Here is a 72,089-nt window from a genome sequence, read left to right on the forward strand (position 1 = left end):
AGATCTGGGTGTAGTAAGATGGCGGACATTGCGGTGACGACATAAGGCTGGATGTTGTAAGATGGCGGACATAACACATATTTGGGTGTAGTAAGATGGCGGACATAACACAGATCTGGGTGTAGTAAGATGGCGGACATATCAGAGATAACACAGATCTGGGTGTAGTAAGATGGCGGACAGAGCCGCACAGTACCTCGGCTCTCTGGCGCTGTTTCAGCTCCTGCTGGGCGCTCTTCTGCTTGGCTTTCTCCAGGCGGCTCACAGACTCTTTGGGTTTGGATTTCTCTTTGCGGCCGGCGGGCTCCATGGCAACCAGCGCGTGTACTACTCTGCCTGGGAGAGGCCGCCGCGCGTCCCCGAACCAGACTGCGCACGCGCAGAGACTCCGACTAAGCCCCCCCCTCAGGGGGCGGAGAGACGAGAGTGAGGATCCTGACAGGAAGTGGGATGTGCACCAGAGAATAGAGTCCCCCGTCACAGGAAGTGTGTGGCGGGAAATAGTAGACCAGATAGTGTGACACCCCCAGAGGACAAGAGGAGGAGCAACATGAGGGGACTGTCCCCCCAAACCTGATCATTGTAGGCGGAGTTCACTGGTACCTCATGGGAAGTCCAGCAGTATAACTCCGCCCCAATGTCCTCTGACCCCTCCCCAATATCCTCTGACCCCCCAATATCCTCTGACCCCCCAATATCCTCTGACCCCCCCAATGTCCTCTGACCCTCCCCCCAATATCATCTGATCCCCCCAATATCCTCTGACCCCCAATATCCTCTGATCCCTCCAATATCCTCTGATCCCCAATATCCTCTGATCCCCCCAATATCCTCTGACCCCCCCAATATCCTCTGATCCCTCCAATATCCTCTGACCCCCAATATCCTCTGACCCCCAATATCCTCTGATCCCCCAATATCCTCTGACCCCCCCAATATCCTCTGACCCCCCCAATATCCTCTGATCCCTCCAATATCCTCTGACCCCCAATATCCTCTGATCCCCCAATATCCTCTGACCCCCCCAATATCCTCTGATCCCCCCAATATCCTCTGATCCCCCAATATCCTCTGATCCCCCAATATCCTCTGACCCCCCCAATATCCTCTGATCCCTCCAATATCCTCTGACCCCCAATATCCTCTGACCCCCAATATCCTCTGATCCCCCAATATCCTCTGACCCCCCCAATATCCTCTGACCCCCCCAATATCCTCTGATCCCCCCAATATCCTCTGACCCCCCCAATATCCTCTGATCCCTCCAATATCCTCTGACCCCCAATATCCTCTGACCCCCAATATCCTCTGATCCCCCAATATCCTCTGACCCCCCAATATCCTCTGACCCCCCCAATATCCTCTGATCCCTCCAATATCCTCTGACCCCCAATATCCTCTGACCCCCAATATCCTCTGACCCCCAATATCCTCTGACCCCCCCAATATCCTCTGACCCCCAATATCCTCTGACCCCCAATATCCTCTGACCCCCCCAATATCCTCTGACCCCCCAATATCATCTGACCCCCAATATCCTCTGACCCCCAATATCCTCTGATCCCTCCAATATCCTCTGATCCCCAATATCCTCTGACCCCCAATATCCTCTGACCCCCCCAATATCCTCTGACCCCCCCAATATCCTCTGACCCCCAATATCCTCTGATCCCCCCAATATCCTCTGACCCCCCCAATATCCTCTGATCCCTCCAATATCCTCTGACCCCCAATATCCTCTGACCCCCAATATCCTCTGATCCCCCAATATCCTCTGACCCCCCCAATATCCTCTGACCCCCCCAATATCCTCTGATCCCTCCAATATCCTCTGACCCCCAATATCCTCTGATCCCCCAATATCCTCTGACCCCCCCAATATCCTCTGATCCCCCCAATATCCTCTGACCCCCCCAATATCCTCTGATCCCTCCAATATCCTCTGACCCCCAATATCCTCTGACCCCCAATATCCTCTGACCCCCAATATCCTCTGACCCCCCCAATATCCTCTGACCCCCAATATCCTCTGACCCCCAATATCCTCTGACCCCCCCAATATCCTCTGACCCCCCAATATCATCTGACCCCCAATATCCTCTGACCCCCAATATCCTCTGATCCCTCCAATATCCTCTGATCCCCAATATCCTCTGACCCCCAATATCCTCTGACCCCCCCAATATCCTCTGACCCCCCCAATATCCTCTGACCCCCAATATCCTCTGATCCCCCCAATATCCTCTGATCCCCCAATATCCTCTGACCCCCCCAATATCCTCTGACCCCCAATATCCTCTGATCCCCCCAATATCCTCTGATCCCCCCAATATCCTCTGACCCCCCCAATATCCTCTGATCCCTCCAATATCCTCTGACCCCCAATATCCTCTGATCCCCCCAATATCATCTGACCCCCAATATCCTCTGACCCCCAATATCCTCTGACCCCCCCAATATCCTCTGACCCCCCAATATCCTCTGATCCCCCAATATCCTCTGATCCCCCAATATCATCTGACCCCCAATATCCTCTGACCCCCAATATCCTCTGATCCCTCCAATATCATCTGACCCCCAATATCCTCTGATCCCCCAATATCCTCTGATCCCCCAATATCTTCTGACCCCCAATATCCTCTGACCCCCAATATCCTCTGACCCCCCCAATATCCTCTGACCCCCAATATCCTCTGACCCCCCCAATATCCTCTGACCCCCAATATCCTCTGATCCCCCCAATATCCTCTGATCCCCCAATATCCTCTGACCCCCCCAATATCCTCTGACCCCCAATATCCTCTGATCCCCAATATCCTCTGATCCCCCCAATATCCTCTGACCCCCCCAATATCCTCTGATCCCCCCAATATCCTCTGACCCCCAATATCCTCTGATCCCTCCAATATCATCTGACCCCCAATATCCTCTGATCCCCCCAATATCATCTGACCCCCAATATCCTCTGACCCCCAATATCCTCTGATCCCTCCAATATCATCTGACCCCCAATATCCTCTGACCCCCAATATCCTCTGAGCCCCCCAATATCCTCTGACCCCCAATATCCTCTGATCCCTCCAATATCATCTGACCCCCAATATCCTCTGATCCCCAATATCCTCTGATCCCCCAATATCCTCTGATCCCCCAATATCTTCTGACCCCCAATATCCTCTGATCCCCCAATATCCTCTGATCCCCCAATATCTTCTGACCCCCAATATCCTCTGATCCCCCAATATCCTCTGATCCCCCAATATCTTCTGACCCCCAATATCCTCTGACCCCCAATATACTCTGATCCCCCAATATCCTCTGACCCCCCCAATATCCTCTGATCCCCCAATATCCTCTGACCCCCCCAATATCCTCTGATCCCCCCAATATCCTCTGATCCCCCAATATCCTCTGACCCCCCCAATATCCTCTGACCCCCAATATCCTCTGATCCCCAATATCCTCTGACCCCCCCAATATCCTCTGACCCCCCCAATATCCTCTGATCCCTCCAATATCCTCTGACCCCCAATATCCTCTGACCCCCCAATATCCTCTGACCCCCCCAATATCCTCTGACCCCCCAATATCCTCTGACCCCCCCAATATCCTCTGACCCCCAATATCCTCTGACCCCCCCCAATATCCTCTGACCCCCCCAATATCCTCTGACCCTCCAATATTCTCTGACCCCCCAATATCCTCTGACCCCCAATATCCTCTGATCCCCCAATATCCTCTGACCTCCAATATCCTCTGATCCCCCAATATCCTCTGACCCCCCCAATATCCTCTGACCCTCCAATATCCTCTGATCCCCCAATATCCTCTGACCCCCAATATCCTCTGATCCCCCAATATCCTCTGACCCCCCCAATATCCTCTGACCTCCAATATCCTCTGACCCCCCCAATATCCTCTGACCCTCCAATATCCTCTGATCCCCCAATATCCTCTGACCCCCCAATATCATCTGATCCTCCAATATCCTCTGACCCCCAATATCCTCTGACCCCCAATATCCTCTGACCCCCAATATCCTCTGATCCCCCCAATATCCTCTGACCCCCCCAATATCATCTGACCCCCCAATATCCTCTGATCCCCCAATATCATCTGACCCCCCCAATATCATCTGACCCCCCAATATCCTCTGACCTCCCCCAATATCATCTGACCCCCCCAATATCATCTGACCCCCCAATATCCTCTGACCTCCCCCAATATCATCTGACCCCCCAATATCCTCTGACCCCCCAATATCATCTGATCCCCCAATATCCTCTGACCCTCAATATCATCTGACCCCCCCAATATCATCTGACCCCCAACATCCTCTGATCCCCCAATATCCTCTGACCCCCAACATCCTCTGATCCTCCAATATCCTCTGATCCCCAATATCCTCTGACCCCCCCAATATCATCTGACCCCCCAATATCCTCTGATCCTCCAATATCCTCTGATCCCCAATATCCTCTGATCCCCCCAATATCCTCTGACCCCCAATATCCTCTGATCCCCAATATCCTCTGACCCCCCCCAATATCCTCTGACCTCCAATATCCTCTGATCCCCCCAATATCCTCTGACCTCCAATATCCTCTGATCCCCCCAATATCCTCTGACCCCCAATATCCTCTGATCCCCCAATATCCTCTGATCCCCCAATATCTTCTGACCCCCAATATCCTCTGATCCCCCAATATCCTCTGACCCCCCCCCCAATATCCTCTGACCCTCCAATATTCTCTGATCCCCCAATATCCTCTGACCCCCAATATCCTCTGATCCCCCCAATATCCTCTGACCCCCAATATCCTCTGACCCCCAATATCCTCTGACCTCCAATATCCTCTGATCCCCCCAATATCCTCTGATCCCCCAATATCCTCTGATCCCCAATATCTTCTGACCCCCAATATCCTCTGATCCCCCCAATATCCTCTGATCCCCCAATATCCTCTGACCCCCAATGTTCTCTGACCCCCCCCCCCAATATCCTCTGACCCCCCAATATCCTCTGATCCTCCAATATCCTCTGATCTCCCCAATATCCTCTGACCCCCAATATCCTCTGATCCCCCAATATCCTCTGACCCCCAATATCCTCTGATCCTCCAATATCCCCTGATCCTCCAATATCTTCTGATCCCCAATATCCTCTGACCCCCCCAATATCCTCTGACCTCCAATATCCTCTGACCCCCCCAATATCCTCTGACCCCCAATATCCTCTGATCCCCCAATATCCTCTGATCCCCCCAATATCCTCTGACCCCCAATATCCTCTGACCCCCAATATCCTCTGACCTCCCCCAATATCCTCTGATCCCCCCAATATCCTCTGATCCCCAATATCCTCTGACCCCCCCAATATCCTCTGACCCCCCCAATATCCTCTGACCCCCAATATCCTCTGATCCCCCAATATCTTCTGACCCCCAATATCCTCTGATCCCCCCAATATCCTCTGATCCCCCAATATCCTCTGACCCCCAATGTTCTCTGACCCCCCCCAATATCCTCTGACCCTCCAATATTCTCTGATCCCCCAATATCCTCTGATCCCCCAATATCCTCTGATCCCCCCAATATCCTCTGACCCCCCCAATATCCTCTGACCCCCAATATCCTCTGATCCCCCAATATCTTCTGACCCCCAATATCCTCTGATCCCCCCAATATCCTCTGATCCCCCAATATCCTCTGACCCCCAATGTTCTCTGACCCCCCCCCAATATCCTCTGACCCTCCAATATTCTCTGATCCCCCAATATCCTCTGATCCCCCCAATGTCCTCTGACCCCCAATATCCTCTGATCCCCCCAATATCCTCTGACCCCCAATATCCTCTGATCCCCCAATATCCTCTGATCCCCCCAATATCCTCTGACCCCCAATATCCTCTAACCCCCCAATATCATCTGACCCTCCAATATCCTCTGACCCCCAATATCCTCTGATCCCCCAATATCCTCTGACCCTCCAATATCCTCTGACCCCCAATATCCTCTGACCCCCCAATATCCTCTGACGCCCAATATCCTCTGATCCCCCAATATCCTCTGATCCCCCCAATGTCCTCTGACCCCCAATATCCTCTGACCCCCAATATCCTCTAACCCCCCAATATCCTCTGACCCTCCAATATCCTCTGACCCCCAATATCCTCTGATCCCCCAATATCCTCTGATCCCCCCAATATCCTCCGACCCTCCAATATCCTCTGATCCCCCAATATCCTCTGATCCCCCAATATCCTCTGACCCCCAATATCCTCTGATCCCCCAATATCCTCTGACCCCCCAGTGTTCTCTGACCCTCCAATATCCTCTGATCCCCCCAATATCCTCTGACCCCCAATATCCTCTGACCCCCAATATCCTCTGATCCCCCAATATCCTCTGATCACCAATATCCTCTGACCCCCAATATCCTCTGATCCCCCCAATATCCTCTGACCCCCAATATCCTCTGACCCCCAATATCCTCTGATCCCCCAATATCCTCTGATCCCTCCAATATCCTCTGACTCTCCAATGTTCTCTGACCCCCCCAATGTTCTCCGACCCCCCAATATCCTCTGACCCCCCAATAACCTCTGACCCCCAATGTCCTCTGACCCCCCAATGTTCTCTGACCCCCCCAATATCCTCTGACCCCCAATATCCTCTGACCCCCCAATGTTCCCCGACCCCCAATATCCTCTGATCCCCCAATATCCTCTGACCCCCAATATCCTCTGATCCCCCCAATATCCTCTGACCCTTAATATCCTCTGACCCCCAATATCCTCTGACCCCCCAATGTTCTCCGACCCCCATTATCCTCTGACCCCCCCAATATCCTCTGACCCTCCAATATCCTCTGATCCCCCAATATCCTCTGACCCTCCAATATCCTCTGACCCCCAATATCCTCTGACCCCCCCAATATCCTCTGACCCCCCCAATATCCTCTGACCCTCCAATATCCTCTGACCCCCATTATCCTCTGACCCCCCAATATCCTCTGACCCCCAATATACTCTGACCCCCCAATATCCTCTGATCCCCCAATATCCTCTGACCCTCCAATATCCTCTGACCCCCAATATCTTCTGACCCCCCAATATCTTCTGACCCCCCAATATCCTCTGATCCCCCAATATCCTCTGACCCCCCAATATCCTCTGACCCCCAATATCCTCTGACCCCCCAGTGTTCTCTGACCCTCCAATATCCTCTGACCCTCCAATATCCTCTGACCCTCCAATATCCTCTGACCCCCCCCAATGTTCTCTGACCCCCCCAATATCCTCTGACCCCCCAATATCCTCTGATCCCTCCAATATCCTCTGACCCTCCAATATCCTCTGACCCCCAATATCCTCTGATCCCCCCAATATCCTCTGATCCCCCAATATCCTCTGATCCCCCCAATATCCTCTGACCCTCCAATATCCTCTGACCCCCAATATTCTCTGACCCCCAATGTTCTCTGACCCCCCAATGTTCTCCGAACCCCATTATCCTCTGACCCCCCCCAATATCCTCTGATCCCCCAATATCCTCTGACCCTCCAATGTTCTCTGACCCCCCAATGTTCTCCGACCCCCCCAATATCCTCGGACCCCCCAATATCCTCTGACCCCCAATGTCCTCTGACCCCCCCAATATCCTCTGACCCCCAATATCCTCTGACCCCCCAATGTTCTTCGACCCCCATTATCCTCTGACCCCCCCCAATATCCTCTGATCCCCCAATATCCTCTGACCCCCAATATCCTCTGATCCCCCAATATCCTCTGACCCCCAATATCCTCTGACCCCCCAATGTTCTCCGACCCCCATTATCCTCTGACCCCCCCAATATCCTCTGATCCCCCAATATCCTCTGACCCCCCAATATCCTCTGACCCCCCCAATGTTCTCTGACCCCCCCAATATCCTCTGACCCCCAATATCCTCTGATCCCCCCAATATCCTCTGACCCTCCAATATCCTCTGACCCCCAATATCCTCTGACCCCCAATATCCTCTGATCCCCCAATATCCTCTGACCCTCCAATATCCTCTGACCCCCAATATCCTCTGATCCCCCAATATCCTCTGATCCCCCAATATCCTCTGACCCCCAATATCCTCTGATCCCCCAATATCCTCTGATCCCTCCAATATCCTCTGATCCCCCAATATCCTCTGACCCCCAATATCCTCTGATCCCTCCAATATCCTCTGACCCCCCAATATCCTCTGATCCCCCAATATCCTCTGATCCCTCCAATATTCTCTGATCCCCCAATATCCTCTGATCCCCCAATATCCTCTGACCCCCAATATCCTCTGATCCCTCCAATATCCTCTGACCCCCAATATCCTCTGATCCCCCAATATCCTCTGATCCCCCAATATCCTCTGACCCCCAATATCCTCTGATCCCTCCAATATCCTCTGATCCCCCAATATCCTCTGACCCCCCCAATATCCTCTGACCCCCAATATCCTCTGATCCCCCCAATGTCCTCTGCCCCCCAATATCCTCTGATCCCCCCAATGTCCTCTGACCCCCAATATCCTCTGACCCCCAATATCCTCTAACCCCCCAATATCCTCTGACCCTCCAATATCCTCTGACCCCCAATATCCTCTGATCCCCCAATATCCTCTGATCCCCCCAATATCCTCTGACCCTCCAATATCCTCTGACCCCCAATATCCTCTGACCCCCCAATATCCTCTGATCCCCCAATATCCTCTGACCCCCAATATCCTCTGATCCCCCAATATCCTCTGACTCCCCAGTGTTCTCTGACCCTCCAATATCCTCTGACCCCCCCAGTGTTCTCTGACCCTCCAATATCCTCTGATCCCCCAATATCCTCTGATCCCCAATATCCTCTGATCCCCCAATATCCTCTGACCCCCAATATCCTCTGACCCTCCAATATCCTCTGACCCCCAATATCCTCTGATCCCTCCAATATCCTCTGATCCCCCAATATCCTCTGACCCCCAATATCCTCTGATCCCTCCAATATCCTCTGATCCCCCAATATCCTCTGACCCCCAATATCCTCTGACCCCTCCAATATCCTCTGATCCCCCCAATGTCCTCTGACCCCCAATATCCTCTGACCCCCCCAATATCCTCTAACCCCCCAATATCCTCTGACCCTCCAATATCCTCTGACCCCCAATATACTCTGACCCCCCAATATCCTCTGATCCCCCAATATCCTCTGACCCCCCCCCCCAGTGTTCTCTGACCCTCCAATATCCTCTGACCCCCCCAGTGTTCTCTGACCCTCCAATATCCTCTGATCCCCCAATATCCTCTGATCCCCCCAATATCCTCTGACCCCCAATATCCTCGGATCCCCCAATATCCTCTGACCCCCAATATCCTCTGATCCCTCCAATATCCTCTGACCCCCAATATCCTCTGATCCCTCCAATATCCTCTGACCCCCAATATCCTCTGATCCCTCCAATATCCTCTGATCCCCCAATATCCTCTGACCCCCAATATCCTCTGATCCCTCCAATATCCTCTGATCCCCCAATATCCTCTGACCCCCAATATCCTCTGATCCCTCCAATATCCTCTGACCCCCAATATCCTCTGATCCCCCCAATGTCCTCTGACCCCCAATATCCTCTGACCCCCAATATCCTCTAACCCCCCAATATCCTCTGACCCTCCAATATCCTCTGACCCCCAATATCCTCTGATCCACCAATATCCTCTGATCCCCCCAATATCCTCTGACCCCCAATATCCTCTGACCCCCAATATCCTCTGATCCCCCAATATCCTCTGACCCCCCCAGTGTTCTCTGACTCTCCAATATCCTCTGATCCCCCCAGTGTTCTCTGACCCTCCAATATCCTCTGACCCCCCCAATATCCTCTGATCCCCCAATATCCTCTGACCCCCAATATCCTCTGATCCCTCCAATATCCTCTGATCCCCCAATATCCTCTGACCCCCAATATCCTCTGATCCCCCAATATCCTCTAACCCCCCAATATCCTCTGACCCCCCAATATCCTCTGACCCCCAATATCCTCTGATCCCCCAATATCCTCTGACCCCCCCAGTGTTCTCTGACCCTCCAATATCCTCTGATCCCCCCAGTGTTCTCTGACCCTCCAATATCCTCTGACCCCCAATATCCTCTGACCCCCAATATCCTCTGATCCCCCAATATCCTCTGACCCCCCCAGTGTTCTCTGACCCTCCAATATCCTCTGATCCCCCCAATATCCTCTGATCCCCCAATATCTTCTGACCCTCCAATATCCTCTGATCCCCCAATATCCTCTGATCCCTCCAATATCCTCTGATCCCCCAATATCCTCTGATCCCCCAATATCCTCTGACCCCCAATATCCTCTGATCCCCCAATATCCTCTGATCCCCCCAATATCCTCTGACCCTCCAATATCCTCTGACCCCCAATATCCTCTGACCCCCCAATATCCTCTGACCCCCAATATCCTCTGACCCCCAATATCCTCTGATCCCCCAATATCCTCTGACTCCCCAGTGTTCTCTGACCCTCCAATATCCTCTGACCCCCACAGTGTTCTCTGACCCTCCAATATCCTCTGATCCCCCAATATCCTCTGATCCCCCCAATATCCTCTGACCCCCAATATCCTCTGATCCCCCAATATCCTCTGACCCCCAATATCCTCTGATCCCTCCAATATCCTCTGACCCCCAATATCCTCTGATCCCCCAATATCCTCTGACCCTCCAATATCCTCTGACCCCCAATATCCTCTGATCCCTCCAATATCCTCTGATCCCCCAATATCCTCTGACCCCCAATATCCTCTGATCCCTCCAATATCCTCTGATCCCCCAATATCCTCTGACCCCCAATATCCTCTGATCCCTCCAATATCCTCTGACCCCCAATATCCTCTGATCCCCCCAATGTCCTCTGACCCCCAATATCCTCTGACCCCCAATATCCTCTAACCCCCCAATATCCTCTGACCCTCCAATATCCTCTGACCCCCAATATACTCTGACCCCCCAATATCCTCTGATCCCCCAATATCCTCTGACCCCCCCCCCCCCAGTGTTCTCTGACCCTCCAATATCCTCTGACCCCCCCAGTGTTCTCTGACCCTCCAATATCCTCTGATCCCCCAATATCCTCTGATCCCCCCAATATCCTCTGACCCCCAATATCCTCTGATCCCTCCAATATCCTCTGACCCCCAATATCCTCTGATCCCCCCAATGTCCTCTGACCCCCAATATCCTCTGACCCCCCAATATCCTCTGACCCTCCAATATCCTCTGACCCCCAATATCCTCTGATCCACCAATATCCTCTGATCCCCCCAATATCCTCTGACCCCCAATATCCTCTGACCCCCAATATCCTCTGACCCCCCAATATCCTCTGACCCCCCCAGTGTTCTCTGACCCTCCAATATCCTCTGATCCCCCCAGTGTTCTTTGACCCTCCAATATCCTCTGACCCCCCCAATATCCTCTGATCCCCAAATATCCTCTAACCCCCCAATATCCTCTGACCCCCCAATATCCTCTGACCCCCAATATCCTCTGATCCCCCAATATCCTCTGACCCCCCCAATATCCTCTGATCCCCCAATATCCTCTGACCCCCCCAGTGTTCTCTGACCCTCCAATATCCTCTGATCCCCCCAGTGTTCTCTGACCCTCCAATATCCTCTGACCCCCAATATCCTCTGACCCCCAATATCCTCTGACCCCCCCAGTGTTCTCTGACCCTCCAATATCCTCTGATCCCCCCAGTGTTCTCTGACCCTCCAATATCCTCTGACCCCCCAATATCCTCTGATCCCCCAATATCCTCTGATCCCCCAATATCCTCTGACCCCCCAGTGTTCTCTGACCCTCCAATATCCTCTGATCCCCCCAATATCCTCTGATCCCCCCAATATCCTCTGATCCCCCCAATATCCTCTGACCCCCAATATCCTCTGACCCCCCCAGTGTTCTCTGACCCTCCAATATCCTCTGACCCCCAATATCCTCTGACCCCCAATATCCTCTGATCCCCCAATATCCTCTGACCCCCAATATTCTCTGATCCCCCCAGTGTTCTCTGACCCTCCAATATCCTCTGATCCCCCCAATATCCTCTGATCCCCCCAATATCCTCTGATCCCCCAATATCCTCTGATCCCCCAATATCCTCTGATCCCCCCCAATGTTCTTTGACCCTCCAATATCCTCTGATCCCCCAATATCCTCTGACCCCCCCCAATGTTCTTTGACCCTCCAATATCCTCTGATCCCCCAGTATCCTCTGATCCCCCAATATCCTCTGATCCCCCCAATGTCCTCTGATCCCCCAATATCCTCTGATCCCCCCAATATCCTCTGACCCCCAATATCCTCTGATCCCCCCAATATCCTCTGACCCCCAGTATCCTCTGATCCCCCAATATCCTCTGATCCCCCAATATCCTCTGATCCCCCAATATCCTCTGACCCCCCCCAATGTTCTTTGACCCTCCAATATCCTCTGATCCCCCAATATCCTCTGACCCCCAGTATCCTCTGATCCCCCAATATCATCTGATCCCCCCAATATCCTCTGATCCCCCCAATATCCTCTGATCCCCCAATGTCCTCTGACCCCCCCGGTGGATGGGGATGTCGGTGACATCAGGTGATGTTCTCTGTGACTCATCCTGTGTCTGTCATCCTGCCCCTCCTCCGGTTAAACTTCAACCAGAGAAGAAGAAGAAGAAGTGTCATTGTCACCTGAGAGGACCGCAGAGCTGACTCTTCACTACAACCCGCAGGTGAGACCTCGGGGGGGGGGGGGGGGGAGATTCTCTGTCACTAACCGTGTCCCCATCCTCGGTGTCACCGGATACCAGAAAACGATGGAAGAGGATAGAGGGAAACAATGGAACAATATGAGAGAACGATGGAAAAGGAGTCAGAGGATCGATTTCCATACACAGATTCCTCATAGACATTGATATGACCCCCCATACATTACATACAATCTGATTGTACAATCTCCTTTATATCTGCCATCAGCTATGTACTGCCAGGACTCACCTGATTGTATACAGATTGGTTGGGAGGTCTGTCCTCTGTCGGAGATTGTACAATCAGATTGGTTGGGAGGTCTGTCCTCTATTGGAGATTGTACAATCAGATTGGTTGGGAGGTCTGTCCTCTATTGGAGATTGTACAATCAGATTGGTTGGGAGGTCTGTCCTCTGTCGGAGATTGTACAATCAGATTGGTTGGGAGGTCTGTCCTCTTTCGGAGATTGTACAATCAGATTGGTTGGGAGGTCTGTCCTCTATTGGAGATTGTACAATCAGATTGGTTGGGAGGTCTGTCCTCTATTGGAGATTGTACAATCAGATTGGTTGGGAGGTCTGTCCTCTGTCGGAGATTGTACAATCAGATTGGTTGGGAGGTCTGTCCTCTATTGGAGATTGTACAATCAGATTGGTTGGGAGGTCTGTCCTCTATTGGAGATTGTACAATCAGATTGGTTGGGAGGTCTGTCCTCTGTCGGAGATTGTACAATCAGATTGGTTGGGAGGTCTGTCCTCTATTGGAGATTGTACAATCAGATTGGTTGGGAGGTCTGTCCTCTGTCGGAGATTGTACAATCAGATTGGTTGGGAGGTCTGTCCTCTGTCGGAGATTGTACAATCAGATTGGTTGGGAGGTCTGTCCTCTATTGGAGATTGTACAATCAGATTGGTTGGGAGGTCTGTCCTCTGTCGGAGATTGTACAATCAGATTGGTTTGGAGGTCTGTCCTCTGTCGGAGATTGTACAATCAGATTGGTTGGGAGGTCTGTCCTCTGTCGGAGATTGTACAATCAGATTGGTTGGGAGGTCTGTCCTCTATCGGAGATTGTACAATCAGATTGGTTGGGAGGTCTGTCCTCTGTCGGAGATTGTACAATCAGATTGGTTGGGAGGTGTGTCCTCTGTCAGAGATTGTACAATCAGATTGGTTGGGAGGTGTGTCCTCTGTCGGAGATTGTACAATCAGATTGGTTGGGAGGTCTGTCCTCTGTCGGAGATTGTACAATCAGATTGGTTGGGAGGTGTGTCCTCTGTCAGAGATTGTACAATCAGATTGGTTGGGAAGTGTGTCCTCTGTCGAAGATTGTACAATCAGATTGGTTGGGAGGTCTGTTCTCTGTCGGAGATTGTACAATCAGATTGGTTGGGAGGTGTGTCCTCTGTCGAAGATTGTACAATCAGATTGGTTGGGAGGTCTGTCCTCTGTCGGAGATTGTACAATCAGATTGGTTGGGAGGTCTGTCCTCTGTCGGAGATTGTACAATCAGATTGGTTGGGAGGTGTGTCCTCTGTCGGAGATTGTACAATCAGATTGGTTGGGAGGTCTGTCCTCTGTCGGAGATTGTACAATCAGATTGGTTGGGAGGTCTGTCCTCTGTCGGAGATTGTACAATCAGATTGGTTGGGAGGTCTGTCCTCTGTCGGAGATTGTACAATCAGATTGGTTGGGAGGTGTGTCCTCTGTCAGAGATTGTACAATCAGATTGGTTGGGAGGTGTGTCCTCTGTCGGAGATTGTACAATCAGATTGGTTGGGAGGTCTGTCCTCTGTCGGAGATTGTACAATCAGATTGGTTGGGAGGTGTGTCCTCTGTCAGAGATTGTACAATCAGATTGGTTGGGAGGTGTGTCCTCTGTCGGAGATTGTACAATCAGATTGTACAGTGTATGGCCAGTTTTGGTCACACAGATGATGGAGAATTATTGATGATTTTTCACAGTTTTTCTGTTCAGAGATCACATTCGATTCCATGGACCGGCCAATCAGTGTTCTCCAATTGGACTGTCAGTTACCTCTAAAGACAGAGCCCCCCCTCCCCCCCTATACAAAAGATGGGGGCGCTATCCTATTATTCTGTGTCATTACGGTGAAAAGATCGGTGTCATTCATTGGTGATCGATGTCAGTTGGCAGTGATTGTTACATAGTAGGTGAGGTTGAAAAAAGACACAAGTCCATCAAGTCCAACCTATGTGTGTGATTATGTGTCAGTATTACATTACATATCCCTGTATGTTGTGGTCATTCAGGTGATTATCTAATAGTTTCTTGAAACGATCGATGCCCCCTGCTGAGACCACCGCCTGTGGAAGGGAATTCCACATCCTTACCGCTCTTACAGTAAAGAACCCTCTACGTAGTTTAAGGTTAAACCTCTTTTCTTCTCATTTTAACCATTCTGAGTACCCCCCATTTATCACCACCCTCTGAACACGCCCTTGTAGCCAGTTTTCAATCCATGTACTCACCCTATGGTCCATGCCAACGCACCTTATTTTGTACAGTAAACGTTTATGGGGAACTGTGTCAAATGCTTTTGCAAAATCCAGATACACCACGTCTACGGGCCTTCCTTTATCTAGATGGCAACTCACCTCCTCATAGAAGGTTAATAGATTGGTTTGGCAAAAACGATTCTTCATGAATCCATGCTGATTACTGCTAATGATATCATTCTTATTACTAAAATCTTGTATATAGTCCCTTATCATCCCCTCCAAGAGTTTACATACTATTGATGTTAGGCTAACTGGTCTGTAATTCCCAGGGATGTTTTTTGGGCCCTTTTTAAATATTGGTGCTACATTGGCTTTTCTCCAATCAGCTGGTACCATTCCAGTCAGTAGACTGTCTGTAAAAATTAGGAACAACGGTCTGGCAATTACTTGACTGAGTTCCCTAAGTACCCTCGGATGCAAGCCATCTGGTCCCGGTGATTTATTAATGTGATTTATTAATGTTACGTTTAATTCCGTCCTCTGTTAACCATGTAGGTGCTTCCTGTGTTGTGTCCTGAGGATAAACACTGCAGTTTTGGTTGCTGAAGCCCCCCGATTCACTCGTGAAGACTGAGGAGAAGAATAAATTCAATACCTTCGCCATCTCCCCATCCTTTGTAACCAGATGTCCTTCCTCATTCTTTATGGGGCCAATATGGTCTGTCCTCCCTTTTTTACTGTTTATATACTTAAAGAATTTCTTGGGATTTTTTTTGCGCTCCTCCGCTATGTGTCTTTCATGTTCTATCTTAGCCGTCCTAATTGCACCCTTACATTTCTTATTGCATTCTTTATAAATTCTGAATGCTGAGGATGATCCCTCAACCTTGTATTTTTTGAAGGCCTTCTCCTTTGCTTTTATATGCATTTTTACATTGGAGTTAAGCCATCCAGGACTTTTGTTCGCTCTTTTAAATGTATTACCTAATGGGATTGGCTAATGCCCTTATTTAATATGCTCTTAAAGCAAACCCATCTCTCCTCCGTATTCTTTGTTCCTAAGATTTTATCCCAATTTATGCCTTTTAGCAAGGTTTGTAGTTTAGGGAAGTTGGCTCTTTTGAAATTCAGTGTCTTTGTATTCCCTTCATGTTTCCTATTTGTGTGATTTATACTGAAACTAATTGACCTGTGATCGCTGTTACCTAAATTGCCCCGTATTTCCACATCCGTGATCAGGTCTGTATTGTTGGTAATCAGTAGATCTAGTAATGTTTTATTTCTAGTTGGTGCGTCTACCATCTGACCCATAAAATTGTCCTGCAAGACATTAAGGAACTGGCGAGCCTTAAATGAATGCGCGGTTCCCTCCGCCCAGTCTATGTCTGGATAATTAAAATCCCCCATTATGATAACACTTCCCATCCTTGCTGCTAATCCAATTTGTGATAGGAGATCCGTCTCCACTTCCTCCCTCAGGTTAGGGGGCCTATAGCATACTCCCAGTATTATTTTCCCCTTAGCTTCATCCCTTTGGAGCTCTACCCATAAAGATTCCACCTCCTCCCTAGCTTCCTCAGTGATGTCATCTCTCACATTCACTTGTACATTATTCTTGATATATAGGCATACCCCTCCCCCTTTTTTACCCTCTCTATCCTTGTGGTATAGGGTATACCCTTGAATGTTTGCCAGCCAATCATGAGAGCTGTTGAACCAGGTCTCTGAAATTCCCACACAATCCAAATCCTCCTCGTACAACAGTATCTCTAGTTCACCCATCTTGTCCGCCAGGCTCCTGGCATTAGTGAACATGCCACATAGTTTAGACCGGTCGCATATTGTCCTCGTATTGGGTGTTCTGAGATTGCAACTAGGACTTGCTACTATACTCACCTTGTGTTTTTGTGCTTTGGTTAACCTACCACTAATGCCCCCAATACTACCCTCTGGAATATCTTCCACGCTGGCTATCACTGTCTCTGGACCCTCCCCCCCATCGCCTAGTTTAAAAACCCCTCTAACTTTTTGGCCATCTTCATTCCCAGCAGATCTGCACCCTCCTCATTTAGGTGCAGTCCGTCCCTTCTATAGTACCGGTTACCGACTGAGAAGTCGGCCCAGTCCTCCAGAAACCCAAACCCCTCCTTACTACACCAGCTCTTCAGCCACTTGTTTACTTCCCTAATCTCCCTCTGCCTTTCTGGTGTGGCTCGATGTACCAGTAGTATTCCTGAGAACACTACCTTGGAGGTCCTTTTCCTCAATTTAGCTCCTAAGTCCTTAAAATCGTTCTTTAGGACACTCCATCTGCCTCTGACTTTGTCATTGGTGCCAACGTGCACCATGACAGCCGGGTCTTCCCCAGCCCCTCCCAGTAATCTGTCCACAAGATCCGTGATGTGCCGAACCCGAGCGCCCGGTAGACAACATACTGTTCGGCGCTTCAGGTCTTGGTTACAGATTGCCCTCTCTGTCCTTCTAAGAATTGAGTCCCCTACCACCAGAATCTGTCTTTCCTTTCCCTTTGCTGCCCCCCCACTCTCACTGGAGGAGTTCTTCCCCTGGCAGCTAGGAGAGTCCCTCATCTCCAGCAGTGCTGGTCCCTGACTGGTTTCACCAATGTCACTCAATGGAGCGTACTTATTGGGATGCTCCAGTCCTGGATCGGCCTCTCTGGCACTTCCCCCTCTACCCTTCCTGACTGTCACCCATCTACTCTTTGCTAGTGCCAGCACCTCTTTGTCTCCACCCCCTCTGTGCTGACCCCTGCTGGCACCTCTTTGTCTCCACCCCCTCTGTGCTGACCCCTGCCGGCACCTCTTTGTCTCCACCCCCTCTGTGCTGGCCCTTGCCGGCACCTCTTTGTCTCCACCCGCCTTTGTGCTGACCCCTGCCGGCACCTCTTTGTCTCCACCCCCTCTGTGCTGGCCCCTGCCGGCACCTCTTTGTCTCCACCCGCCTCTGTGCTGACCCCTGCCGGCACCTCTTTGTCTCCACCCCCTCTGTGCTGGCCCTTGCCGGCACCTCTTTGTCTCCACCCCCTCTGTGCTGGCCCCTGCCGGCACCTCTTTGTCTCCACCCCCTCTGTGCTGGCCCTTGCCGGCACCTCTTTGTCTCCACCCCCTCTGTGCTGGCCCCTGCCGGCACCTCTTTGTCTCCACCCGCCTCTGTGCTGGCCCCTCTTTGTCTCCACCCCCTCTGTGCTGGCCCCTCCTGCACCTCTTTGTTTCCACCCCCTCTGTGCTGGCCCCTCCTGCACCTCTTTGTTTCCACCCCCTCTGTGCTGGCCCCTCCTGCACCTCTTTGTCTCCACCCCCTCTGTGCTGGCCCCTCCTGCATCTCTTTGTCTCCACCCCCTCTGTGCTGGCCCCTCCTGCACCTCTTTGTCTCCACCCCCTCTGTGCTGGCCCCTGCCGGCACCTCTTTGTCTCCACCCGCCTCTGTGCTGGCCCCTCCTGCACCTCTTTGTCTCCACCCCCTCTGTGCTGACCCCTGCCGGCACCTCTTTGTCTCCACCCCCTCTGTGCTGGCCCTTGCCGGCACCTCTTTGTCTCCACCCCCTCTGTGCTGGCCCCTGCCGGCACCTCTTTGTCTCCACCCGCCTCTGTGCTGGCCCCTCTTTGTCTCCACCCCCTCTGTGCTGGCCCCTGCCTGCACCTCTTTGTCTCCACCCCCTCTGTGCTGGCCCCTGCCTGCACCCCTTTGTCTCCACCCCCTCTGTGCTGGCCCCTGCCGGTACCTCTTTGTCTCCACCCTCTCTGTGCTGGCCCCTGCCGGCACCTCTTTGTCTCCACCCCCCTGTGCTGGCCCCTGCCGACACCTCTTTGTCTCCACCCTCTCTGTGCTGGCCCCTCCTGCACCTCTTTGTCTCCACCCGCCTCTGTGCTGACCCCTGCCGGCACCTCTTTGTCTCCACCCCCTCTGTGCTGGCCCTTGCCGGCACCTCTTTGTCTCCACCCCCTCTGTGCTGGCCCCTGCCGGCACCTCTTTGTCTCCACCCGCCTCTGTGCTGGCCCCTCTTTGTCTCCACCCCCTCTGTGCTGGCCCCTGCCTGCACCTCTTTGTCTCCACCCCCTCTGTGCTGGCCCCTGCCTGCACCCCTTTGTCTCCACCCCCTCTGTGCTGGCCCCTGCCGGTACCTCTTTGTCTCCACCCTCTCTGTGCTGGCCCCTGCCGGCACCTCTTTGTCTCCACCCCCCTGTGCTGGCCCCTGCCGACACCTCTTTGTCTCCACCCTCTCTGTGCTGGCCCCTCCTGCACCTCTTTGTTTCCACCCCCTCTGTGCTGGCCCCTCCTGCACCTCTTTGTCTCCACCCCCTCTGTGCTGGCCCCTCCTGCATCTCTTTGTCTCCACCCCCTCTGTGCTGGCCCCTCCTGCACCTCTTTGTCTCCATTCCCTCTGTGCTGGCCCCTCCTGCACCTCTTTGTCTCCACCCCCTCTGTGCTGGCCCCTCCTGCACCTCTTTGTCTCCACCCCCTCTGTGCTGGCCCCTGCCGGCACCTCTTTGTCTCCACCCGCCTCTGTGCTGGCCCCTGCCGGCACCTCTTTGTCTCCACCCGCCTCTGTGCTGGCCCCTCCTGCACCTCTTTGTCTCCACCCCCTCTGTGCTGGCCCCTCCTGGCACCTCTTTGTCTCCACCCCCTCTGTGCTGGCCCCTCCTGGCACCTCTTTGTCTCCACCCACCTCTGTGCTGGCCCCTGCCGGCACCTCTTTGTCTCCACCCCCCTCTGTGCTGGCCCCTGCCGGCACCTGCCGTGTACGTTCCTGGCTCACCTTTAGTATGGAGGGACTTCTCAGTGCTGACAGTTGCTTCCCCAGATTCAGAACCTGGGCTTCCAGGGAAACAATGTGCTTACATTTTGCACAGCAGTATTCGCCCTCGATCGGATGATCAAGGAACGCATACATACGGCAAGATGTACAAAGAGTCGCCTCTCCACACCCGCCGGGCATCGTACCTATTAAATTTAGAGAGGATTTGGGGATTTTACCCTGTCCAAATTACCTAACAGCTAGCTTCCTGGCACTAATACTCAAGACAATACACAGGTACACGACAAGACAATACACAGGTACACAACAAGACAATACACAGGTACACAAGACAATACACAGGTACACAACAAGACAATACACAGGTACACAACAAGACAATACACAGGTACACAACAAGACAATACACAGGTACACAACAAGACAATACACAGGTACACAACAAGACAATACACAGGTACACAAGACAATACACAGGTACACAACAAGACAATACACAGGTACACAACAAGACAATACACAGGTACACGACAAGACAATACACAGGTACACGACAAGACAATACACAGGTACACAACAAGACAATACACAGGTACACAACAAGACAATACACAGGTACACAACAAGACAATACACAGGTACACAAGACAATACACAGGTACACAACAAGACAATACACAGGTACTCAACAAGACAATACACAGGTACACAACAAGACAATACACAGGTACACAACAAGACAATACACAGGTACACAACAAGACAATACACAGGTACACAAGACAATACACAGGTACACAACAAGACAATACACAGGTACACAACAAGACAATACACAGGTACACAACAAGACAATACACAGGTACACAACAAGACAATACACAGGTACACAAGACAATACACAGGTACACAACAAGACAATACACAGGTACACAAGACAATACACAGGTACACAACAAGACAATACACAGGTACTCAACAAGACAATACACAGGTACACAAGACAATACACAGGTACACAACAAGACAATACACAGGTACTCAACAAGACAATACACAGGTACACAAGACAATACACAGGTACACAACAAGACAATACACAGGTACACAAGACAATACACAGGTACTCAACAAGACAATACACAGGTACACAAGACAATACACAGGTACTCAACAAGACAATACACAGGTACACAAGACAATACACAGGTACACAACAAGACAATACACAGGTACTCAACAAGACAATACACAGGTACTCAACAAGACAATACACAGGTACACAAGACAATACACAGGTACACAACAAGACAATACACAGGTACACAACAAGACAATACACAGGTACTCAACAAGACAATACACAGGTACACAAGACAATACACAGGTACACAACAAGACAATACACAGGTACTCAACAAGACAATACACAGGTACACAAGACAATACACAGGTACTCAACAAGACAATACACAGGTACACAACAAGACAATACACAGGTACACAACAAGACAATACACAGGTACACAACAAGACAATACACAGGTACACAAGACAATACACAGGTACACAACAAGACAATACACAGGTACTCAACAAGACAATACACAGGTACACAAGACAATACACAGGTACTCAACAAGACAATACACAGGTACACAACAAGACAATACACAGGTACACAACAAGACAATACACAGGTACACAACAAGACAATACACAGGTACACAACAAGACAATACACAGGTACTCAACAAGACAATACACAGGTACACAACAAGACAATACACAGGTACACAACAAGACAATACACAGGTACACAACAAGACAATACACAGGTACACAAGACAATACACAGGTACTCAACAAGACAATACACAGGTACACAACAAGACAATACACAGGTACACAACAAGACAATACACAGGTACACAACTAAAAGTGTAAGAAAAAGGTGTTAAAAAGCAACAAGGAAAAGCCCCCAAAACAACCTAAAAATGCCGCCCAGCAAACACCAGCAGTCAAAAAGAAAGACTTGTTCCCTCTCCACTCAAGGTCCTCACTGTTTAACTTCCAACCAGCAGTTGGTGTCAGTTGGTAGTGATTGGTGGTTGGTGTCAGTTGGTAGTGATTGGTGGTTGGTGTTAGTTGGTAGTGGTTGGTGTCAGTTGGCAGTGATTGGTGGTTGGTGTCAGTTGGTAGTGATTGGGGGTTGGTGTCAGTTGGTAGTGGATGGTGGTTGGTGTCAGTTGGCAGTGATTGGTGGTTGGTGTCAGTTGGTAGTGATTGGTGGTTGGTGTCAGTTGGTAGTGATTGGTGGTTGGTGTCAGTTGGTAGTGATTGGTGGTTGGTGTCAGTTGGCAGTGATTGGTGGTTGGTGTCAGTTGGTAGTGATTGGTGGTTGGTGTCAGTTGGCAGTGATTGGTGGTTGGTGTCAGTTGGCAGTGATTGGTGGTTGGTGTCAGTTGGCAGTGATTGGTGGTTGGTGTCAGTTGGTAGTGATTGGTGGTTGGTGTCAGTTGGCAGTGATTGGTGGTTGGTGTCAGTTGGCAGTGATTGGTGGCTGGTGTCAGTTGGTAGTGATTGGTGGTTGGTGTCAGTTGGTAGTGATTGGTGGTTGGTGTCAGTTGGTAGTGATTGGTGGTTGGTGTCAGTTGGTAGTGATTGGTGGTTGGTGTCAGTTGGTAGTGATTGGTGGTTGGTGTCAGTTGGTAGTGATTGGTGGTTGGTGTCAGTTGGCAGTGATTGGTGGTAGGTGACACCATCAATGTCCAGTACTGTACACACACAGATCGGTGACACCATCAATGCCCAGCACTGTACACACACAGACCGGTGACACCATCGATGCCCAGCACTGTACACACACAGACCGGTGACAGCATCGATGCCCAGCGCTGTACACACACAGACCGGTGACACCACCGATGCCGAGCACTGTACACACACAGACCGGTGACACCACCGATGCCCAGCACTGTACACACACAGACCGGTGACACCATCGATGTCCAGCACTGTACACACACAGACCGGTGACACCATCGATGCCCAGCACTGTACACACACAGACCGGTGACACCATCGATGCCCAGCACTGTACACACACAGACCGGTGACACCATCGATGCCCAGCACTGTACACACACAGACCGGTGACACCATCGATGCCCAGCACTGTACACACACAGACTGGTGACACCATCGATGCCCAGCACTGTACACACACAGACCGGTGACACCATCGATGTCCAGCACTGTACACACAGACCGGTGACACCATCGATGTCCAGCACTGTACACACACAGACCGGTGACACCATCGATGCCCAGCACTGTACACACACAGACCGGTGACACCATCGATGCCCAGCACTGTACACACACAGACTGGTGACACCATCGATGCCCAGCACTGTACACACACAGACCGGTGACACCATCGATGCCCAGCACTGTACACACACAGACCGGTGACACCATCGATGTCCAGCACTGTACACACACAGACCGGTGACACCATCGATGCCCAGCACTGTACACACAGACCGGTGACACCATCGATGTCCAGCACTGTACACACAGACCGGTGACACCATCGATGTCCAGCACTGTACACACACAGACCGGTGACACCATCGATGCCCAGCACTGTACACACACAGACTGGTGACACCATCGATGTCCAGCACTGTACACACACAGACCGGTGACACCATCGATGCCCAGCACTGTACACACACAGACCGGTGACACCATCGATGTCCAGCACTGTACACACACAGACCGGTGACACCATCGATGTCCAGCACTGTACACACACAGACCGGTGACACCCTGAACCTGGCAGACTTTGCTGTGCTCACAGTTGGCACCGCTGAGGCCTCGTGGAGGGAAGTAAACACACGAAGCTGTCGGTGTACATGTGACCTCAGTGTAGGAGGACGGGGACATGTTATAAGGACGCCATGGCAGCGCCACCAGTCATCAGATTATCATTGTGAGGTTGGTGTCACCCGGGGGGGGGGGGGGAGGGGAGCGTTGTCATGTGACACGCAGTGACCTCGCTGGACTTTGATCTCTTCAATAATCAGATAACGCCGGGCGGGCCTGACACCGATCTGATACCGCCTGTAGCTGATTAATGACACCGTTCTTCCGGCAGATCAATAATCAGAGTCACCTCCACCTAAGGCACAACTCCTCAGACAAGTGTAATAACCCATAGCAACCAGATGGCAGTTTACTGTTGTCAGATCTGATTGGCTGCCAGGAGGTTCTGCGCTTGGATCAGCGATCAATCTTTGTACCGATGTGATCATCTATGACACCGACGCCACAGAGGGAAGCAATGTGATTGGAGGGAGGTGTGGGCGGGTATTATAATGACTCTATTAATTCACCAGAGGGGTCTGTTGTCTGTAGCAGCCAATCAGATCATTCCGTTGTTCCGTCATGTCAGTGTCCTTCTCTCTGTTCCAGGGACTGGCCTACCGTGGTTGTGGACTGGTCCGGGATCGATGGACCGCCGAGATCCATGAATTCCTCCGAGGATTTCCACCCAAGTAAGAATTCTGACATCCCGCTTCAGTCACAGAGCTCTGTGAACCCTCCATGGGGCCCATTCACAATGAGGGGTGTGGTGTGCGGACAGCCAATCATCTGGACCATCAATGTGGCGCAACGCGCATAATAACATTTCCAGCTCTATTTTTATAACAGACTACCGCACCCCGCAAACTACAGCCCCCCGCAGACTACCGCCCCCCGCAGACTGCCGCCCCCGCAGACTACCGCCCCCGCAGACTACCGCCCCCCGCAGACTACCGCCCCCGCAGACTGCCGCCCCGCAGACTACCGCCCCCGCAGACTGCCGCCCCCGCAGACTGCCGCCCCCCGCAGACTGCCGCCCCCGCAGACTGCCGCCCCCGCAGACTACCGCCCCCGCGGCAGTCTGCCGCCCCCGCAGACTGCCGCCCCCGCAGACTACCGCGCCCCGCAGACTACCGCCCCCGCAGACTGCCGCCCCCGCAGACTGCCGCCCCCGCAGACTGCCGCCCCCCGCAGACTGCCGCCCCCCCGCAGACTGCCGCCCCCCGCAGACTACTGCCCCCTGCAGACTACCACTCCCGCAGACTGCCACCCCCCGCAGACTGCCGCCCCCGCAGACTGCCGCCCCCCGCAGACTACCGCCCCCGCAGACTACCGCACCCTGCAGCCTACCACCCCCGCAGACTACCGCACCCTGCAGACTACCACTCCCGCAGACTACCGCGCCGCACAGACTGCCGCCCGCCACAGACTGCCGCCCGCCGCAGACTGCCGCCCCCGCAGACTGCCGCCCCCGCAGACTGCCGCCCCCCGCAGACTACTGCCCCCGCAGACTACCGCACCCTGCAGACTACCGCCCCCGCAGACTACCGCGCCGCGCAGACTGCCGCCCCCGCAGACTACCGCCCCCCGCAGACTGCCGCCCCCCGCAGACTACCGCGCCGCGCAGACTGCCGCCCGCCACAGACTGCCGCCCCCCGCAGGCTGCCGCCCCCGCAGACTGCCGCCCCCCGCAGACTACCGCCCCTGCAGACTACCGCACCCGCAGACTACCGCCCCGCAGACTACCGCGCCGCGCAGACTGCCGCCCCCCGCAGACTACCGCCCCCCGCAGACTGCCGCCCCCCGCAGACTACCGCGCCGCACAGACTGCCGCCCCCCGCAGACTACCGCCCCCCACAGACTACCACACCCCGCAGACTACCACCCCCGCAGACTACCGCGCCGCGCAGACTACCGCCCCCCGCAGACAACAGCCCCCCGCAGACTACCGCCCCCCGCAGACTACCGCCCCCCACAGACTACCGCCCCCCCCCGCAGACTACAGCCCCCCGCAGACCGCCGCCCCCCGCAGACTACCACCCCCCCCCGCAGACTACCGCACCCTGCAGACTACCACTCCCGCAGACTACCGCGCAGACTGCCGCCCCCCCGCAGACTACCGCACCCTGCAGACTACCACTCCCGCAGACTACCGCGCCGCGCAGACTGCCGCCCCCCGCAGACTACCGCGATGCGCAGACTGCCACCCCTCACAGACTACCGCCCCCCGCAGACTACTGCACCCTGGCGACTACCACTCCCGCAGACTACCGCGCCGCACAGACTGCCGCCCCCCGCAGACTACCGCGCACCGCAGACTACCGCCCCTCACAGACTACCGCCCCCGCAGACTACCACCCCCTGCAGACTACCACCCCCTGCAGACTACCGCGCCCCGCAGACTACCATCCCTCACAGACTACCTCCCCCCGCAGACTACTGCACCCTGCAGACTACCACTCCCGCAGACTACCACCCCCGCAGACTACCGCGCCCCGCAGACTACCGCGCCCCGCAGACTACCGCCCCCCGCAGACTACCGCCCCCCCGCAGACTACCGCACCCGGAGACTACCACCCCAGCAGACTACCGTACCCGGAGACTACCACCCCCGCAGACTACCGTACCCGGAGACTACCACCCCCGCAGACTACCGCGCCCCGCAAACTACCGCGCCCCGCAGACTACCGCGCCCCAGCAGACTACCGCGCCCCGCAGACTACCGTGCCCCGTAGACTACTGCGCCCCGCAGACTATTGCGCCCCACAATTTACCGCCTCCGCACACTACCGCACCCCGTAGACTACCGCGCCCTGTAGACTACCGCGCCCCGCAGACTACCGTGCCCCGCAGACTATCGCGCCCCACAATTTACCACGCCCCGCAGACTACCGCGCCCCACAATTTACCGCGCCCCGCAGACTATCGCACCCCGCAGACTACCGCGCCCCGCAGACTACCGCGCCCCGTAGACTACTGCGCCCCGCAGACTATCGCGCCCCACAATTTACCGCCCCCGCAGACTACCGCGCTCCGTAGACTACCGCGCCCCGTAGACTACTGCGCCCCGCAGACTATCGCGTCCCACAATTTACCGCCCCCGCAGACTACCGCGCCTCGCAGACTACCACGCCCCACAATTTACCGCGCCCCGCAGACTATCGCACCCCGCAGACTACCGCGCCCCATAGACTACCGCACCTGCAGAGCTTTGCCATTAATGTGTCAATTTGCTCTCGATGTCTGTCGGGTTTCTCCTCATCCTCGGTTCTTTGTTGCAGATGAGAACGGCTGGCAGAATTCCATCATCATCGTCCCCACACTTCTCTCCTCCTCCACCCTGCTGACCGTCATCATCATCCTATGGAGACTGTTCTCGAGGAAGAGAGGGGATAAACGGGATGCTGGAGAGAGGACGGGAGGTACGGAGATCTCATAGGATCAGATTGTATGAGGCGACCCCATATACTGGAGATCTTTGGGTGGAGATCTCATAGGATCAGATTGTATGAGGTGACACCATGTGGTGGAGATCAGATTGTATGAGGTGACCCCATATACTGGAGATCTCTGGAAGGAGATCAGATTGTATGAGGTGACCCCATATACTGGAGATCTTTGGGTGGAGATCTCATAGGATCAGATTGTATGAGGTGACACCATGTGGTGGAGATCAGATTGTATGAGGTGACCCCATATACTGGAGATCTCTGGAAGGAGATCAGATTGTATGAGGTCACCCCATATACGGGAGATCTCTAGGAGGAGATCAGATTGTATGAGGTGACCCCATATACAGGAGATCTCTGGGTGGAGATCAAATTGTATGAGGTGACCCCATATACGGGAGATCTCTGGGAAGAGATCAGATTGTATGAGGTGACCCCATATACAGGAGGATCTCTGGGTGATGGTCCAGGGATGAGGATGGGATGCGCTGTGTGTAGTCGGGTTGTACAATATCGGTCACCCAGGGCAATAATCGGTTCCTGTGATTGTCTTTTCCCATCAGATGCTCGGAACGGTGATTATGCGGTGAACATGGGCGGGGTCTATGAATATCCTCTTGGGGCCCCGGACCCCGTGCTGGAGATGAAGCAGCTGCCGCAGGATTGGAGGGTGGAAGACAGGGCGGTCCTGTGTGTGGGACACTTTGGTCCAATCAGTCGGGCAGTTCTTGTTGGGAAGGGGGAGGACAGATGTGAGGTCATCTTGAAGGAATTGTCCGGTGAGTGGGAGATCTGAGGTGATGGGATGATGTCATAGATTGGATGATGTCACCGATAATGCTGACCCCCGATGTTCCCTCCAGAGAAGTGCAGTCCCGGGGAGGTCCAGGACTTCATTGACCTCCTGAAGTTCTACAATGAAGTCTGTAATCATGGGGGCGTGGTGCGGATGTTGTGGTGTCAGACGGAGGCCCCGCCCATGTGTCTCATCATGGAGGCCATGACACTCGGGAATCTTCTGCTCTTCCTGCGGGAATCACATGAGGTAAGAGCGAGGTCGTCTTCTGTCCTGGGGGGGACCATCCAGTCCACGTATAGTATCCTAAAAAAAACGGGGAGAACTCTGGATTATCAGGACCTCAGGAAGTCCTTGTAATGAAATGTCCCACACTCAGCTTGAGTGCTTTCGTCATATACCACTTCCTCCCAGTCTGAATATAGATATCAGATATTCCAACCGCTCACAAGCACAAAACAAGACGATACTTGTTTAGTTGCTGAACATGGACTGTTTATTAGAACCAAAATACAAGTCTTATATACAGTAGAAGAGGAGGTCCCCCCTCCTGCTCATATTACTCTAACAATACAACTGTAACCAGAAACCTAATTAACATGAGCTAATTAACTAATCCCTTAAAGCAGCCGATGTGACTCCGTGCCCTCCTGAGCATTGTATGATTAATCAGGATTTCTCTACAGGTCAGACTTGTTGTCACCGAGCTTCACACATTGGATTATACATTATCATAAGTAGAAACACAGGACACCTTCACACAATAGCAGGAGCTCCAGCAGGAGTCGGCCCGTCTCCTACATTATACAGAGGACAATGTGATCAGCTCTATCAACTAACATGATGAGTTCAGAATCAAACAAACCAAGAATAGTCTTTACATACATCCTGGGAGATATTGTGGACAAATATTACTGTCCCATTTTAAGTAATCCAAGATATATTTTCTCACTCACCCTGTGCCAGGATAGCACAGGGTGACTTAGACATAAGAGGTGTATGGGGAGCTGAAGCAAGGGTTTCCCAACCTTTCCAAGGGATTCTGGGTTCCACGGGCCCTCCCGTCACATTTCTCCCCTTTTGGAAGAAGACTAACACAGGAGAAGACCCCAGACGGGTTGACTCCGAAGTTAGTCCATAGTTCCAGTCCTCTAATGCCTGTGCCCACAAACAAATTGTTCCAAACAGAGCATTACTCACCCAGCCAACCTCTGCCTCTCTCATAGAACATACCCGCTGCTGGGGGGGAGTGCGGACTGGTCCTTCCCCCTGGAGTCCCTTTAGCCACAAGAGAGAAGATAGGGTTGCTGAGCTCAGTCCATCATGCTGTTGGGCATCTAGGCTGACTGCCCTCCATCCCTGGGGTAGACAGGTGGAGACTGAAGTCCCATTCACCTTTACAGGAAATCTGTCCTCTGTTAGTTGAGGGCAGAGGCCAGCAGTACTCTGCCCGCTTGCCAGCACTTCTGCTGGGTTTAGCTAGGGGTCCTGATCTGCTGCTTGAGAGTGACCGCCACCTCCTCACCCTGGGCCTCCAGGACTGCCTCAGGTGTGGGGCAGAGGTCTTGGACCCTCTGTCCGGTTGCCAGCGCTTTAGCTGGGTTGGTGTCGCATTCTGGGGAGCCGTCTGTTGTTGGAACTCCCTTTCACTGGTATTGTCTCCCAGGTGCACAGATCTTTGCTGGGGAGGAAAGACCGCTTTTTCCATCCTGGCCAACTGTTGAGGAGGGACAACGAACACCTCCTCTCCCTTCTCCCCCTGTATCTGCTGCTGGGAAGTGATTGCCACCTTCTCACCCTGAGCCTCCGGAACTGCCACAGGTGTCACCAGGAAGAGGTCTTGGACCCTCTGTCTGGTGACCAGCACTTCAGCTGGGGAAGTTCCTTGCAACTCCACAGATACTGCTGTTGGTGCTGGGCAGAGCACACTGAACTTTGGCCCTGATAGCAGCTCTTCTGCTGGAAGATCATCAGGTTGTTCTTCCTCAGCAGAAAAGTCTATCAAATACCCTGTCTCTGCAACTGGTGTCTGGGGATAGAGGTTCACCATCTCCTGTCCGTGGAAGATGCTATCAGTGCTGGGCAAAAGTTAGCAGAGCTCTGCTCCTTGTGCGTTTTTTTTCCCCAAAAACTGCACCCGCAATCCATACTGCGACCAGTACTTTTCCTGGATGGAGGGGAGAACTTTTCCCTGGTGTCGCTGCTCACGGGCTAGAGCTTCCTTCCAGAGTTTGCAGCGAATAGAATCACACCATCCCAGCAGGACCTGCTCTGATACTGGTCCTCTGTGCTGTACCTGCATCTCTCGCAACCTCCTTCTGAATTCCTCATCCATGGCGGCTGGTATCTGTACCTCTCCTCTTCTGCTATCTGGACCTTGGATCCAGATGGAAGTTTGGATGTCCCAGACTGCAGGAAGCGTCCCACTGCTTGCCACCAATGTGACGGAACGTCCCACACTCTGCTTGATTGCCTCCGTCATATACCATTTCCTCCCAGTCTGAATATAGATATCAGATATTCCAACTGATCACAAGCACAAAACAAGACGTGTATTAGCCCCGATAATCCACAGCGGACCCCCATTCTTCCCAGCAGTACTGATATCTGGACTCCACATTCTTCTCTTCTCCCATAATGCATCTGTTCTCCACAGGAGGAGATGGCCGACACACCGAGTGCCGTCTGTAGCATCACCGAGCAAGATGTCTTCTCCATGGCTTCACAGGTGGCGAGCGGACTGGTGAGGAACCCCCCCAGAATGACTGTTTATGGAAAAATCTGTCCCACAAATCTGACCCCAAGCTCTGACTCCCATGATCTGTCCCCATAATCTGATCCCATAATCTGTCCCCATAATCTGTCCCCAAACTCTGACCCCATAATCTGTCCCCATAATCTGATCCCATGATCTGACCCCATAATCTGTCCCCAAACTCTGACCCCATAATCTGTCCCCAAACTCTGTCCCCATAATCTGTCCCCATAATCTGATCCCATAATCTGTCCCCATAATCTGTCCCCATAATCTGTCCCCATAATCTGATCCCATGATCTGACCCCATAATCTGTCCCCATAATCTGTCCCCAAACTCTGTCCCCATAATCTGTCCCCATAATCTGATCCCATGATCTGACCCCATAATCTGTCCCCATAATCTGTCCCCATAATCTGACCCCATAATCTGTCCCCATAATCTGTCCCCATAATCTGTCCCCAAACTCTGTCCCCATAATCTGTCCCCATAATCTGTCCCCATAATCTGACCCCATAATCTGACCCCATAATCTGTCCCCAAACTCTATCCATATAATCTGACCCCATAATCTGTCCCCAAACTCTGACCCCATAATCTGTCCCCATAATCTGACCCCATAATCTGTTCCCATAATCTGTCCCCAAACTCTGTCCCCATAATCTGTCCCCATAATCTGACCCCATAATCTGTTCCCATAATCTGTCCCCAAACTCTATCCATATAATCTGTCCCCATAATCTGTCCCCATAATCTGACCCCATAATCTGACCCCATAATCTGTCCCCATAATCTGTCCCCAAACTCTATCCATATAATCTGACCCCATAATCTGTCCCCAAACTCTGACCCCATAATCTGTCCCCATAATCTGACCCCATAATCTGTTCCCATAATCTGTCCCCAAACTCTATCCATATAATCTGTCCCCATAATCTGTCCCCATAATCTGTCCCCAAACTCTATCCATACAATCTGACCCCATAATCTGACCCCAAACTCTGACCCCATAATCTGTCCCCAAACTCTGACCCCATAATCTGATCCCATAATCTGACCCCATAATCTGTCCCCAAACTCTATCCATATAATCTGACCCCATAATCTGTCCCCAAACTCTGACCCCATAATCTGTCCCCATAATCTGACCCCATAATCTGTTCCCATAATCTGACCCCATAATCTGACCCCATAATCTGTCCCCAAACTCTATCCATATAATTTGATCCCATGATCTGACCCCATAATCTGTCCCCAAACTCTATCCATATAATCTGTCCCCATAATCTGTCCCCAAACTCTGACCCTGACCGGAGATCAGAACATCCCCACCCCCCCTCCGACCGGAGATCAGAACCCCCCGACTAAAGATCAGAGCACACCCACCTCAAACCCCCCCTGACTAGAGATCAGAACACCCCCACCCCCCCCCCGACTGAAGATCAGAACACCCCCCAACTAGAGATTAGAACACCTCCACCCCAAACACCCCCCTTCCGACTAGAGATCAGAACACCCCCATCCCCCCTTCCAGACCGGAGATCAGATCCCCTCCCCATCCCCTCTTCCCGCCTGAAGATCAGATCCCCCCGAATGGAGATCAGAACCCTCCCTATCTACTTGCTGACTAGAGATCAGAACACCCCATCCCCCCTTCCCACCCGGAGATCAGACCCCGTCCTGTCCCCCCGACCAGAGATCAGACCCCTCCCCCTCCCTTGAGTGATCGCTCCATTTCTCTTCCAGGAATATCTGAGCGGGACGCACAATCTGGTACACGGGTACGTGGCGGCGTGTAACGTCCTCATCCACGAGGATATGAGTGTCCGGCTGTGTGGACTGGGATTGGCCAGTGTACAGCACCGGACCGGGTCCTTCCCAACCAGCAGAGCCGCCCGGGTTCCCGTAAAATGGCAATCGCCAGAACGGCTGAGAGAGCCGAGCGTCACCGAGAAGAGCGATGTGTAAGTGTGGGGGGGTCATACCGACCACATAGACCTAGAAATAATCGTTTTTCTTATGGGGTCACTTCCTGTCAGAACACCGGGCTGGGGGGACATATCGCCACCCCCATAGTGATCTGATCCACCAATCAGGGCAGAGCAGATGGTGAAATGCTTCAGCCTGTAGCTGGAAATGAGCACGCTTCCACGTCAATTATTATTGCTCCGCTCACTTCAGCCATTTGTATGCACACAGAGCCAGCCAATCATCTTGCAGGTTTTCCATGGGAATAGCACTCAGTCCCGACGCGTTTCATATACAATTTGTAAATGTGATCATCGGAAGGCGTCTTCTCACAGCTTCTCCTTCTCTCCCTGCAGGTGGTCGTTCGGCATCTTCCTGTATGAGATGGTGACTCTAGGTAAGGGCAGAATCATGTGTACCGTGTATTGGTAGGTCCCCTGATCAAAGTATACACTATATTACCAAAAGTATTGGGACGCCTGCCTTTACACACACATGACCTTTAATGACATCCCAGTCTTAGTCCGGAGGGTTCAATATTGAGTTGGCTCCGCCCTTTGCAGCTATAACAGCTTCACCTCTTCTGGGAAGGCCGTCCACAAGGTTTAGGAGGGTGTCTATGGGAATGTTTGACCATTCTTCCAGAAGAGCATTTGTAAGGTCAGGCACTGATGTTGGATGAGAAGGCCTGGCTCGCAGTCTCCGCTCTAATTCATCCCAAAGGTGTTCTATGGGGTTGGGGTCAGGACTCTGTGCAGGCCAGTCATGTTCCTCCACCCCTTGCTTTGTGCAATGGTCCAAACCATTTGGTGGAGGGGGGATTATGTTGTGGGAGGAGGGGGGATTATGGTGTGGGGGGGGTTATGGTGTGGGGGGAGGGGGGATTATGTTGTGGGAGGAGGGGGGATTATGGTGTGGGGGGGGTTTATGGTGTGGGGGGGTTATGGTATGGGTGGAGGGGGGATTATGGTGTGGGGGGAGGGGGGATTATGTTGTGGGAGGAGGGGGGATTATGGTGTGGGGGGGTTTTATGGTGTGGGGGTATTATGGTGTGGGTGGAGGGGGGATTATGGTGTGGGAGGAGGGGGGATTATGGTGTGGGGGGGGTTTTATGGTGTGGGGGGGGTTATGGTATGGGTGGAGGGGGGATTATGGTGTGGGGTTGTTTTTCAGAGGTTGGACTTGGCCCCTTAGTGACAGTGAAGGGAACTCTTAAGGCGTCGGCATACCAAGACATTTTGGACAATTTGATGCTCCCAACTTTGTGGGAGGAGTTTGGGGGCGGCCCTTCCTGTTCCAACATGACTGCCCACCAGTGCACAAAGCAAGGTCCATAAAGACATGGATGAGTGAGTTTGGGGTGGAGGAACTTGACTGGCCTGCACAGAGTCCTGACCTCAATCCCATAGAACACCTTTGGGATGAATTAGAGAGGAGACTGTGAGCCAGGCCTTCTCCTCCAACATCAGTTCCTGACCTCACAAATGCTCTTCTGGAAGAATGGTCAAACATTCCCATAGACACCCTCCTAAACCTTGTGGACGGCCTTCCCAGAAGAGATGAAGCTGTTATATCTGCAAAGGGCGGAGCCAACTCAATATTGAACCCTCCGGACTAAGACTGGGATGTCATTAAAGTTCATGTGTGTGTAAAGGCAGGCGTCCCAATACTTTTGGAAATATAGTGTATATATCTATATATAGCGGTGATGAGGGCAGAGTCATGGCGTGTTGGTAACCTGATCACATTATATATATATATATAGCGGTGATAAGAAAGGTGAAGGACGGGTGAGATTCCGCTGAGTCAGCTGGAAAAGTCATTATCTGGAGAGATTATAAATGAAGCCGCAGGTCAGTTTAAATAATATTCATTTTCCTTGTGACATCTGTGTGAGGGAAGGTTTCCCGCACTCTGACTTCCTGTGGTGTCTCCAGGAAAGGAAGTGAAGGAAAATCTCCCCAGTGGAACATAACCAGGGGAAAAAAAATCTGCCAGGGGTTCTAACCCTTTCCTGGCTGGAAACAGAAAGATTTGGCTACAAATATACATTATGGGGGGGGGGGGGGGTACAGAGTCACATTAGTTAGTAGTGTGGGTGAATGAGAACAGATTCTGAGCGCCCTTCATAGGACGATTTAGAAGGAGATTATTGGGACTTTTAGGGCGGCTTCAACTAGACAGTATATGACAACATGAATAAAAAGTTCACAATTTATTGAATTACATCATTAAAACATTCCAAAATATAAGCAAATGATTGAATAACATTGTCTTGTTTCGCAGAAGTACAGATGTAAACACTCCCAACATGTTTCACCCTCTGGGGCTTCCTCAGGGGAGGAAAAACTGCTGATACTTTAAGAAGAGTATTGAGTGTTTACATTTGTACTGCTGAGAAAATACAGACAACAGGACAATGTTATTAGATCATTAGATATTAAATAATGTTTTAATGATATAATTCAATAAATTGTTAACCTTTTATTCATGATGTCAATTACTGTCTAGTTGAAGCTGCCCTAAAAGTCCCAATAATCTCCTTCCACATCTACAAAGTAACATTGTTTATAAACATTGATCAGATGGGGGAGATAGAGAGATACAAAGTAACATTGTTTATCTTCCATCTGATCAATGTTTATAAAGAGATACAAAGTAACAGATATAAATTGGACGTCTGTCTCTGTCTCTGTCTCAGGCGCCCCGCCGTACCCAGACGTGGATCCTGCAAAGTTTCCAAAGACGCTGAAGAAGAATTACAGAATGGCGAAACCGCAACAATGTGGAGAGCGGCTGTGAGTAGGGAGTGTCTGCACACATCAAAGACTGAAGGGTTAATAGAGGTGGGGGGGGGGGGGAGGTGCGCAGTGACATGGGGACCACTAGAGGGCAGCAGAGGATCAGTGACAGACCCGATGTGGCTCTTCATAGGGGAGGGACATTTTGTTTTAGATAATTAAAGACCAACTCCAGCTAAGACTCGCCTGTTATAGAATCAGGTTTTTATTTTTTTTATTCCTTTGTTATGGAAAGTGAGCGCCTACCGGGGCGGTACTAATCATCCCTTCCTTATATGTGGAATGTACATTACCACCCCCCATGGTGCCCCGAAATAGGGTGACATGGCCACTGATATTGAGGTGCGCTAGAAAAGAGACCAAAAGACACTGGAGTTCCCCCACACCACACTGGTCACACCACACCGGTCACACCACACAGGGTGGGAGCAGCCGGGAGGAGGGGAGCACAGGGTGGGAGCAGCCGGGAGGAGGGGAGCACAGGGTGGGAGCAGCCGGGTGGAGGGGAGCACAGGGTGGGGGCAGCCGGGTGGAGGGGAGCAAAGGGTGGAGGCAGCCGGGAGGAGGGGAGCACAGGGTGGGGGCAGCCGGGTGGAGGGGAGCACAGGGTGGGAGCAGCCGGGAGGAGGGGAGCAAAGGGTGGAGGCAGCCGGGAGGAGGGGAGCACAGGGTGGGGGCAGCCGGGTGGAGGGGAGCACAGGGTGGGAGCAGCCGGGAGGAGGGGAGCACAGGGTGGGAGCAGCCGGGTGGAGGGGAGCACAGGGTGGGGGCAGCCGGGTGGAGGGGAGCAAAGGGTGGAGGCAGCCGGGAGGAGGGGAGCACAGGGTGGGAGCAGCCGGGAGGAGGGGAGCACAGGGTGGGAGCAGCCGGGAGGAGGGGAGCACAGGGTGGGGGCAGCCGGGTGGAGGGGAGCAAAGGGTGGAGGCAGCCGGGAGGAGGGGATCACAGGGTGGGGGCAGCCGGGTGGAGGGGAGCACAGGGTGGAGGCAGCCGGGTGGAGGGGAGCACAGGGTGGGGGCAGCCGGGTGGAGGGGAGCACAGGGTGGGGGCAGCCGGGAGGAGGGGAGCACAGGGTGGGGCAGCCTGGTGGAGGGGAGCACAGGGTGGGGGCAGCCGGGTGGAGGGGAGCACAGGGTGGGGGCAGCCGGGTGGAGGGGAGCACAGGGTGGAGGCAGCCGGGAGGAGGGGAGCACAGGGTGGGGGCAGCCGGGAGGAGGGGAGCACAGGGTGGAGGCAGCCGGGAGGAGGGGATCACAGGGTGGGGGCAGCCGGGTGGAGGGGAGTACAGGGTGGAGGCAGCCGGGTGGAGGGGAGCACAGGGTGGGGGCAGCCAGGTGGAGGGGAGCACAGGGTGGGGGCAGCCGGGAGGAGGGGAGCACAGGGTGGGGGCAGCCGGGTGGAGGGGAGCACAGGGTGGGGGCAGCCGGGAGGAGGGGAGCACAGGGTGGAGGCAGCCGGGAGGAGGGGAGCACAGGGTGGGGGCAGCCGGGAGGAGGGGAGCACAGGGTGGGGGCAGCCGGGAGGAGGGGAGCACAGGGTGTAAGCAGCCGGGAGGAGGGGAGCACAGGGTGGAGGCAGCCGGGAGGAGGGGAGCACAGGGTGTAAGCAGCCAGGTGGAGGGGAGCACAGGGTGGGGGCAGCCGGGAGGAGGGGAGCACAGGGTGTAAGCAGCCAGTGATAAGGTCCTGTACCTCTATGGAAGCCTGCATCCCCGTCCCCTTCACCCCCCCACCTAGAGGTAAGTTCTTACCTTGGGGGATATATAGTAGAATGACTGGCTCTTTCTCACTGGCTCCCTCCTCCTGGTCACTCTTCTCCTCTCACGGTCCTCTCTCCCCTCCTCCTCTTCCTCCTTCCGCTCGGCATGTTGGGGGCTGCAGTGCACTCTCAGGGAATCGTCCTGGGGCCTTCTGGTATCCGGACTACATGTCCCATAATCCTCTAGTTGATAGTTTCTCAGCCATTGGCCCTGAATGTAGCCAATAGGAGCGGGCAGTGCCGGGTGAATGAGAGCTGCTCGGCTCAAGGAGGAGAAGGAGAGGTGGAAATCCCCCTCAGCTGTGGCTCTGCCAGTCATGTGTCCCTTCACAGTTCACAGAGCCTGTCAGTTTCGCCGCCGCTGCCCTGTGTCCTGTGGCACTTCAGTTGGGGGAAGGGCACAGTATAATGTCGCCACTGGTGAGGGATGTCATCTCTCTGCTCACTCACCCGTGGTGGCGGCCCGCTCAGCAGCCTGCCCACTAAGTCACCGACAGCCTGCCCTTTTCTCTGGGGGGGGGGGGGGGGGCAATTGCCCCGCTGTACACCCCCCCCCCCCCCCGGATCCGCCCCTGGTTGGATGAGAAGACCCGATTCACACATTGGGGCTCAAAGTGGGAACCAAAAAAAAGGACACGTTTTACCATCGGCATTCAAATTCATCCCAAAGGTGATCAGTAGGGATGAGGTCAGAGCTCTGGACACTCGAGTTCCTCCACACCAAGCTGGTCACCCCATGTTATTATTATGGAGTAGCCCCCCCCACTTCCCCCAGTGGCCATTAATATGGAGTTGCCCCCCCCCCCCCCCCCCACAGTGGCCATAATTATGGAGTTGCCCCCCACCCTAGTGGCCATTAATATGGAGTTGCCCCCCCCCCCCACAGTGGCCATAATTATGGAGTTGCCCCCCACCCTAGTGGCCATTAATATTGAGTTGCCCCCTGTGTAAATATATAATTTTCCACTCTTCTAGAAAGATTTTCCATAATATTTTGGAGGGTGTCCCCCCCGGTTGTGAGGTTAGGGACTGTTGGATGGGAAGAGGTGGGCCTCACATTGGGCACCAAAACAAGAAGAAAAAGTATTACCAGTCCCCCTTACCGGAGGCATCTAAACTCCATCATCTGGAGGGGGTTCCATATATATATATATATATATCTGGCAATATAAAGCACACTGGGGCTGATTTACTAAAACTGGAGAGTGCAGAATCTGGTGCAGCTGTCATGGGAGCCAATCAGCTTCTCACTAAAATGAACCTGGAAGCTGATTGGTTTCTATGCAGAGCTGCACCAGATTTTGCTCTCTCCAGTTTTAGTAAATCACCCCCCCCCCCCCCCCGGAGCGTACGTACAGGGGTCACAGGGGAATGAACGGGGCGCTCTGTACAAAGCTCTTCCTGTCCATTCATTCTGTACAGCTGAGGCTGCAGAGATGGAGATTGGGGGGCTGTCTCAAAGGTGGAACATCTGACCCCCCCCCCCCGATATCTCACCAAATCCCCCCAACGGGGGTCCTAAAAAAAAAAAAAGTAAAAATAAAACATTGAAAAATGTAATTGTAAAAAAATAAATAAAATAAAATGGTAAAAAATGAATAATAAAAACAAATACAAAAATAAATAAATAAAATAAATGTATTTATAAATAAATGTATTTATAAATAAATAAAAAACTACTGACACCAGTGGGGTACCTACCAGGGTTACAATGGTCGCCCTTGTGATCAGGCCCTGACGTTTCACCACTGCTGGGGGAACCCACAGAAGGAAGTAAGGGGGCTTGTTGTGGGACCATAATAAGGTCCTACGATGGGAGTAAAGGGCCCCGGGATCAGTGGGAAGGGCACCGGGCGGGGCTATTCTCGGTTTCTTGCACTGGGGCTCTGAAGGTTCTAGTTACACCTCTGAATCTCCCCCATTGTGTACAAGGTGAGGGGTGCTCTGTCATATATTGTGTACTGACCTGGATGAAGGGACCTTATTGTCATCAGATGATGTGAAATCACCTCGGATGTCTTCTGTCCCCTCATAGGTATGATGTCATGACCAGTTGTTGGCAGTGGGAGGCCCTAAATCGGCCGTGCTTCACCAACCTCCTGAAACAGCTGCAGAACTTCTCCGCCGAGGCCAATGGAAGCACTCTGCTCCGAGCCACTGACACGCTGAATTGGGCTGAGTACCTCCGTGTGGCTGGGATTCCGTCCTGAGAACTGTCCCCTTGGAAGCCTTCATGGTATAAAGAGAGGAGCGGCTCCAGGTGCATAGAGACGTCTGATGGAGGACATTGATCAGAGGAATATTCGTGGGGAAGGTGACGGCATAGATGATGACCTATCTCCAGCCACGTATCATCGATGGCCAATGAGACCCCCACACTGACTTTACATATGAGGATGGGACTTACTATGGAGGCGGAGGTGAAGACGGAATACACGCGGATCTAATAAACTTTATTTCTCTCTCCTATTTACAAACTTACAACAGAAAATATTCACATCATTCACAATCACATTGACAATTATCTGGTGGAGACATCCGGTGGTGGAGTTCCTCCATACGGCACCTGGAGAACCATTCGGGAAGTTTGCCCGTCCCTCTCCCTGGCGGGCGGAGAATTCTCTTCCTCCGGTGTGACAGGAAATGGCGGCAATGTGGGGACACGGCCTAGAAATCTAGTCCCAGGGAATGTGGGAGAGGGGAAGCGTCTCCTGGTCTCCATATTTTGTTTTCTTGTGAATTCCGCGGATGAGGGCCCAGTGCAGGTCCAGGGAGAGACCTCTATATATATATATATATATACTGCGTCTATCACAGCACAGTCCTCACTGCAAACCCACGCCAATGCAGGTCACACAGTGACCCCGGCCATCACACCTTAAAGCTCCACAAGGCCTCCGGGAAGAGGATGTATGACATGGACCATACCAAGTGGTACAAACACGCCAGGGGGGAGAAGGAGCACAGCATCATCAACACACCTGCAAGGAGATAGCAATTGTCAGAGACTCCTCCTCCATCTGCATGTAGACTTCTCCTACACTCCACCGCCACACCCAGCTGTAGGTAGACTCCTCCCCCACTCTGCAGCCACACCCAGCTGTATGTAGACAAATCCCCCACTTATCCCTGTGGCTCCTATTGGGGGGGTGACAATTATGGGGGATGAATTGTATGAAATGTAGAAGAAGATTTGCAATTTTTGTGTTTTTTTCTGCTGTAAAATGTGGAAAATATTCAGCTTTGCGTTCTTTACTGTGACTTCCTCTCATTTATTCTTCTGAAAGCAGCAAATGTGGTAACCCATAGCAACAGGATGGGAGCTGACTGCAACCGGGTAAAGACCTCCCACCTTCATCCGTTTGAGTTCCCAGACTTGGTGCCGCCTGTACCCACCATACCCCCCCGTGTGTCTCTCACCCCCATAAGTGTCCGCCCTTGGTGCCGCTGTACCCACCATACCCCCCTTGTGTCTCTCACCCCCATAAGTGTCCGCCCTTGGTGCCGCCTGTACCCACCATACCCCCCTTGTGTCTCTCACCCCCATAAGTGTCCGCCCTTGGTGCCGCCTGTACCCACCATACCCCCCTTGTGTCTCTCACCCCCATAAGTGTCCGCCCTTGGTGCCGCCTGTACCCACCATACCCCCCTTGTGTCTCTCACCCCCATAAGTGTCCGCCCTTGGTGCCACTGTACCCACCATACCCCCCGTGTGTCTCTCACCCCCATAAATGTCCGCCCTTGTTGCCGCCTGTACCCACCATACCCCCCTTGTGTCTCTCACCCCCATAAGTGTCCGCCCTTGGTGCCGCTGTACCCACCATACCCCCCGTGTGTCTCTCACCCCCATAAGTGTCCGCCCTTGGTGCCGCTGTACCCACCATACCCCCCTTGTGTCTCTCACCCCCATAAGTGCCACCTTTGGTGCCTCCTGTACCCACCATACCCCCTGTGTGTCTCTCACCCCATAAGTGTCTGCCCTGGTACCGCCTCTACCCACCATTTCCCTTGTGTGTGTCTCTCACCCCCATAAGTGCCACCATTGATGCCGCCTGTACCCACCATACCCCCGTGTCTCTCACCCCCATAAGTGCCACCCTTGGTGCCGCCTGTACCCACCATAATACTGTGTCTCTCACCCCCATAAGTGTCCGCCCTTGGTGCTGCCCGTACCCACCGTACCCCCCCATGTGTCTCTCACCTCCATAAGTGTCTGCCCTTGGTGCCGTCTGTACCCACCATACCCCCCGTGTGTCTCTCCCCCCCATAAATGCCCCCCTTGGTGCTGCCTGTACCCACCATACCCCCAATGTCTCTCACCCCCATAAGTGTCCGCCCTTGGTGCTGCCTGTACCTGTAACGGAACATCCCACACTCCGCTTGAGAGCTCCCGTCATATACCGCTTCCTCCAGTCTGAATATAGATATTAGATATTATAGCTGCATATTACAACCAAGAACTAGGCAGGACTCGTTTGGATTATCATAAGTATAAACACAGAACACCTTCACACAATAACAGGAGCCCCCAGTAGGAGACAGACCAGCTCCTACATTGAAGACTATGAAATCCATATCTAAGCAATGCTTTGATTAATCAAGGATTGGAGATGGCATGGCAACAGTCTACAAAACTCTTACAATGTTTCATCATTTTCTCAGTCACCCTGTGCCCCTAATAGACACAGGGTGACTTACACATAGGAAGGGCCGGGGGAGCTGAAACGGGTTTCCCAACCTCTCCAAGGGATTCTGGGTTCCATGGGCCCCCCACCCAAAATGACTCCTGTCACAATACCCCCCGTGTGTCTCTCACCCCATTAATATCCGCTCTTGGTGCCGCCTGTACCCACCATACCCCCTGTGTGTCTCTTACCCCCATGAGTACCACCCTTGGTGCCGCCTGTACCCACCATACCCCTGTGTGTCTCTCACCCCCATAAGTGTCTGCCCTTGGTGGCGCCTCTACCCACCATACTCTCCGTGTGTCTCCCACCCTTCATAAGTGTCCATCTTTGGTGCCGCCTGTACCCACCATACCCCCGTGTGTCTCTCACCCCCAAAAGTGTCCGCCCTAGGTGCCACCTGTACCCACCATACCCCCGTGTGTCTCTCACCCCCAAAAGTGTCCGCCCTAGGTGCCACCTGTACCTACCATACTCCCCCTTGTGTCTCTTACCCCTGTAGGTGCCCAGACTTGGTGCGGCCTGTACCCACCATACCCCCATGTGTTTCTCATCCCCATAAGTCCCCAGCCTTGGTATCACCTGTACCCACCATGTGTCTCTCACCCCAGTATGTGCCCACCCCTGGTACCCGCCTGTACCCAACATACTCCCTGTGTGTCTCTCACCTCCTGCAAACACTATCTTCTTCCAGGCCTGGGATTCCAGGATCTTGTCATGCGGGTAGATCCCTTGATCAATCATAAACAGGATCATGATGATGGCGATGCCGCGCAGGACTAGTGGGTGCCCGCTGGTCAGGAGAGAGGCGCAGGACAGGATGGCGGAGGCGTACGGACAGGGCAGCCCGCGGTACATGAAGGGGATTCCTGGGGAGAAGACACATTCAGTGACATCAATATCTCTCCATCCCGCCCAAATCTGACTACAGTCTGCCGTCACTTCCTGTCCCCAACAATCCGGGAGTTACTTCCTGTCCCCCAACAATCCGGGAGTTACTTCCTGTCCCCCAACAATCCGGGAGTTACTTCCTGTCCCCCAACAATCCGGGAGTTACTTCCTGTCCCCCAACAATCCGGGAGTTACTTCCTGTCCCCAACAATCCGGGAGTTACTTCCTGTCCCCCAACAATCTGGGAGTTACTTCCTGTCCCCCAACAATCCGGGAGTTACTTCCTGTCCCCAACAATCCGGGAGTTACTTCCTGTCCCCCAACAATCCGGGAGTTACTTCCTGTCCCCCAACAATCCGGGAGTTACTTCCTGTCCCCCAACAATCCGGGAGTTACTTCCTGTCCCCCAACAATCCGGGAGTTACTTCCTGTCCCCCAACAATCAGAGAAGCTTCCTGTCCCTAACAATTGGGCAGTCACTTCCTGTCCCCCAACAATCAGAGATTCACTTCCTGACCCCCAACGTGATTTGCAGCTGCCATTAGAGAGGCGTGGTCAGAGCAATGGAGGAGGCGGCTTAGGTGTCAGAGCACCAACCAGGTAGGCAGAATTTAGTTGGCTGATTATTGTTGGGTGAATATTTTCAGGTGATATTTCGGGTGAATATATTTGGGTGCTCATAGTCGGGTGAATATATTTGGGTGCTCATAGTCGGGTGAATATATTTGGGTGCTCATAGTCGGGTGAATATATTTGGGTGCTCATAGTCGGGTGAATATATTTGGGTGCTCATAGTCGGGTGAATATATTTGGGTGAATATAGGCGGATCCTTACCGCTGGAGTAGAAGCAGAGGCGCATGAAGACGGCGAGGGCGTACACCATCACCAGCAGTGCGTCCATCGCGCCATTCCTGTGCAGCAGAAGCGCCGTGGCCAAACCAAACGATGTGAAATCTGCAAAGTCATCCAGCTTCGCCCCTGAAAAGCGAACAATAAACACCCGGATGAGTTCTCTGATCGGGAATGTTGATCATCATCTACATGAAGGGCAGAGAACTCTCCGGAACATGACATCGCTCTTCATGACTGACAACAGAATAGGGTGGCCACCTTTTCTTCAAGACGAACCCCAACACTTTAGCGGTGCACAGAAATTTTTGTTTATACATATATTTTACTAATAAATAACATTTCTAATCATATGAAGTTAATAACAAGAGTTCCCCCTTTACATCAGAGTCCACAGAGTCCCCCTTTACATCAGAGTCCACAGAGTTCCCCTTTACATCAGAGTCCACAGAGTCCCCCTTTACATCAGAGTCCACAGAGTTCCCCTTTACATCAGAATCCACAGAGTTCCCCTTTACATCAGAGTCCACAGAGTTCTCCTTTACATCAGAATCCACAGAGTCCCCCTTTACATCAGAGTCCATAGAGTTCCCCCTTTACATCAGAGTCCACAGAGTTCCCCTTTACATCAGAGTCCACAGAGTTCCCCTTTACATCAGAGTCAACAGAGTTCCCCCTTTACATCAGAGTCCACAGAGTCCCCCTTTACATCAGAGTCCACAGAGTTCCCCCTTTACATCAGAGTCCATAGAGTTCTCCTTTACATCAGAGTCCACAGAGTTCCCCCTTTACATCAGAGTCCACAGAGTTCCCCCTTTACATCAGAGTCCACAGAGTTCTCCTTTACATCAGAGTCCACAGAATTCTCCTTTACATCAGGGTCCACAGAGCCCCCCTTTACATCAGATTCCACAGAGTTCCCCTTTACATCTAAACTTGCAGAGTTCCCTTTCACTGTAAGGGAGAACTCTGCAGACTCTGACATAAGAGATGCTCTGGGAACCCTGATTTTAGGGGGAACACTGAGAACTCTGATGTACGGAGAGGACTCTGATTTAAGGGGGAACACTGTGGCCTCCGGTGTAAAGGGGAACTCTGATGTAAGGGGTGCTCTGAGAACTCTGATTTACCTTATTGTACTCACTCAGAGGCAGGAGAGAGAAGGGGGGAGATTTCAGTCACAGACAGGGATGGATGGTGAGCTCACTCATCCCTTGGCACCTCTCATCCAGATGTATCTGAGGCTGCTGGACTTCAAATTTCCAGTCCCCACTTTCCTTTTCTGAGGCACAGCTCCGGGGATTGGAGGGTGGGCAGACACAGAGGGGTGAGGGGGAGGTGCGGATCGAGCCCTCACTCCTCTCCCGTCTGTGTAGGGGGGTGTTAGTTAGTTAGCTTTGGGCAACAACCCCGCTGGGAAGTCATAGTCCAGTCTGAATAATGTGTCCGGGTATCAGAAACCCGGACACATGATGTGTGGCCGTTGCCAGAGTGCCCGAATAGTTAGTCCGCCCCTGAACTGGGGGGTATTGGAGGGTTGGGGAATGATTGATGGGGGTCGGGGTAACACAGACAGTCCTGGTTTCAGGCAGATTGGGGGGTATTGGAGGGGTTGGGGAATGATTGATGGAGGTCGGGGTAACACAGACAGTCCTGGTTTCAGGCAGATTGGGGGGTATTGGAGGGGTTGGGGAATGATTGATGGAGGTCGGGGTAACACAGACAGTCCTGGTTTCAGGCAGATTGGGGGGTATTGGAGGGGGTTGGGGAATGACCGGTGCGCCGTAGTTTCTCCTTGCGGTGAGGTGGAGATTATCTGGCGGATGGAATAATGACGTCACTCACCCAGAGCCGAGCACGTGTTCAGCTGCCGAGCCACCGCACCGTCCGCCAGGTCCAACATGAAGCCGATAAGGAGGAGCCAACACGCCCACTGCCGGTACCTGCCGGGGAGAGAGGAACCAATCAGAGAGCGCCGTCATCACATCGGCATCCATATACAGATAATACGACAAACCTGCAATCTGATCCTCAGGACTCAGGAGGACGAACGTCACCCAATGAGAGGACCTTATTATACTTTGTACGTATAGTTGGGGCCCCTGAGATGGGTGGAGGGGCCCCCAGTGCTCTGCCACTGCTCTACTCCCATCTCATATACCCAATCTACAACAAAACGTTTCACAGAGACTTGCAGGACGTCAGCTACCGGGAGGAAGCGTCTGCTCCACCCATAACGACCGTCCGCCATCTTTGCCAAAACTGCACCGAGAAATCAGCAGCTGGAATCTGATTGGCTGCTATGGATCACACACGGTACAATTCAAGAGAACGTAAGGAAGGATTCTAATAGGATTGTAAACCTTACAGACCTGAGAGCACATGTAGACGGGTGGCAGCGGGGTTCCTCCTTAACCTCACCCAACCCTCCGCTTAGCAATGGAAGCTCCCAGCTCCAGAGTCAGATCTCTGCCCCGCCCCCTTCTACAAGAGGATGGAAAGTGGGCGTGTCAGAGGTCTGACTTTAGAGGAGGAAGTCGATATTTGCATAATAAAGAGGAATGTTGGCGGCGGCGGCCATGTCTGGGCGCTCACCCGTTCAGGTTGCAGAGGATGGAGCTCAGGCCCATCAATAGGTTGGCCATGGACAGGAAGTTGGCGGCATTCTTCCGAACGAACTCCCGCGTCTGGCAATGGGATGGCGGCCCGAGATGGATGACTTTCCTGGCGTGAAGGACGAGTCCTGGGGGGAAAAAGAGAAGATCAGCCCCGGACACGCCCCTTTCGGCATTCTGAGATTGTAAATAAAGTTATAATGGCGGCTCTATACTCCTAAATACCCCGATATATTCAAACGATCACCAACACTCACAATCATCGGTATAATCTCCAAAACTTTGTAGCTAGAAGATATAATCATTCTAATTTATTCACCCGCAGCCACCATATTCATCTGCTGCCACTGTATTCACACGCAGCAACCTCAGCCACCATATTCACCTGCAGCATCCGCAGTCACCGTATTCACCCGCAGAATTTGCAGCCACCATATTCACCTGCAGCAACCGCAGCCACCGTATTCACCCGCAGCATCCGCAGTCACCGTATTCACCCGCAGAATTTGCAGCCACCATATTCACCTGCAGCAACCGCAGCCACCGTATTCACCCGCAGCATCCGCAGTCACCGTATTCACCCGCAGAATCTGCAATCACCGTATTCACCCGCAAAATTCGCAGCCACCGTATTCACCCGCAGCATCCGCAGTCACCTTATTCACCCACAGAATCTGCAATCACCGTATTCACCCGCAAAATTCGCAGCCACCGTATTCACCCGCAGCATCCGCAGTCACCACATTCACCCGCAGCATCTGCAGTCACCGTATTTACCCGCAGCATCCGCAGTCACCACATTCACCCGCCACATCCGCAGTCACCGTATTCACCCGCAGTCACCACATTCACCCACAGCATCCACAGCACTTCCTCTGTATATAGGCTGCCATCCAGTGGTAACACAATTTGTATTAATGGCCATTTATCTCACTGATCTATACAATCAATGGATTCACCAAATCTAAGGAGTGTGACAGGAGTCACTTTGGGTGGGGGGCTCATGGAACCCAACTTACTTTAAGTAAGTTACCCTGTGTCTAATAGGGGCACAGGATGAATGAGCAAAGGATGGACAACTACTTAATGGACACTGAGAATGGGGTTTGGATTACTTCAGATGGGACAGTAATATTTATCAACAATATCCCTCAATCTATGAAGACTATTCCTGGTTTGTTGATTCTGAACTATACATGTTCATTGGGGGAGCTGGTCACATTGGCCTCTGTTCCATGTAGGAGCTAAACAGTCTGTTACTGGAGGTCCCCTGCTATTGTCTGAAGGTGTTTCTCCTTGTGATCATGTGTATTGTACCTTGTGACCTTGGGGCCGGGCAGTCTGTTACTGGAGGTCTCCTTCTATTGTCTGAAGGTGTTCTGTGTTTCTCCTTGTGATAGTGTGTAATGTGCTGTGTGACCTTGGGGCCGGGCAGTCTGTTAATGGAGGTCTCCTTCTATTGTCTGAAGGTGTTCTGTGTTTCTCCTTGTGATAGTGTGTAATGTGCTGTGTGACCTTGGGGCCGGACAGTCTGTTACTGGAGGTCTCCTGCTATTGTCTGAAGGTGTTCTGTGTTTCTCCTTGTGATCATGTGTATTGTACCTTGTGACTTTGGGGCCAGACAGTCTGTTACTGGAGGTCCCCTATTGTCTGAAGTTGTTCTGTGTTTCTCCTTGTGATCATGTGTATTGTACCTTGTGACCTTGGGGCCGGACAGTCTGTTACTGGAGGTCTCCTTCTATTGTCTGAAGGTGTTCTGTGTTTCTCCTTGTGATCATGTGTATTGTACCTTGTGACCTTGGGGCCGGGCAGTCTGTTACTGGAGGTCTCCTTCTATTGTCTGAAGGTGTTCTGTGTTTCTCCTTGTGATAGTGTGTAATGTGCTGTGTGACCTTGGGGCCGGGCAGTCTGTTACTGGAGGTCTCCTGCTATTGTCTGAAGGTGTTCTGTGTTTCTCCTTGTGATCATGTGTATTGTACCTTGTGATCTTGGGGCCGGACAGTCTGTTACTGGAGGTCTCCTGCTATTGTCTGAAGGTGTTCTGTGTTTCTCCTTGTGATCATGTGTATTGTACCTTGTGACTTTGGGGCCGGGCAGTCTGTTACTGGAGGTCCCCTATTGTCTGAAGTTGTTCTGTGTTTCTCCTTGTGATCATGTGTATTGTACCTTGTGACCTTGGGGCCGGACAGTCTGTTACTGGAGGTCTCCTGCTATTGTCTGAAGGTGTTCTGTGTTTCTCCTTGTGATCATGTGTATTGTACCTTGTGACCTTGGGGCCGGACAGTCTGTTACTGGAGGTCTCCTGCTATTGTCTGAAGGTGTTCTGTGTTTCTCCTTGTGATAGTGTGTAATGTGCTGTGTGACCTTGGGGCCGGGCAGTCTGTTACTGGAGGTCTCCTGCTATTGTCTGAAGGTGTTCTGTGTTTCTCCTTGTGATCATGTGTATTGTACCTTGTGATCTTGGGGCCGGACAGTCTGTTACTGGAGGTCTCCTGCTATTGTCTGAAGGTGTTCTGTGTTTCTCCTTGTGATCATGTGTATTGTACCTTGTGACTTTGGGGCCGGGCAGTCTGTTACTGGAGGTCCCCTATTGTCTGAAGTTGTTCTGTGTTTCTCCTTGTGATCATGTGTATTGTACCTTGTGACCTTGGGGCCGGACAGTCTGTTACTGGAGGTCTCCTGCTATTGTCTGAAGGTGTTCTGTGTTTCTCCTTGTGATCATGTGTATTGTACCTTGTGACTTTGGGGCCGGACAGTCTGTTACTGGAGGTCCCCTATTGTCTGAAGTTGTTCTGTGTTTCTCCTTGTGATCATGTGTATTGTACCTTGTGACCTTGGGGCCGGACAGTCTGTTACTGGAGGTCTCCTGCTATTGTCTGAAGTTGTTCTGTGTTTCTCCTTGTGATCATGTGTATTGTACCTTGTGACCTTGGGGCCGGGCAGTCTGACCTGTAGTGAGATCCAGATTAATCAAAGCATTGTCTAGGTGTGAATTCCCATTCGCCGATTGTTTCTGCCCGGTGGTTAATCTGATGTGACTCTTGGAGGATCCTCTATGATGGGATTAGCATGAGTTAGCTGTACCTCGTTATCTAAACATTGTGTGATGTTTTGGGTAAATATGTGCTGAGTCACCTGCTTCTCAAGTGTATAAAAAGCCGGTATTTTTGTTCCAATAAATGTTCCAGTTTCATACAAGCTATTTGTCGGCTAGTCTTAAATATCTGGTTCCTATGTCCAGACTGGAGGAAGCGGTATACTGACGGAAGCACTCAAGCGGAGTGTGGGACGTATTCTGTCACAAGCACCATCTAAACAACCCCCCCAATATCATACAATCCGGAAGGCCCTCGCACTACATAGTCATAAAGAAGATTGTACAATCAGATTGTAAAGTGTATGGCCAGCTTTACTATAGTCATCTGCAGTCCTGGCGAAGGAAGCGGGTCTCTGAAACGCGTTGACTGACAGCCGGGAATTCCCATCAGGTTTCTCCCTCTGACCCGAAATCTCACTGGCCACAAGTGAGCGCCATCCAACCCATCAGCGCCTGCTTGGTGTTCACCAACAGTCTCAGCTGTGAACCCAGACAGACTATTTACAGGTAAGTGTATACCATCGTCCTGCGTACTCACCTGAGGGCGGCAGCTGCATCAGCATCTTGAAGCGTCCAGCAGGCGGCGCTGTTCTGGGGTATCTGTGGAGGGGGAGAAGCGGCAATGTGAGGGTTAGTGATGATGATCGGGGATGAGGAGAGATGTCACCGCCGTCCACACAATGGACAAAAGACGGGAAAACAGAAATAAATAAGAGGAAAGCTTTGTTTGTGCTGGAGAACCTTCCTCAGCCAATAGCGGCCCCCCGTTGTGTGTTTCCTCCACAGCCGCTGAACGGGTCTAGACAAGACGGTGGGGGGAGGGGGATCTGGGAGTACATTATCCCCGTCCCCCCATTCAGACACTTCTACAGGTAGTACAGGTACAGCTCTCTTCTCATAGGCTCAGTGCCAGTGAGGAGGTAGCGGAGGGGCGGAGCTGAGCTGTTCTGTGTGTGTCTATGGACACACACAGGTTAGGAGTGAGCACACACGAGTGCGCTTATAGAAAGCAGCTTGCTATTGGAGAAACCAATACAAAATACCTGTGCTCCTTGAAGGACTCATAAATGAATCACTTATGTAAACAGCTAGTAAAAAAGTTTCCTGGGAAAACCATAAATACCAATAAAAATGCAGAGCTTCTACTGAAGAAGGAGAATCCACCCGGTGAATAGTGTGTCCAGGATTCTGGATATAAATGTCGTCCATAATATCATGAATCAAAGGTTTCATAAAAGTCCAGGGATGATAATCCAAACAACGAGAGTCCCAGTGAAGAACCACCACCCATGAGAAGGACACTGACCCTTACCCTCAGCGTTGGACCACCCCAATAAAGTAGTCAAAAAAAAACATTATTTAAAATAATGGGCTTCAGACTTCTCAGATTCCACAGTAGCTGTAATCATCGGCTGTGTCTCCTTCTAAAAGGTGGTTGTTATATCGAGTGTCTCACATAAAGGCGAAACATAAACATTGAGCAGTATTACTGACAACGTGCTTTTAATGGAAAAGTGCCAAGGTACTCACAAACATCAAAGGTAAAAATCGCATTTGTGTCCGTTAGACAACAAGAGAGGATAGGAAGCAACTGTTCCCAACCAGCAAAAGGTCTGACCGTCAAGCGTGGCGACGTCACGTAGCTCAGCTCCTCCCTACGCGTTTCATCATCATAGACGTTATCACGGCCCCTGATAATGCCGAGATTGGGCCGTGATGAGGTCTATGATGACGAAACGCGCAGGGAGGAGCTGAGCTACGTGACGTCGCCACGCTTGACGGTCAGACCTTTTGCTGGTTGGGAACAGTTGCTTCCTATCCTCTCTTGTACTGTGATGTATTGTGGAATCTGAGGAGCCTGAAGCCCATTATTTTAAATAATGTTTTTTTTTTACTTCTTCCTTCTCATGGGTGGTGGTTCTTCACTGGGACTCCCGTTGTCCAGATTATCATCCCTGGACTTTTATGAAACCTTTAATTCATGATATTATGGACAACATTTTTATCTAAAAACCTTATATTCAATCGGCACACTATTCACTGGGTGGATTCTGTTTCTACCAGTAGAAGTGCTGCATTTTTATTGTTATTTAGCTTGCTATTGGGGTATTCATCAGGGGGAGGAGCCAGGATTTCCAGTGGGGGACCCCAGAAGAGGAGGATCGGGGTCACCCAGTGCAAAACCTTTACACTGCAGGTAAGTATAACATGTTTAATATTTTTAAAAAATCTCTTTACAATCACTGTAACAAATAGACTACACATGATACAATCTGATTGTACAATCTCCTCCCATCTACCAACAAGTGCGCAGTGAAGGGGCCGCCTGATTGGACAGCTGGGTGACATAGAAGGGGACATGTGTGGGCTGGACTCCCGGCAGATATAAAAGACAAATAGTCACAGAATACATCATTAGATACGAGAAATGTCATCCGGTATTACCCTCTACAGTCCCCTGTACAGCAGAGCTCAGACTGGGGGAGGGAGAAGCAGCACAAGGAGCCAAGCAGTTGTGCTGGAGTGCTCATACATGAATAAGAGACATGCTGATAGGAGGAGAGAGCAGAGTGACAGAGAGAGGAGCTCACCAGTCAGCTGCTTCTTCTTTCACTGTCCAATCACAGGCTGGGGGCGGGACAAAACCTGTAACTGCAGGACTGGATGAACAGAAATACAAATCACTTGTACGGAGTTCAGCTTTAGAAAATGGGGTATGCTCCTCTACATTTAAAGGGACAGTGCCCTCACTTCTTACACATCTCAGTACAAAGCAGTGCATAGTGTTGTTACCCATAGCAACCAGACATTACTACAGCAGGTGAAGAGAGGGAGGGGTATGCACCATGGGGCAAGGGGGAGGTATGGATCGTCCTGTGACTCTCCAGCCAATGAGGAACTATAAGTCCCAGCAGATCCACAGGGAATTCTGGGATGTGTGGAGCCATGACAGTCACCTGACAGCCTGCGAGGAAGTGATTGGAAGGATGATAGGACGGGGGATGGGATTCCTTCCATCATAAAGTACACATAGAGATCCATCATCAGCTGAATGTAGCGATATGTAACACCTGGTTACTATTGGCAACAACACTTCCAGTCTTCACTGATGGCCACATGTACTGCTCCACCCTCCCCCATCATTGTCACCTGTTCATACGACATTCAGAATCATTCACACCTTCAGCAGGTAAGTGATGAAGAATCTCACAGCTGCTACAGACAACCCCCCAACCCACTGGGTGCAGAATAAAAAAGGGTCACTTACCTAGGGGTGGTCAGGTCTCCTCCTTATGGGGTAAGTTCTCCTCCTTGGGGGTGGTCAGGTCTCCTCCTTGGGAGGTACGTTCTCCTCCTTGGGGGGGTATGTTCTCCTCCTTGGGGGGGTATGTTCTCCTCCTTGGGAGGTACGTTCTCCTCCTTGGGGGGGTTTGTTCTCCTCCTTGGGGGGGTATGTTCTCCTCCTTGGGGGGTATGTTCTCCTCCTAGTGAGTGGTCAGGTCTCCTTCCTTGGAGGTGGTAAGATCTCCTCCTTGGGGAGTACGTTCTCCTACTTGTGGGTGGTCAGATCTTCTCCCTGGGGGGTAAGTTCTCCTCTTTGGGGTCAGCACTGTGAGGGGCTCCAGTAGACAGCAGATCTTATACTTCCGTGTACCTGGAGAGCAATCCAGAAGATAAGGGTCCAGGTGCCCCGTGTCACTGTGAGGAGTGGTGCCGGATCCCCTGGAGTAGGAACAGAGGCAATGTACATTAAGGAGCCCCCACTGTCTTATGTCCTATATCACTGGGGGGGGGATGGGGGTCTTATGTCTCTGTGGATGGAGAGGGGGACCTATGACTCTGGGGATGGAGAGGGGGATCCTATGACTCTGGGGATGGAGAGGGGGATCCTATGACTCTGGGGATGGAGAGGGGGTCCTATGACTCTGGGGATGGAGAGGGGGTCCTATGACTCTGGGGATGGAGAGGGGGTCCTATGAATGTGGGGATGGAGAGGGGGTCCTATGACTCTGGGGATGGAGAGGGGGTCCTATGACTCTGGGGATGGAGAGGGGGTCCTATGAATCTGGGGATGGAGAGGGGGTCCTATGACTCTAGGGATGGAGAGGGGGTCCTATGACTCTGGGGATGGAGAGGGGGTCCTATGACTCTGTGGATGGAGAGGGGGTCCTATGACTCTGTGGATGGAGAGGGGGTCTTATGACTCTAGGGATGGAGAGAGGGTCCGGTCCTATAACTTTGGGTATGGAGAGAAAGGGGGTCCTATGTCTCTGGGGTCCTGTGTCTCTGGGGGTGTCTCTGGGGTCCTCTGAATCTGGGGTCCTGTGTCTCTGTGGTCCTCTGAATCTGGGGTCCTCTGAACCTGGGGTCCTGTGTCTCTGGGGTCCTCTGAACCTGGGGTCCTGTGTCTATGGGGTCCTCTGAATCTGGGGTCCTCTGAATCTGGGGTCCTGTGTCTCTAGGATCCTGTGTCTCTGGGGTCCTCTGAATCTGGGGTCCTGTGTCTCTGGGGTCCTATGACTGTGTGATGCTATGTCTATTGGGGTCCTGTAGCTCTGGGGTCCTGTGTCTATGGGGTCCTCTGAATCTGGGGTCCTGTGTCTCTAGGATCCAATGTCTCTGGGGTCCTGTGTCTACTGGGGTCCTGTAGCTCTGGGGTCCTGTGTCTATGGGGTCCTCTGAATCTGGGGTCCTGTGTCTCTAGGATCCAATGTCTCTGGGGTCCTGTAGCTCTGGGGTCCAGTGTCTATTGGGGTCCTGTAGCTCTGGGGTCCAGTGTCTATTGGGGTCCTGTAGCTCTGGGGTCCAGTGTCTATTGGGGTCCTGTAGCTCTGGGGTCCAGTGTCTATTGGGGTCCTGTAGCTCTGGGGTCCAGTGTCTATTGGGGTCCTGTAGCTCTGGGGTCCTGTGTCTGTGTGAGGAGTTCTGTGTCGCAGTTCAGTTCTCTGACATTTCCATCCTCCTCCTCCTTCTATTCTCTCTTTTCATCTCTCTGCTGCCTCTCATGGCAAAACCCGGAGAGGAAAATTCCATAGAAGTCTTCTGACTGAACCCGGCACAGATCAGAGTTATTGGGGGGTGTGGGGAGGGATGAGGATGACATGGGGGTTCTAATATCAGCTACAGGGGTTCCTCTTCTGCAATATAGGGGTCAGATACAAAGGGATCCCCAACAGTTCTACACCCTGAAACAAAGAGTCTGGGGTACAGAGGAATTAATACTGGGGTACAGAGGGATAAATACTGGGGTACAGAGGAATTAATACTGGAGTAGAGAGGAATTAATATTGGGGTACAGAGGAATAAATACTGGGGTGCAGACAGAAACGGCTATATAGAGATTAACACTGGGGTTCAGAGAGATTAATAATGGGAGACACACAGAATGGGATACAGAGGGACAATTCCTGGGGTACACACAGAATGGGGTACAGAGGAATAAATACTGGGGTACACACAGAATGGGTTACAGAGTAAAGACAATTCTGGGGGACACACAGAATGGGGTACAGAGGGACAAATAATGGGGTGCACACCGAAAGGGGTTCAGAAGGATTAATACTGGGGGGACACATAATTGGGTACAGAGGGACAAATACTGGGGGCACACAGAATGGGGTTCAGAGGGATTAATACTGGGGGAAACACAGATTGGGGTACAATGTGACAAATACTGGGGTGCACACAAAATAGGGTACAGGGGGATGCACACAGAATGAGGATCAGATGAATTATTAAAGGTGTGCACTGATTATGGGGTGCAAAGTGATTAATACTGGGGAACACACAGAATGGAGCACAGGGGGAATAATCTGGGGGTACACAGATTATAGGGTACAGACTGATGTGCCTGCGTGGGTTTCCTCCGGGTTCTCCAGTTTTCTCCCACACTCCAAAGACATGCTGGGAGGTTAATTGGCTTCTGTCTACATTGTTCCTAGTACGTGTCTGTGAGTTGGGGACCCTTAGATTGTAAGCTCCTCAGGACAGGGACTGATGTGAATGTACAATATATTGACGACACTATATAAGTACCTAAAATAAATACAAAATACCGGGGTACACACAGAACAGGGTACAGAGGGCTTAGTACTGGGGTACACACAGAACAGGGTACAGAGGGCTTAGTACTGGGGTACACACAGAACAGGGTACAGAGGGCTTAGTACTGGGGTACACACAGAACAGGGTACAGAGGGCTTAGTACTGGGGTACACACAGAACAGGGTACAGAGGGATTAGTACTGGGGTACACACAGAACAGGGTACAGAGGACTTAGTACTGGGGTACACACAGAACGGGGTACAGAGGGCCTAGTACTGGGGTACACACAGAATGGGGTACAGAGGGCTTAGGACTGGGGTACTTACAGAACAGGGTACAGAGGGCTTAGTACTGGGGTACACACAGAACGGGGTACAGAGGGCTTAGTACTGGGGAACACACAGAACGGGGTACAGAGGGATTAGTACTGGGGTATACACAGAACGGGGTTCAGAGGGATTAGTACTGGGGTACACACAGAATGGGGTACAGAGGGCTTAGTACTGGGGTACACACAGAACGGGGTACAGAGGGATTAGTACTGGGGTATACACAGAACGGGGTTTAGAGGGATTAGTACTGGGGTACACACAGAATGGGGTACAGAGGGCTTAGGACTGGGGTACTTACAGAACGGGGTACAGAGGGCTTAGTACTGGGGTACACACAGAACGGGGTACAGGGGGAATAGTACTGGGGTACACACATAATGGGGTACAGAGGTATTAGAACTGGGGTACACAAACACAATGGGGTACAGAGGGCTTAGGACTGGGGTACTTACAGAACGGGGTACAGAGGGCTTAGTACTGGGGTACACACAGAACAGGGTACAGAGGGCTTAGTACTGGGGTACACACAGAACAGGGTACAGAGGACTTAGTACTGGGGTACATACAGAACGGGGTACAGAGGGCTTAGTACTGGGGTACACACAGAACAAGGTACAGAGGGATTAGTACTGGGGTACACACAGAATGGGGTACAGAGGGTTTAGTACTGGGGTACATACAGAACGGGGTATAGGGGGACTAGTACTGGGGTACACACAGAATGGGGTACAGAGGGCTTAGTACTGGGGTACACACAGAACGGAGTACAAAGGTATTAGTACTGGGGTACACACAGAACAGGGTACAGAGGGCTTAGTACTGGGGTACACACAGAACAGGGTACAGAGGGCTTAGTACTGGGGTACACACAGAACGGAGTACAGAGGTATTAGTACTGGAGTACACACAGAACAGGGTACAGAGCGCTTAGTACTGGGGTACACACAGAACGGGGTACAGAGGTATTAATACTGGGGTACACACAGAACGGGGTACAGAGGGATTAGTACTGGGTTACATACAGAATGGGGTACAGGGGGAGTAGTACTGGGGTACACACAGAATGGGGTACAGAGGTATTAGTACTGGGGTACACACAGAACGGGGTACAGAGGGATTAGTACTGGGGTACATACAGAACGGGGTACAGTGGGAGTAGTACTGGGGTACACACAGAATGGGCTACAGAGGTATTAGTACTGGGGTACACACAGAACCGGGTACAGAGGGATTAATACTGGGGTACACACAGAATGGGGTACAGAGGGATTAGTACTGGGGTACACACAGAACAGGGTACAGAGGACTTAGTACTGGGGTACATACAGAACGGGGTACAGAGGGCTTAGTACTGGGGTACACACAGAACAGGGTACAGAGGGATTAGTACTGGGGTACACACAGAATGGGGTACAGAGGGTTTAGTACTGGGGTACATACAGAACGGGGTATAGGGGGACTAGTACTGGGGTACACACAGAATGGGGTACAGAGGGCTTAGTACTGGGGTACACACAGAACGGAGTACAAAGGTATTAGTACTGGGGTACACACAGAACAGGGTACAGAGCGCTTAGTACTGGGGTACACACAGAACGGGGTACAGAGGTATTAATACTGGGGTACACACAGAACGGGGTACAGAGGGATTAGTACTGGGGTACATACAGAATGGGGTACAGGGGGAGTAGTACTGGGGTACACACAGAATGGGGTACAGAGGTATTAGTACTGGGGTACACACAGAACTGGGTACAGAGGGATTAGTACTGGGGTACACACAGAATGGGCTACAGAGGTATTAGTACTGGGGTACACACAGGACCGGGTACAGAGGGATTAGTACTGGGGTACACACAGAATGGGGTACAGAGGGATTAGTACTGGGGTACACACAGAACAGGGTACAGAGGACTTAGTACTGGGGTACATACAGAACGGGGTACAGAGGGCTTAGTACTGGGGTACACACAGAACAGGGTACAGAGGGATTAGTACTGGGGTACACACAGAATGGGGTACAGAGGGTTTAGTACTGGGGTACATACAGAACGGGGTATAGGGGGACTAGTACTGGGGTACACACAGAATGGAGTACAGAGGGCTTAGTACTGGGGTACACACAGAACGGGGTACAGAGGGCTTAGGACTGGGGTACATACAGAACGGGGTACAGGGGGATTAGTACTGGGGTACACACAGAATGGGGTACAGAGGGCTTAGTACTGGTGTACACACAGAACGGGGTACAGGGGGATTAGTACTGGGGTACACACAGAACGGGGTACAGAGGTATTAGTACTAGGGCACACACAGAATGGGGTACAGAGGGCTTAGTACTGGGGTACACACAGTATGGGGTACAGAGGGCTTAGGACTAGGGTACACACAGAACGGGGTACAGAGGGCTTAGTACTGGGGTACACACAGAACAGGGTACAGAGGGCTTAGTACTGGGGTACATACAGAACAGGGTACAGGGGGATTAGTACTGGGGTACATACAGAACGGGGTACAGAGGGTTTAGTACTGGGGTACACACAGAACGGGGTACAGAGGGATTAGGACTGGGGTACATACAGAACGGGGTACAGAGGGTTTAGTACTGGGGTACACACAGAACGGGGTACAGAGGGATTAGTACTGGGGTACATACAGAACGGGGTACAGAGGGCTTAGGACTGGGGTACACACAGAACGGGGTACAGAGGGCTTAGTACTGGGGTACATACAGAATGGGGTACAGAGGGCTTAGTACTGGGGTACATACAGAACGGGTTACAGAGGGATTAGGACTGGGGTACACACAGAACAGGGTACAGAGGGCTTAGTACTGGGGTACACACAGAACAGGGTACAGAGGGCTTAGTACTGGGGTACACACAGAACGGGGTACAGAGGGCTTAGTACTGGGGTACACACAGAACGGGGTACAGAGGGCTTAGGACTGGGGTACACACAGAACAGGGTACAGAGGGCTTAGTACTGGGGTACACACAGAACGGGGTACAGAGGGCTTAGGACTGGGGTACACACAGAACAGGGTACAGAGGGATTAGTACTGGGGTACACACAGAACGGGGTACAGAGGGCTTAGGACTGGGGTACACACAGAACGGGGTACAGAGGGCTTAGTACTGGGGTACATACAGAATGGGGTACAGAGGGCTTAGGACTGGGGTACATACAGAACGGGTACAGGGGGATTAGTACTGGGGTACACACTGAACGGGGTACAGAGGGCTTAGTACTGGGGTACATACAGAATGGGGTACAGAGGGCTTAGGACTGGGGTACATACAGAACGGGTACAGAGGTATTAGTACTGGGGTACACACAGAACGGGGTACAGAGGGCTTAGTACTGGGGTACATACAGAATGGGGTACAGAGGGCTTAGTACGGGGGTATACACAGAACGGGGTACAGAGGGCTTAGTACTGGGGTACACACAGAACGGGGTACAGAGGGCTTAGTACTGGGGTACACACAGAGCGGGGTACAGAGGGCTTAGTACTGGGGTACACACAGAACAGGGTACAGAGGGCTTAGGACTGGGGTACACACAGAACGGGGTACAGAGGGCTTAGTACTGGGGTACATACAGAATGGGGTACAGAGGGCTTAGTACGGGGGTATACACAGAACGGGGTACAGAGGGCTTAGTACTGGGGTACACACAGAACGGGGTACAGAGGGCTTAGTACTGGGGTACACACAGAACAGGGTACAGAGGGCTTAGTACTGGGGTACACACAGAACGGGGTACAGAGGGCTTAGGACTGGGGTACACACAGAACGGGGTACAGAGGGCTTAGGACTGGGGTACACACAGAACGGGGTACAGAGGGATTAGTACTGGGGTACACACAGAACGGGGTACAGAGGGCTTAGTACTGGGGTACACACAGAGCGGGGTACAGAGGGCTTAGTACTGGGGTACATACAGAACAGGGTACAGAGGGCTTAGTACTGGGGTACACACAGAACGGGGTACAGAGGGCTTAGTACTGGGGTACATACAGAACGGGGTACAGAGGGCTTAGTACTGGGGTACACACAGAGCGGGGTACAGAGGGCTTAGTACTGGGGTACACACAGAACGGGGTACAGAGGGCTTAGTACGGGGGTATACACAGAACGGGGTACAGAGGGCTTAGTACTGGGGTACACACAGAATGGGGTACAGAGGGTTTAGTATTGGGGTACATACAGAACGGGGTACAGAGGGCTTAGTACTGGGGTACACACAGAACGGGGTACAGAGGGCTTAGGACTGGGGTACACACAGAACGGGGTACAGAGGGCTTAGGACTGGGGTACACACAGAACGGGGTACAGAGGGATTAGTACTGGGGTACACACAGAACGGGGTACAGAGGGCTTAGTACTGGGGTACACACAGAGCGGGGTACAGAGGGCTTAGTACTGGGGTACACACAGAGCGGGGTACAGAGGGCTTAGTACTGGGGTACATACAGAACAGGGTACAGAGGGCTTAGTACTGGGGTACACACAGAATGGGGTACAGAGGGTTTAGTATTGGGGTACATACAGAACGGGGTACAGAGGGCTTAGTACTGGGGTACACACAGAACGGGGTACAGAGGGCTTAGGACTGGGGTACACACAGAACGGGGTACAGAGGGCTTAGGACTGGGGTACACACAGAACGGGGTACAGAGGGCTTAGGACTGGGGTACACACAGAATGGGGTACAGAGGGTTTAGTATTGGGGTACATACAGAACGGGGTACAGAGGGCTTAGTACTGGGGTACACACAGAACGGGGTACAGAGGGCTTAGGACTGGGGTACACACAGAACGGGGTACAGAGGGCTTAGTACTGGGGTACATACAGAACGGGGTACAGAGGGATTTATACAGGCAGTCATACGGAATGGGGTTCAGAGGGAGACCCTGAGTGACCAGATGTTATCTATGTGGGGGGGTAAAACCACAGCTCAGCCGTCTGTGTGTACCGCCCTCGGGCAGACTTATTACTGGAGATAAGATCTGATGTATGGGGGGGTCAGAGTGCTGCTTTATGCCCCTGTAAGTAATCTGTACAGCATGTCCTTGCTGTGCCCCCCCCATGTCAGGTGTGTGAAGGTCGGGGGGGGGAGTGGAGTGCACAATGGAGCGCGGCGGAGCGTTTCTCTGCATATAATGGACCCGCCGCCAGCATCACCACCTGACCGCCACTCCTCTACTGCCACCAAGGTGAAAAAAGACTCCCCTCCCCCACCATGAGCCATGAACTACCCCCATAGTATAGGTTGGGGTTACTCGATTTTTTGTGCCCCCCCCCATAATGAAGCACCCAAGGCGGCTGCCCCGTTTGCCTATCCCTTGGCCCTGAATGCACCGGCCACCTTGGTATCCTATGAGTGCCTATTGGTTGGTGCACTACAAGTCCCAGCATGCGGTGTCAGCGACAGTCAATAAACACCGATATCCCGGGACTTTTATGTCCTTACCAGGATGGGCTGCACTGCAAGTCTCTATAGGTCTCTCCTCCATCTACATGCTGGGAAGTGACAGTTATGTGACAGTTCAGGCACCGCAGTCCCTGGCTGGGACAGTATTGGGGTCTCTATAGGTCTCTCCTCCATCTATATGCTGGGAAGTGACAGTTATGTGACAGTTCAGGCACCGCAGTCCCTGGCTGGGACAGTATTGGGGTGTCTATAGGTCTCTCCTCCATCTATATGCTGGGAAGTGACAGTTATGTGACAGTTCAGGCACCGCAGTCCCTGGCTGGGACAGTATTGGGGTCTCTATAGGTCTCTCCTCCATCTATATGCTGGGAAGTGACAGTTATGTGACAGTTCAGGCACCGCAGTCCCTGGCTGGGACAGTATTGGGGTCTCTATAGGTCTCTCCTCCATCTATATGCTGGGAAGTGACAGTTATGTGACAGTTCAGGCACCGCAGTCCCTGGCTGGGACAGTATTGGGGTCTCTATAGGTCTCTCCTCCATCTATATGCTGGGAAGTGACAGATATGTGACAGTTCAGGCACCGCAGTCCCTGGCTGGGACAGTATTGGGGTCTCTATAGGTCTCTCCTTCATCTACATGCTGGGAAGTGACAGTTATGTGACAGTTCAGGCACCGCAGTCCCTGGCTGGGACAGTATTGGGGTCTCTATAGGTCTCTCCTTCATCTACATGCTGGGAAGTGACAGTTATGTGACAGTTCAGGCACCGCAGTCCCTGGCTGGGACAGTATTGGAGTCTCTATAGGTCTCTCCTCCATTTATATCCTGGGAAGTGACAGTTATGTGACAGTTCAGGCACCGCAGTCCCTGGCTGGGACAGTATTGGGGTGTCTATAGGTCTCTCCTTCATCTACATGCTGGGAAGTGACAGTTATGTGACAGTTCAGGCACCGCAGTCCCTGGCTGGGACAGTATTGGGGTCTCTATAGGTCTCTCCTTCATCTACATGCTGGGAAGTGACAGTTATGTGACAGTTCAGGCACCGCAGTCCCTGGCTGGGACAGTATTGGGGTCTCTATAGGTCTCTCCTCCATTTATATCCTGGGAAGTGACAGTTATGTGACAGTTCAGGCACCGCAGTCCCTGGCTGGGACAGTATTGGAGTCTCTATAGGTCTCTCCTCCATTTATATCCTGGGAAGTGACAGTTATGTGACAGTTCAGGCACCGCAGTCCCTGCCTGGGACAGTATTGGGGTCTCTATAGGTCTCTCCTTCATCTACATGCTGGGAAGTGACAGTTATGTGACAGTTCAGGCACCGCAGTCCCTGGCTGGGACAGTATTGGGGTCTCTATAGGTCTCTCCTCCATCTATATGCTGGGAAGTGACAGTTATGTGACAATTCAGGCACCGCAGTCCCTGGCTGGGACAGTATTGGGGTCTCTATAGGTCTCTCCTCCATTTATATCCTGGGAAGTGACAGTTATGTGACAGTTCAGGCACCGCAGTCCCTGGCTGGGACAGTATTGGGGTCTCTATAGGTCTCTCCTCCATCTATATGCTGGGAAGTGACAGTTATGTGACAATTCAGGCACCGCAGTCCCTGGCTGGGACAGTATTGGGGTCTCTATAGGTCCCTCCTCCATCTATATGCTGGGAAGTGACAGTTATGTGACAGTTCAGGCACCACAGTCCCTGGCTGGGACAGTATTGGGGTCTCTATAGGTCTCTCCTCCATTTATATCCTGGGAAGTGACAGTTATGTGACAGTTCAGGCACCGCAGTCCCTGGCTGGGACAGTATTGGAGTCTCTATAGGTCTCTCCTCCATTTATATCCTGGGAAGTGACAGTTATGTGACAGTTCAGGCACCGCAGTCCCTGCCTGGGACAGTATTGGGGTCTCTATAGGTCTCTCCTTCATCTACATGCTGGGAAGTGACAGTTATGTGACAGTTCAGGCACCGCAGTCCCTGGCTGGGACAGTATTGGGGTCTCTATAGGTCTCTCCTCCATCTATATGCTGGGAAGTGACAGTTATGTGACAGTTCAGGCACCGCAGTCCCTGGCTGGGACAGTATTGGGGTCTCTATAGGTCTCTCCTCCATCTATATGCTGGGAAGTGACAGTTATGTGACAGTTCAGGCACCGCAGTCCCTGGCTGGGACAGTATTGGGGTCTCTATAGGTCTCTCCTCCATCTATATGCTGGGAAGTGACAGATATGTGACAGTTCAGGCACCGCAGTCCCTGGCTGGGACAGTATTGGGGTCTCTATAGGTCTCTCCTTCATCTACATGCTGGGAAGTGACAGTTATGTGACAATTCAGGCACCGCAGTCCCTGGCTGGGACAGTATTGGGGTCTCTATAGGTCTCTCCTCCATCTATATGCTGGGAAGTGACAGTTATGTGACAGTTCAGGCACCGCAGTCCCTGGCTGGGACAGTATTGGGGTCTCTATAGGTCTCTCCTTCATCTACATGCTGGGAAGTGACAGTTATGTGACAGTTCAGGCACCGCAGTCCCTGGCTGGGACAGTATTGGAGTCTCTATAGGTCTCTCCTCCATTTATATCCTGGGAAGTGACAGTTATGTGACAGTTCAGGCACCGCAGTCCCTGGCTGGGACAGTATTGGGGTGTCTATAGGTCTCTCCTTCATCTACATGCTGGGAAGTGACAGTTATGTGACAGTTCAGGCACCGCAGTCCCTGGCTGGGACAGTATTGGGGTCTCTATAGGTCTCTCCTTCATCTACATGCTGGGAAGTGACAGTTATGTGACAGTTCAGGCACCGCAGTCCCTGGCTGGGACAGTATTGGGGTCTCTATAGGTCTCTCCTCCATTTATATCCTGGGAAGTGACAGTTATGTGACAGTTCAGGCACCGCAGTCCCTGGCTGGGACAGTATTGGAGTCTCTATAGGTCTCTCCTCCATTTATATCCTGGGAAGTGACAGTTATGTGACAGTTCAGGCACCGCAGTCCCTGCCTGGGACAGTATTGGGGTCTCTATAGGTCTCTCCTTCATCTACATGCTGGGAAGTGACAGTTATGTGACAGTTCAGGCACCGCAGTCCCTGGCTGGGACAGTATTGGGGTCTCTATAGGTCTCTCCTCCATCTATATGCTGGGAAGTGACAGTTATGTGACAATTCAGGCACCGCAGTCCCTGGCTGGGACAGTATTGGGGTCTCTATAGGTCTCTCCTCCATTTATATCCTGGGAAGTGACAGTTATGTGACAGTTCAGGCACCGCAGTCCCTGGCTGGGACAGTATTGGGGTCTCTATAGGTCTCTCCTCCATCTATATGCTGGGAAGTGACAGTTATGTGACAATTCAGGCACCGCAGTCCCTGGCTGGGACAGTATTGGGGTCTCTATAGGTCCCTCCTCCATCTATATGCTGGGAAGTGACAGTTATGTGACAGTTCAGGCACCACAGTCCCTGGCTGGGACAGTATTGGGGTCTCTATAGGTCTCTCCTCCATTTATATCCTGGGAAGTGACAGTTATGTGACAGTTCAGGCACCGCAGTCCCTGGCTGGGACAGTATTGGAGTCTCTATAGGTCTCTCCTCCATTTATATCCTGGGAAGTGACAGTTATGTGACAGTTCAGGCACCGCAGTCCCTGCCTGGGACAGTATTGGGGTCTCTATAGGTCTCTCCTTCATCTACATGCTGGGAAGTGACAGTTATGTGACAGTTCAGGCACCGCAGTCCCTGGCTGGGACAGTATTGGGGTCTCTATAGGTCTCTCCTCCATTTATATCCTGGGAAGTGACAGTTATGTGACAGTTCAGGCACCGCAGTCCCTGGCTGGGACAGTATTGGAGTCTCTATAGGTCTCTCCTCCATCTATATGCTGGGAAGTGACAGTTATGTGAAAATTCAGGCACTGCAGTCCCTGGCTGGGACAGTATTGGGGTCTCTATAGGTCTCTCCTCCATCTATATGCTGGGAAGTGACAGTTATGTGACAATTCAGGCACCGCAGTCCCTGGCTGGGACAGTATTGGGGTCTCTATAGGTCTCTCCTCCATCTATATGCTGGGAAGTGACAGTTATGTGACAATTCAGGCACCGCAGTCCCTGGCTGGGACAGTATTGGGGTCTCTATAGGTCTCTCCTCCATTTATATCCTGGGAAGTGACAGTTATGTGACAGTTCAGGCACCGCAGTCCCTGGCTGGGACAGTATTGGGGTCTCTATAGGTCTCTCCTCCATCTATATGCTGGGAAGTGACAGTTATGTGACAATTCAGGCACCGCAGTCCCTGGCTGGGACAGTATTGGGGTCTCTATAGGTCCCTCCTCCATCTATATGCTGGGAAGTGACAGTTATGTGACAGTTCAGGCACCACAGTCCCTGGCTGGGACAGTATTGGGGTCTCTATAGGTCTCTCCTCCATCTATATGCTGGGAAGTGACAGTTATGTGACAGTTCAGGCACCACAGTCCCTGGCTGGGACAGTATTGGGGTCTCTATAGGTCTCTCCTCCATCTATATGCTGGGAAGTGACAGTTATGTGACAATTCAGGCACCGCAGTCCCTGGCTGGGACAGTATTGGGGTCTCTATAGGTCTCTCCTCCATCTATATGCTGGGAAGTGACAGTTATGTGACAATTCAGGCACCGCAGTCCCTGGCTGGGACAGTATTGGGGTCTCCATAGTGCTATGTGGTGGGTGTTCATGTATACGCTCTCATTGTGGAGACCCAGAAGTCAGGGTCAGGAGCTGAAGAAAATGGGGTGCTTTGATGGGGTCTGCAGCTTAAGCGTGTATTTGCAAATGTGTGCAAACTAAACCCCCGTTCCCAACGCATATTATAAGACGGGACAAATCGGTTGGTCGCTGACTGGTTGGTAATTTGAGCTTGGAAATCTCCTTGTATTTGTGTGAGGGTGTACAGAGAAGAGTAGGGAGGGTGTAGAGGGATGAGTAGAGAGGGATGAGTAGGGAGGGTGTAGAGGGATGAGTAGGGAGGGTGTAGAGGGATGAGTAGGGAGGATGTAGGGAGAGGAGTAGAAAAGGAGTAGAGGGAGGGTGTAGAGGGATGAGTAGGGAGAGTGCAGAGAGAGGAGTAGGGAGGGTGTAGAGGGATGAGTAGGGAGGATGTAGAGAGAGGAGTAGAAAAGGAGTAGAGGGAGGGTGTAGAGGGATGAGTAGGGAGAGTGTAGAGGGATGAGTGAGATGGTGTAGAGGGATGAGTAGGGAGGGTGTAGAGGGGTTGAGTAGGGAGGGTGTAGAGGGATGAGTAGGGTTGGATGAGTAGGGAAGGTGTAGAGGGATGAGTAGAGAGGGATGAGTAGGGAGGGTGTAGAGGGATGAGTAGGGAGGGTGTACAGAGAAGAGTAGGAAGGGTGGAGAGGGGTAAGTAGGGAGGGTGTACAGAGAAGAGTAGGAAGGGTGTAGAGGGATGAGTAGGGAGAGTGTAGAGGGATGAGTGAGATGGTGTAGAGGGATGAGTAGGCAGGGTGTAGAGGGGTGAGTAGGGAGGGATGAGTATGGTGGAGGGTGTAGAGGGATGAGTAGGGAGGGTGTAGAGAGAGGAGGGTGTAGAGGGATAAGTAGGTAGGGAGTAGAGGGATGAGTAGGGAGGGTGTAGAGGGATGAGTGGGGAAGGTGTAGAGAGAGGAGTAGGGAGGGTGTAGAGGGATAAGTAGGGAGGGTGTAGAGGGATGAGTAGGTAGGTAGTAGAGGGATGAGTGGGGAGGGTGTAGAGGGATGAGTAGGGAAGATGTAGAGAGAGGAGTAGGGAGGGTGTAGAGGAGTGAGTAGGGAGGGTGTAGAGGGATGAGTAGGGAGGGTGTAGAGGGATGAGTAGAGAGGATGTAGAGAGATGAGTAAGGAGGGTGTAGAGGGATGAGTAGGGAGGATGTAGGGAGAGGAGTAGAAAAGGAGTAGAGGGAGGGTGTAGAGGGATGAGTAGGGATGGTGTAGAGAGATGAGTAGGGAGGGTGTAGAGGGATGAGTAGGGAGGGTGTAGAGGGATGAGTAGGGATGGTGTAGAGGGATGAGTAGGGATGATGTAGAGAGAGGAGTAGGGAGGGTGTAGAGGGATGAGTAGGGAGGGTGTAGAGGGATGAGTAGGGAGGGTGTAGAGGGATGAGTAGGGATGATGTAGAGAGATGAGTAGGGAGGGTGTAGAGGGATGAATATGGAGGGTGTAGAGGGGTGAATAGGGATGGTGTAGAGGGATGAGTAGGGATAGTGTAGAGGGATGAGTAGGAAGGTATGAGTAGGGAGGTTGTAGAAGGATGAGTAGGGAGGGTGAAGAGGGATGAGTAGGGAGGTTGTAGAGGGATGAGTAGGGAGAGATGAGTAGGGATGGTGTAGAGAGATGAGTATGGAGGTTGTAGAGGGATGAGTAGGGATGGTGTAGAGGGATGAGTAGGGAGGGTGTAGAGGGATGAGTAGGAAGGTATGAGTAGGGAGGTTGTAGAAGGATGAGTAGGGAGGGTGAAGAGGGATGAGTAGGGATGGTGTAGAGGGATGAGTAGGGATAGTGTAGAGGGATGAGTAGGAAGGTATGAGTAGGGAGGTTGTAGAAGGATGAGTAGGGAGGGTGAAGAGGGATGAGTAGGGAGGTTGTAGAGGGATGAGTAGGGAGAGATGAGTAGGGATGGTGTAGAGAGATGAGTATGGAGGTTGTAGAGGGATGAGTAGGGATGGTGTAGAGGGATGAGTAGGGAGGTTGTAGAGGGATGAGTAGGGATGATGTAGAGGGATGAGTAGGGAGGGTGTAGAGGGATGAGTAGGGAGGTTGTAGAGGGATGAGTAGGGATGATGTAGAGGGATGAGTAGGGAGGGTGTAGAGGGATGAGTAGGGAGGTTGTAGAGGGATGAGTAGGGAGGGTGTAGAGGGATGAGTTCTGCCCGTGGTGATAATGCTCACGGGGTGATAAAGGTGTGCCCTGGCATTTCCGGCACACCCCATCCAGACGTCTGTTTTGTTTCTCCTCTGCTGAAGGAAACAAATTTATTAATGTAAATATTTTTATTTTCGTTACTTTGTATATTTTGTAAATATGATTTTATGAGGAAGATGGAAGTTTGTAGGATTTTTAATCAACAAAAATATATAGATTAGTATGAAGGGAAAGTGTCAGTGATCACATGATACATGTCCAGTCTCTGCGCTCTGATTGGCTGCTTAGTGATACAATGTATATAAATTGTAACTACAGATCCACATATCTTGTGGATGGTAATTAAAGGCACAGCGCAACATTTACTGCACAGAGTTTAACCTTCTCCTCTCCCTATACACACATTACATCTCATCCACAATGTCATCACACCATCAGAATACAGACCCGGGAACTCAGCACAGGGATGGTGAGAACCCCTCATAATGCCCTTTTAATATAGAGGTGTACAAGAGGGTTGGGAGGGCTCTGAGTATACCCTTCCTCCCCCATATGTGTTATGCAGAGTGGGTGTATGGGGCATTCCAGACTCGTCGGGATTATGATTTGGAAACACTTTTTTTAGTTAGTCTAGTAGTCCATTATTTCACGTGGAGTGCACGGTGTCAGGTATCCTTACGGAGTAAAATCCTCCCTGTGGAAGTGGTGGTGCAGGACATTCTGGGTGAGGTTGGGAAGATTCGAGGTCTTGAGAAAGGCAGGTGGCAGCAGGAGGTCTGGATAAGGGCGTGGAGGAATATCAGGACTCTGTAGCTGCTGCCTGTTGATCTCGGGGTGTGCGGCTTTTCTTTGTATTCTTGATTCACTCCCCTAGATTTTCAAGATGAAATATATTTTTGATAAAAGGCTCCATGCATGGTGACGGTGATGTTCCTTAGTCTGGCTCTCCTGTAGGGATTGTGTTGTGCACAATTTGGTTTGTACCATTTATTATGTTCTTGTTTTGTATTATCATATTCAATTATTTTGTAAATATGTTTTATTTATTTATTATGGTTTTATTGTATATAAGTTGTTGTTTGTAAGATTTTCAATAAACAAAATTAACCCCTCATAATGGGCACAGCGGATGTACAGACCCGAGAACTCAGCACAGGGATGGTGGGAACCCCTCATAATGGGCACAGCGGGTGTACAGACCCAGGAACTCAGCACAGGGATGGTGAGAACCCCTCATAATGGGCACAGCGGGTGTACAGACCCGGGAACTCAGCACAGGGATGGTGGGAACCCCTCATAATGGGCACAGCGGGTGTACAGACCCGAGAACTCAGCACAGGGATGGTGGGAACCCCTCATAATGGGCACAGCGGGTGTACAGACCCGGGAACTCAGCACAGGGATGGTGGGAACCCCTCATAATGGGCACAGCGGGTGTACAGACCCGAGAACTCAGCACAGGGATGGTGGGAACCCCTCATAATGGGCACAGCGGGTGTACAGACCCGGGAACTCAGCACAGGGATGGTGGGAACCCCTCATAATGGGCACAGCGGGTGTACAGACCCGGGAACTCAGCACAGGGATGGTGAGAACCCCTCATAATGGGCACAGCAGGGGTACAGACCCGGGAACTCGGCACAGGGATGGTGGGAACCCCTCATAATGGGCACAGCGGGTGTACAGACCCGGGAACTCAGCACAGGGATGGTGAGAACCCCTCATAATGGGCACAGCAGGGGTACAGACCCGGGAACTCGGCACAGGGATGGTGGGAACCCCTCATAATGGGCACAGCGGATGTACAGACCCGGGAACTCAGCACAGGGATGGTGGGAACCCCTCATAATGGGCACAGCGGGTGTACAGACCCGGGAACTCAGCACAGGGATGGTGAGAACCCCTCATAATGGGCACAGCGGGTGTACAGACCCGAGAACTCAGCACAGGGATGGTGGGAACCCCTCATAATGGGCACAGCGGGTGTACAGACCCGGGAACTCAGCACAGGGATGGTGAGAACCCCTCATAATGGGCACAGCGGATGTACAGACCCGGGAACTCAGCACAGGGATGGTGAGAACCCCTCATAATGGGCACAGCGGGTGTACAGACCCGGGAACTCAGCACAGGGATGGTGGGAACCCCTCATAATGGGCACAGCGGGTGTACAGACCCGGGAACTCAGCACAGGGATGGTGAGAACCCCTCATAATGGGCACAGCAGGGGTACAGACCCGGGAACTCGCCACAGGGATGGTGGGAACCCCTCATAATGGGCACAGCGGGTGTACAGACCCGGGAACTCAGCACAGGGATGGTGAGAACCCCTCATAATGGGCACAGCAGGGGTACAGACCCGGGAACTCGGCACAGGGATGGTGGGAACCCCTCATAATGGGCACAGCGGATGTACAGACCCGGGAACTCAGCACAGGGATGGTGGGAACCCCTCATAATGGGCACAGCGGGTGTACAGACCCGGGAACTCAGCACAGGGATGGTGAGAACCCCTCATAATGGGCACAGCGGGTGTACAGACCCGGGAACTCAGCACAGGGATGGTGAGAACCCCTCATAATGGGCACAGCGGGTGTACAGACCCCAGAACTCAGCACAGGGATGGTGAGAACCCCTCATAATGGGCACAGCGGGTGTACAGACCCGGGAACTCAGCACAGGGATGGTGGGAACCTCTCATAATGGGCAGAGCGGGTGTACAGACCCGGGAACTCAGCACAGGGATGGTGAGAACCCCTCATAATGGGCACAGCGGGTGTACAGACCCGGGAACTCGGCACAGGGATGGTGAGAACCCCTCATAATGGGCACAGCGGGTGTACAGACCCGGGAACTCGGCACAGGGATGGTGAGAACCCCTCATAATGGGCACAGTGGGTGTACAGACCCGGGAACTCAGCACAGGGATGGTGAGAACCCCTCATAATGGGCACAGCGGGTGTACAGACCCGGGAACTCAGCACAGGGATGGTGGGAACCCCTCATAATGGGCACAGCGGGTGTACAGACCCGGGAACTCAGCACAGGGATGGTGGGAACCCCTCATAATGGGCACAGCGGGTGTACAGACCCGGGAACTCAGCACAGGGATGGTGAGAACCCCTCATAATGGGCACAGCGGGTGTACAGACCCGGGAACTCAGCACAGGGATGGTGGGAACCCCTCATAATGGGCACAGCGGGTGTACAGACCCGAGAACTCAGCACAGGGATGGTGGGAACCCCTCATAATGGGCACAGCGGGTGTACAGACCCGGGAACTCAGCACAGGGATGGTGGGAACCCCTCATAATGGGCACAGCGGGTGTACAGACCCGGGAACTCAGCACAGGGATGGTGGGAACCCCTCATAATGGGCACAGCGGGTGTACAGACCCGGGAACTCAGCACAGGGATGGTGGGAACCCCTCATAATGGGCACAGCGGGTGTACAGACCCGGGAACTCAGCACAGGGATGGTGGGAACCCCTCATAATGGGCACAGCGGGTGTACAGACCCAGGAACTCAGCACAGGGATGGTGAGAACCCCTCATAATGGGCACAGCAGGGGTACAGACCCGGGAACTCGGCACAGGGATGGTGAGAACCCCTCATAATGGGCACAGCAGGGGTACAGACCCGGGAACTCAGCACAGGGATGGTGGGAACCCCTCATAATGGGCACAGCAGGGGTACAGACCCGGGAACTCGGCACAGGGATGGTGGGAACCCCTCATAATGGGCACAGCGGGTGTACAGACCCAGAACTCAGCACAGGGATGGTGGGAACCCCTCATAATGGGCACA

At 52.3% G+C, this 72,089-nt stretch overlaps 3 protein-coding genes across 8 annotated transcripts in view; 1 reads left to right on the plus strand and 2 right to left on the minus strand.

Moving 5' to 3' along the window:
• Positions 1–426, minus strand: part of SVBP (small vasohibin binding protein) — a 24,626-nt gene extending 24,200 nt beyond the window's left edge. Inside the window, exon 1 of the mRNA XM_073601452.1 lies at positions 197–426. Coding sequence (XP_073457553.1) covers positions 197–310 — 114 coding nt within the window. The 5' untranslated portion in view covers positions 311–426. The remainder of the gene's footprint in view (positions 1–196) is intronic.
• A 12,312-nt stretch (positions 427–12,738) lies between these two features.
• On the plus strand, positions 12,739–40,712 carry LOC141110214 (tyrosine-protein kinase STYK1-like). 4 transcript variants are annotated; one of them, XM_073601456.1, is made up of 10 exons: positions 12,739–12,803; positions 24,539–24,621; positions 27,211–27,351; positions 27,942–28,157; positions 28,242–28,423; positions 30,831–30,917; positions 32,677–32,894; positions 33,255–33,295; positions 35,600–35,696; positions 39,493–40,712. In XM_073601456.1, the coding sequence occupies exons 2-10, from the start codon at positions 24,594–24,596 to the stop codon at positions 39,665–39,667; spliced, it is 1,185 nt and encodes a 394-aa protein (XP_073457557.1). In that variant the 5' UTR covers positions 12,739–12,803; positions 24,539–24,593; the 3' UTR covers positions 39,668–40,712. The 4 variants fall into 4 exon arrangements, with proteins under 4 accessions (XP_073457557.1, XP_073457554.1, XP_073457556.1 ...); XM_073601453.1 differs by lacking the exon at positions 12,739–12,803 and adding an exon at positions 23,906–24,061; XM_073601455.1 differs by lacking the exon at positions 12,739–12,803 and adding an exon at positions 24,117–24,270.
• Positions 39,890–54,611, minus strand: TMEM269 (transmembrane protein 269). Of its 3 annotated transcripts, XM_073601459.1 has the most exons (8): positions 52,864–54,611; positions 52,187–52,255; positions 50,134–50,195; positions 46,479–46,626; positions 45,729–45,826; positions 43,869–44,012; positions 42,811–43,011; positions 39,890–40,438 (listed from the first exon to the last, which is right to left on the minus strand). In XM_073601459.1, exons 3-8 carry the CDS (start codon positions 50,156–50,158, stop codon positions 40,329–40,331), a joined length of 726 nt encoding a protein of 241 aa, XP_073457560.1. In that variant the 5' UTR covers positions 50,159–50,195; positions 52,187–52,255; positions 52,864–54,611; the 3' UTR covers positions 39,890–40,328. The 3 variants fall into 3 exon arrangements, with proteins under 3 accessions (XP_073457560.1, XP_073457559.1, XP_073457561.1); XM_073601458.1 differs by lacking the exon at positions 52,187–52,255; XM_073601460.1 differs by lacking the exons at positions 50,134–50,195; positions 52,187–52,255.
• Positions 54,612–72,089: the final 17,478 nt, after the last annotated feature.

This window comes from Aquarana catesbeiana, linkage group LG10 (genome assembly GCF_042186555.1).
Source record: "Aquarana catesbeiana isolate 2022-GZ linkage group LG10, ASM4218655v1, whole genome shotgun sequence".
In the NCBI taxonomy this organism is placed as follows: domain Eukaryota; kingdom Metazoa; phylum Chordata; class Amphibia; order Anura; family Ranidae; genus Aquarana; species Aquarana catesbeiana.

Excerpts from the sequence above, each read along its gene's own strand:
- LOC141110214 (XM_073601456.1), top strand. The coding sequence starts at position 24,594 with ATGAATTCCTCCGAGGATTTCCACCCAA. Across the intron at positions 32,895-33,254 it reads GTCACCGAGAAGAGCGATGT|GTGGTCGTTCGGCATCTTCC; the intron begins GTAAGTGTGGGG and ends CTCTCCCTGCAG. Across the intron at positions 35,697-39,492 it reads CAACAATGTGGAGAGCGGCT|GTATGATGTCATGACCAGTT; the intron begins GTGAGTAGGGAG and ends GTCCCCTCATAG.
- TMEM269 (XM_073601458.1), bottom strand. The coding sequence starts at position 50,158 with ATGCTGATGCAGCTGCCGCCCTCAG. Across the intron at positions 46,627-50,133 it reads GATGCAGCTGCCGCCCTCAG|GACTCGTCCTTCACGCCAGG; the intron begins GTGAGTACGCAG and ends TTTTCCCCCCAG. Across the intron at positions 43,012-43,868 it reads CCTCTGCTTCTACTCCAGCG|GAATCCCCTTCATGTACCGC; the intron begins GTAAGGATCCGC and ends TCTTCTCCCCAG.